Here is a 52,500-nt window from a genome sequence, read left to right on the forward strand (position 1 = left end):
TGTACAATATTTGCTCTAATGTTGTTTTTATGTGGACACGCCCACCAGTTAATTAAGTATGCCTGGTTTGCTTGGTGGGTGCTTAGAGTATATATGAATAGAGACGGCACCGGATTCCTCCTCCCATCCACTTGCATTAAGTTGCTCAAAAGCGCATGAGGCGATTTCACTCGTAGGAACAAGTGCATTCTGGGATGGATTGCCCCAATAACATGAACGCGCTGGTCGTTGACTATCATTGTGCCGTTTGTGCGCGTTCACGTATGAAACATTCGTTCACGTGTCATGGCCCCAATAACATGAACGTGCGCAATGATAGTCAACGGACCAGCGCTGGCTCGAGCTGCAATATCAAATTCGGCCACTATGTCCATTTCGCCTCAGGGTTTCCTCCGGGTGCCGTCTCTATTCATATATACTCTAAGGGTGGGTGGTGATGGTGGTGATGAGTGGTGATCCACCTGAACTCAAGCCACACCCACAGCTGTAGTGGGGAGAGGGAGGGCTTAGAGGATGGGCTGATAGTGTGATGTCACTATATTACTGTTTATTTCATTGGCCCGTTTGACTGTCAAGGGTTCAGCCTCCAGGAAGAAACCCTAAATACAAAGTTAATACACCATTGCACATAAAAACGACTCCAGGGTGTAATGAAGTAGGACTGTCACCTCATAGACACATGAAAAACTGGAAAAATACAAACATTGTGGCACTCCCTCTTTAAAGCTGCTTTTAATATTTAATATCATATTGTCTATGTCCCTCAAAGTTATTTCTAATTGTTTGAAACTCAATCACCACTCTGATATAACCAGTCCTTGTAATTTCTTTCTGGACTTTGAAAGCAGTTTTAGCTGCAATACCACAATGTCCTGAGGTGGTGGGGGTGCTGATATGCAGATTATTTAATATTTGAGTCATTATAATACTGATGCTAGATCAAAACCAGGCATGTTTCCATTCCATGCCAGCTTGGAAAATCAACAATGGTGGACATTGCTGATGACATCACGATGAGGACAAAATCAGTTGAGCTGTTCCTGAGAGCAATTTCCATTAAAACACCTAATATGAAAGCCTGATTGTTCAAGATTGGTTATTTGTGGGGATAGAAAACACATATGGGAGCCCCAAAAACACAAACTAAATTGAACAAGTTGCATTTTATGTTATAGGTACTTTAAATAAAAGCTACACCAGTCTATATTAACACAGGGATAAACCAACCAGTGTTCTTGTCCCTCAGATATCCACCCATCCAAACTGTCACAAGGACAGGTTTCCCTGATGTCTCATGAGCGTTGCATGAAGTTTTATGGATCCCAGCTGGACGACACCATGGTCTGTGGAGAAGACAAGACGGGACTAGTCAGCACCTGTAAAGTAAGTGTGTGTGTGTGTGTGTGTGTGTGTGTGTGTGTGTGTGTGTGTGTGTGTGTGTGTGTGATTGATGCTTGTCAATATTCCCAGTAGAGATGAATAAAACAATTTGGTCTGATCAAAAAGGTTTAATTGAAGATAATACAAAAATGAGAATAAGTCAAAGAGATAAAGTAGATCAAGTCAAAATGATAAGTAGGTGACACATATGGCTGTGTGTCTTACAGGGTGACTCATATGGCTGTGTGTCTTACAGGGTGACTCATATGGCTGTGTGTCTTACAGGGTGACTCATATGGCTGTGTGTCTTACAGGGTGACTCATATGGCTGTGTGTCTTACAGGGTGACTCATATGGCTGTGTGTCTTACAGGGTGACTCATATGGCTGTGTGTCTTACAGGGTGACTCATATGGCTGTGTGTCTTACAGGGTGACTCATATGACTGTGTGTCTTACAGGGGGATTCGGGCGGACCCGTGATCTGCAAGGACCATGGGGTTCACTACGTGGCAGGCTTGGCCAGCTGGGGGAGTGCGGCATGCGATGGTGAAAACCCTAGTGTCTACACCGACGTCCACAGACAAGTGCAGTGGATTTCCCGCTGCATTGCCAGCTATGGAAAACAATGCAAGACACAGAGTGTGTGGGAATATGAAGACTATGAAGTATAAACCTTTTATATACATACATGTATACATAGGAGCATTACCTTTAATCCTCCCAACACTAAAACATATCGTCATTACGTCACCATCGAAAACCAATTACACTCTGGCATTGGGTCCTTTAATCCACATCTTTATTACGTCGTCATAGTTAATAAGGTTTTCAAATAATTGTAGTGGAGTAAAAAGTAGGCTACAATATTGGGACCTCCAGCCTGGGGGACCCCGAAGGGCCCCAGGAGCCCTTGTCAGGGCCTCAAACCCAGTACCGCGCATTCCAGTTTCCACGAAGGGCCCCTGAGAGCCAATGAAGGGCCCCTGGGTCCTGGCCCCACCGGCCCTATGGCTAATATGGCCCTGGCAGTATATTACACGACACATTCTGAAGTTTAAAGACACACAGATAAATATATACAGATACAGTAGGCTACTGTGGAATCGTTTCGTGCACACATCTTTGAAATGTTTTGTAGTTTTAGAAATATTTCATCCATAGAACTATATTCACCCCCCACATGCATTTATTTCTTTATCTGTTTATTATTTCCGCTAGAATGTGTGAGAAAAAAAAACGAATAGTATGTGTAAATAGGCCTACAATACACAATACTGTAAACTTTAAAGTCAACCAGATATGGGGGGAAAAAAAGGTTTCTAGCGCTCTCTAGTGGTAAATAAATGTAATCCAAGAAAGACTGAACGACATATGGACACGGTAGGCCTACACTACATACATTAGGACAACAATCCCAATTCCTGTCATTAGCAGAAAGAGGGTATGTTGAGGCAGTGTTCCTGTCTGTCTTGGATTATGGTTATGGCATCCATCCACTCTTAAATAGAGCTCTGTTTATCACTCATCGATTTGTTTTATTAGGGTGATATATGCGGTACTCACCATTGTATTTGTATCTTATAACAAGGTTGGATGGCCCTCCCTGACAGCTGAGAGACGAGAACTATATACATTGGCACCTGTTCTTGAATTATTATCTTTTATTTACTTTTTAACATTTCATTTACATATACAGTTGTCAAATGCAACCTATAAATATACATTTCCTAACTAAACAAACCCCAACCCTTCCCCGACCCTTCCTAGTACAAGAAACTATCCAATGCATGATTTTCTTTTGACCTTTGGCACCCGTTCCATGCTTGGAGATTGTCCTGAAATTGAATAGGCTACACCTCATCTTTTCTGAAGTGCAGGTTTCCCCAAATTCAAGGTACCAAAAGTTAACTCTGAACTTTGGTAGACTGCCTTTAATAGCTTCTGTGGAGCACACAGACCGCCACAATTATGTAAACTGTTTTTTTTATTTGTAAACCTATGTCATTCACATTGTATATACCTTTTGCTTTTGTTTTCCTGATTCTGATGTATTGTGATGTTTTTCTATGTGATTGGGATTGGGTTACTCGATGACACTGGAAATGAGTTTGATTACTGTAATTTCGAGAATGAATAAAACTTGAATGAATGAATAAATTGTGCCATTTTATCATGATCATTATTAGTGAGGACCAATTATATGAAGATAGGTTGAAGAGTGGTGAAGTGGTCCTTTAAATTATTTAACTAACTGCTAAATAATTTTTAGTCCACAAAGTCATAAGGATTTTATTGTACTTATTAAACTCCCCCCCACCCCCCAGTTTAGGAAGGACACAATACATATAATTAATAATAAATAACCAATAAATAAATATAATTATTAAACGAGTTATTGTTGGGGAAGGACGGGGGGGACGGGGTATTGGGCCTCAGGAAGTGCAAGTTCGTTGGTCGCTGCTGTGCGCAGGCGCAGATTGATTGTTGTGTTTTAGCCTCCATGCTAGCTACACTAGCTTAGCCTCCGGAACCAAAACCAAACCCTGTGACACTCTGGGCTGTCCTGTGCTGTTATTACTGTACCGGAATGGACACATAACAAGGTACATGTTCTGTTAACCATAGCACTGATAACTACACGCCGTGTCGTGCTTTGTTCGTTTGGCTGAATATTACTTTGACTGAGATTAGTTTAAACATGGTTTGGTGATGCTATGCTATTATAGCCCGTCCGTCCATCCATCCATCCATCCATTCCCAGAGCCAGTGTATATATCTGGGCCTGCATGATGATGATGATGATGATGGTGGTGGTGGTGATGCACAGATTAAATAACCCATGGTTCATTCACTGTGTTAGGTTAAGGTTTACTTTGTATTCCCGTGCACGTCTAATCTATCTGTTTACATGGAATGGAACATGGTGTACACAGACTGAGGCAGACAGTACTGTCTGTGCCAAATGAACCGCGTCGGGTCTGTTCTGGGTCATGTTTTATTATTAATACTGTAGTAGTACACTTGTCAGCAATAAGGCTCTGTATGGTCTTCTAGCGTTAACGGTTAAAATGAACACCGATATGCGGTTACATTTATTTAGGTGACAACTAAAGTGTTTAAACTTTTAACTTGAGGATCACTTGTGTGTGTGACTGGTGTGTGGTGGCGCCGTCTATTTGCTGGAGGGTTTTTGATTGATTGATTGAAATCTTTATTAACAGTTTGCAGAATTACAGTACATTTCAAGCACAAACTCAATACAAAGACTGTTAACTGTGAGTGGACGACCCAATTAAGCCTTACACTTGTTTACAACAGGGTCCACATTGTTCAATTCATCAAAACATTTAGAGACAAACAAATAGACACTTCTATGTAGTTAAAGAACAGAACAGGAATTCATCATATAGGAAGCGAAAAGGGAAAAAAAATATATATATACAGTGAGGGGAACAGGGGGATAAAAGAAAAGAAAACGAAAGACAGAGTGTAGGGCGCCTGCACACAACACCATGCGTTGATGCCATGTGTGCATATGTGCAGGCACCCAACACCACGTCCATACAAAAACATAGTACAATCCATAGTACAAAGACAGAGTGTAGGGCGCCTGCACACAACACCATGCGTTGATGCCATGTGTGCATATGTGCAGGCACCCAACACCACGTCCATACAAAAACATAGTACAATCCAGAGGGGAAATATATACTCGTATAGCTGTTATAGTCTAGTCTTTCTTAAATACTAGGTTATTATTATTTATCAGGCGTTGTTGTTGTGAGATTGTAGATCTGTTTTTTTCGGCAAAAAAGAGGCCTGGTGTATATGGAAGGAAAAAGGAGCAAACCAAGTACAGAGCCATGAAAGGTCAAGTTTACTTATTGATTGATTGAAGTATTGAGGGGTGCTGAGTGACATGTCTGAAATAAACCAAAAACAAACAATGCAAATTGTCACACCATTGATGAAGTCTATGGAATCTATGAGCTATCTATAGAAATCTGCGAAAAGGTTTTAATCTGCAAAAAACAATTGTAAACAATGGCCCTGCATGCTTCATCTCCCCCTATCTCTGTTAAAGGGATATTTCACTTAAAATAAAAAACTTTTGGTCATTTTATCGTCTACTCAGTCTCAGACAGGCTTATGTGAACACCCGGGGCAGTTTTTCAGTTGCTTGATTCAATCAGTATTTAGATATTTGATAGTCATATTTTACCCCCCCCCCTGCCCCTAACTATACAAAGTTACAAACCCATTGTAACTTCAAACTCCATGACATTTTAACCATCATGATAGGATCGTGACAAATCATGACAATGGACACAATGTGTTGGGCCGATCAAATAATTTATAAGACGAAAAACAAAACAAATAGTGTTGTCCCCGTGACTTTCTTTTCTTCTTTCTAATGATTTGATCGGCCCAAAACATTGTGTTCATTGTCATGATTTGTCACGATCCGAGTTGGCTTTGTCCGCGGCGTAACCGTCTTTTAATAAATTATATTAGAAGTGCTGATGGGAGAAATTTTGCATTGTGTTTTCATTTCCTGGGCCACTCGTTTTTCTGAAAGGGGGAGGGACTGCGGCGCTCTATAGGGAGCGTTGTGTGTCCCTGGCTGCCTGGCTGTGTCCCTGGGTGTGTCCCTGTGTCCCGAGCACGAAAATAGCGTTTGGTTGGTTTTCAGACAGACACACACACACACACACACACACACACACACACACACACACACACACACACACACACACACACTAACTGTATATGAGGATTTCTGGTGACTGATATTGTACTATGCAAATCTTTGAATATATATCTTTTCAGAGTGAACGTTTTTAACTCAAATCTTTGAATAGATATCCTTTCAGAGCAAACGTTTTTAACTCAAATCTTTGAATAGATATCCTTTCAGAGCAAACGTTTTTAACTCAAATCTTTGAATAGATATCCTTTCAGAGCAAACGTTTTTAACTCAAATCTTTGAATAGATATCCTTTCAGAGCAAACGTTTTTAACTCAAATCTTTGAATATATATCCTTTCAGAGCAAACGTTTTTAACTCAAATCTTTGCTTCTGGGGCGGGGGGTCCCTGGAACAACATATTTTCAGATGGGGGTCGCAGCATATTACATATCATTTTTGGGGTCTTTGCCATGAAATACAGTAGTTTGAAAACCAGTGATATAGAAACAATGCGCAGGTATGTGAAATGAAAACAACCCGATTTATAAATATTATTAAAGGACCACTTCACCACTTTTCAACCTATCTTCATATAATACGTCCTCACTGATAATCTTGGAGAAAAAAAATGGCGCAAATCTTTTTCTACTCGGTCTGCGTCTCATAGGAGGGCTGTGGGCAGTTCAGAAACTGTCTTCCAGTGACATCATCGATGGGGAATACAAGCTAATAAAAACTGCAGTCTTTCTATTCCTGAAAAGTTGCATTGCGAAAATGGAAGCCATCGTTCTCACGATAATGAAAATCTAAACATTTTTGTAAAACAAATCTTGTTTAAAAAAGAATCTGCCTAATGATGATGTCACTGGAAGACGGTTTCTAAACTGCCCACAGCCCTCCTATGAGACACAGACTGAGTAGGAATTTTTTTTAGCGTGATGTCGGGAGTCTTGGGAGTCCCCAGCCCAAAGTCAGGGGTGGTTGATCCTTTCCTATTAACCCATTTAGGGCTAGTCGAAATGAAAAAAGTCCTCTGAAAGAATATATATTCAAAGATTTGTGCCGCATTTTCAGTATATCTTAAATTACTTTTCAGTTTGTCTTTATTGCCGGCCAGCACCAGGCTGTGTGGCTGTCTGAGAGGCCAGCTAGTGGATACATCATCATCAATACAACATGTTTATTATTCAAGTCTTTTCTCAGAGATCAAAAGCTGGCACGATTAAGAAGTCACTGCATGTGTCAATTACAAAATCCTCTTCCTCATTCGCCATCCATTCAGACTGGTTTGTCAAGACTTGTGACTTCCTCCACAAGCCTTCTTAGATTGCTGGAATGATTGTTTACGAGATGCCTTTCTGAAAGGTGCTTTGTTGAAACTATTGTTGGGGGCGGGAAACCCTTTTGGTGTTAGCATTATGTTATGCTTTAGCTATTGAAAAATAGCAGATCTACAAGCTCGTAGCGCGCCACCGAGTGGCGCGCTACGACCTTGTAGGTCTGCTATTTTTGAAAAATCGAAGAACCACTGACATAGAAACAAAGCTTTTTCAGAAAACTGTCAGGATGTAGAAGACATTTTTAGAATCTGATCTCGGGTCAAAAGGGGTTAACTTACGTAGTACATACCCCCCCCCCTGTATGTGCCGAGGACGGTATGCTATACAAGGGAGATGTGGTTGATTGAATGAAAGGTGAGTACATGAATAATAATAACAGTATAGGACAGAGGCATTCATGAATGATCATCATCATGAAGACATACTATAGTATACACACCGTACACTGGAAAACGTGAGCATTTCATTTCTCCATGGACTCAACGGTACAGTGCACTGCAGTACTCTATTACAGGAGGAAACGTGCACAGGTGACCCACTTAACCCCCCGATGTGGTACTTTTACTTTGTCATGTACAGTGGTGTTGTTAGCTTGTAGATCAGTTATTTTTTGATGTGTTTTGGAGAAAACAAACTCACCTACCGGTACCTGTCCTGTATACATGTTGTGGGACACATTGAAACGGGTCAAACTTATCAATATAATACTGTTCTATATAACAGGTGGTGTTCTGCAACACGGTGGGGGGCTTGTAGATGCTAGATATGCCACTTTTGTTATTTTAGATCAAATGTGAGGAAACAAAACAAATATTATCGTCACAACATGGATAAATACTGGATGCATTTGGCACATGATGTCCATATATATATATATATATATATATATATGCCTTAATAATATAGAGGGTATGCGCGTGACATCATCCTCAAACCTGAAACCAGGGAGTAATGCAGGAGGAATGCCTACTAAGTGGCTAAAAACTACTTTCTGGCCTTGACAGCCATTACATCCAAACAGAAAAGTCGTATTTAATTGCCTTAAACGACATTAAAACAGCTTCTGTACAAAACACGTCTAGAAACGTCATAAGGGATTCGAACCGAGCTGTACATCCGGTCCGACGTCGCTAGACGTCTTAAGGCACCCTCAAAGATTTCCTTTTTTTGTTTTTTTGGCCCGCTCGCCTTTCGGCTGCCGTATGCTACGCTCTGGGCAATTATTAGCTTACCGTTGACTTACATGTTAGCGCGGCGGAAAGAATGACTCGTATCTCCTAATCCAGGGCGCTCTCCGTGGTGATGAACGGATCGATATGCTGGCGCTTCATTTCTGCTCCTCATCCGTCTCTCTCCCGCAAAATATGAACGCTTTTTGGCGCATATATCGTATAAATTAAAAGGATCGCTATGTAAGCTAGCAATGTAAAGTAAACTTTTTAAAGTAGGTTGTTTCCGGGTCATGGCTTTCAGAGTAAAAGCGCTGAGACAACCCCGGTCCCCCGGCCACCCAGAGCTCCTATTTTGAAGCACTTCCGGCACTTGATAGGGTTTTAAACAATGTTATACTCACTTTAACTGTCACTTTGCCACTCCATTCGCCCATGTCCAGGGCCACCACCAGCGCACCACGCCAAGGAGACGTCACCGGAATGGACATCACCAGCCGCTGTACCCTGGGGGACCCCAACAAGCTCCCCGAGGGGGTCCCCCAGCCCGCGCGCATGCCCTACGTCTCCGACAAGCACCCCAGGCAGACCCTGGAGGTGATCAACCTGCTGCGGAAGCACCGCGAGCTCTGCGACGTGGTGCTGGTGGTGGGCTCCAAGAAGATCTACGCCCACCGCGTCATCCTGTCGGCCTGCAGCCCCTACTTCAGGTAAGATCTACGCGCCCGCCGCGTCATCCTGTCGGCCCATTTTTTGACCCGAGGGACGATTCTGAAAATATGTTGTACTGCCAGGGACCTTCCAGAAGCAAAGATTTGAGTTAAAAACGTTCGCTGTGAAATATAATGTTCAAATGATTTGCACCACATTTTCACGATTTAAAAAAAATAGCAGACCTACAAGCTCCTAGCGCGGCACTCGGTGCCGCGCTATGAGCTTGTATATCTGCTATTTTTCAATGGCTATAACGTATAACGGGATGAAGGCCACTCACGGCCGAAATGTTGTGTCCAGAATATCAGTGTTTTAAATAACAATAAACCTTTTGTCCAGCACCAGCGAGGAACTGGATGTGCGCAAGCCACCTGTTGTTTTTTTATCTTTATTTCAAAGACCCCCATAACTCTTGAGAGCGTAAAAAAATTAATCAAATGGAGCCTTATATTCCTAGGGGTCTATTAGTGCTCCACGATTCTTGCTCAAATGTCAAATCTCGATTTTCCTCCACAAGGATTGAGATCACGATTCTCACACGATTCTCACTTCTTCCATGAAAATATGTATTGTCTTTCAAAGTCTCTCTCTTGTAGCAAAATCATCAAGAGTATAACTGAAATTAATTGGACAGCCAACCAGTGCTGCACGATTCTTGCGCAAATTTAGAAATGAGATCTCAAATCTAGATGGCAATCGTTTTTCGATTATATTTATGCGGCACTATTCTATACTCTGTCCCCCCCCCCCCCCCCCCGCGCGCCTCACCCGAAATAGCTGATCTACAAGCTCACAATGTGTCGCATTGTGAACTTGTAGACGACGTGCTATTTTCGCTGAATGTTCACCTACTGCGACATGCCGATGATGGGGTCATAGATGATAGGGTTCACCCCTTTTGGTGTTAGCATTATGCTATGCTTTAGCTATTGAAAAACAGCAGATCTACAAGCTCATAGCGCGCCACCGAGTGGCGCGCTACGAGCTTGTAGGTCTGCTATTTGTTTTAAACCGAAGAACGACTGACATAGAAACATAGCTTTTTCAGAAAACCGTCAGGATGTAGAAGACATTTTTAGAATCTGATCTCGGGTAAAAATGGGTTGAATAAAAAAGACTTCCTTGATCCCGTGGTTCTCAGGGCGATGTTTACGGGCGAGCTGGCGGAGAGCAGGCAGACGGAGGTGGTTATCCGGGACATCGACGAGAGGGCCATGGAGCTGCTCATCGACTTCGCCTACACGTCGCAGGTAATCTTCTAGACAATAGTCTTTGTGCTGCCCAATCGGCCCCCGGTTTCCAATCATGTGATCGGATTGGGACGACCCTAATAATAATAATAATAATAACAATAATAACTAGAACTGCACTCTGTCGAGTGCATACTTGCTTGTTGCACACTAGTAGGCCATAAATGGCCAACTAGTGCGCAAGCAGAGCGCGCAAGTACTTTCGACCGCTGTAAACTGTCACATCTCAGTATCTCTGTGAAGGAACGTTTGAAATGTATAATTATTAGGTGTGACTATTTGCTACCTACCTACTTTATGCATATAAACACCTAGTATTATTAAGTATGGTTCAAGTTTCTATCTATATAAGAAATACAGTTTTATCGATGTAGATATATTCTGGATCCCTTTTTAGTTTTTTAAAGAAAAATAAATCATTGATATGTGATGAAAAAAAAGGTATATAAACTGAATTAAAATATGTTATACAGTATAATACTGTATACATATACATATACTATATAGAGTATGTAGTTGTAAGTTGATTAGCGGTATACTGTGGTTACTTCGCGCCAAAAACCGTGCCAGCCTGAGCCAACCCGCCATTTGATGCGTATGCAAATAAAAGAGCAGATATGTGCCTGGTTTGCTGGTCTTACGTCATCATTGAGAGCTAGTCATACATATACACTACACACCACGTACTCTGGTCCCAGCAGATCAGGCACAATTTGCTATTTTATTTTACTGATTATGTATACAGTATACGTATGACTAGCTCTAAATGATGACGTAGGACATATGGTCATTTATGTAATCTGGTCCCAGCAAACCAGGCACAGATTTGCTGTTTCTTTTTGCATACACATCAAATGGCGGGTTGGCTGTCACGGTGAAGAGACCGGGCGAAATTATTACTTGCGCGCTCTGCTTGCGCAAGTAATAATGATAATGATCATGGTTCCATCCTCCCAGGTGACGGTGGAGGAGGGCAACGTGCAGACCCTGCTCCCCGCCGCGTGCCTCCTGCAGCTGGCTGAGATCCAGGAGGCCTGCTGTGAGTTCCTCAAGAGGCAGCTGGACCCGTCCAACTGCCTGGGCATCAGGGCCTTCGCTGACACGCACTCCTGCCGCGAGCTGCTCCGCATCGCAGACAAGTTCACCCAGCACAACTTCCAGGAGGTACAGTACGGTATACTGTAGGAGGGGTCTGTAGTTTCAGGAGGTACGGTATACTGTAGGAGGGGTCTGTAGTTTCAGGAGGTACGGTATACTGTAGGAGGGGTCTGTAGTTTCAGGAGGTACGGTATACTGTAGGAGGGGTCTGTAGTTTCAGGAGGTACGGTATACTGTAGGAGGGGTCTGTAGTTTCAGGAGGTACGGTATACTGTAGGAGGGGTCTGTAGTTTCAGGAGGTACGGTATACTGTAGGAGGGGTCTGTAGTTTCAGGAGTTACGGTATACTGTAGGAGGGGTCTGTAGTTTCAGGAGGTACGGTATACTGTAGGAGGGGTCTGTAGTTTCAGGAGGTACGGTATACTGTAGGAGGGGTCTGTAGTTTCAGGAGGTACGGTATACTGTAGGAGGGGTCTGTAGTTTCAGGAGGTACGGTATACTGTAGGAGGGGTCTGTAGTTTCAGGAGGTACGGTATACTGTAGGAGGGGTCTGTAGTTTCAGGAGGTACGGTATACTGTAGGAGGGGTCTGTAGTTTCAGGAGGTACGGTATACCGTAGGTCTGTAGTTTCGGACCCTGGTCGTGGAATGACCTACAGTCCCGACTTCAAACTGGCTGCTGTGATTCCCCTAGTGAGCTTTAACCCATTCTGACCTGAGATCAGATTCATATGAGGTTTCCACTGGACACACACTGGTCTGATTAACCCATTCTGACCTGAGAGCAGATTCTAAAAAATGTCAGTCGTTCTTTGATTTAAAAAAAATAGCAGACCTACAAGCTCGTAGCGCGCCACTCGGTGGCGCGCTACGAGCTTGTAGGTCTGCTATTTTTCAATAGCTAAAGCATAACATGATGCTTAACACCAAAATGGGTTCCCGTTCAGAATGGGTTAAAAGGATTGCCATGGGGCACACTTCCCATACACTGCTCCTGCATTGACGTATAATTAGCAATTGTCTGCTTGCTTCTTAGTCTTAGTTTTTATTTATTAGTCCTTATTGGTCGCGTTCCTGTTCTCCCTTTAAGCTTCTTCGGTATAGTGGGTACTGTCTTTATGAGCATTGTATGTCTGTCCTGTTTTTTTGTTGTGTATTTTTACTTGTTACTGGCAGAGTTGTGTCACTTATTTTGCCTCTTGTCCTGGCCAGTTCACACTTGTAAAAGAGACTTCAGTCTCAATGTGGTTTTTACTGGTTAAATAAAGGTTAAATAAATAAAAAATAAAATAGTACTGTACAGTACTGTACAGGAGTAGGGGTCTGTAGCATGGAGCAGTCTCGCAGTCAAAGACAACATGAGCCTGTCTCGCAGTCGGAGGCAAAGACGTGTGTCAGGCACATGCTTGTGACTTAGTCCATTTCCCTATGTTCAGCCATATGAGTTTGTAGGCTGTATAGCAGGGCAAATTAAACGGAAATCTAAAAAAGGGGGTTCCCCAATGTGGGAAATTAGCATTTTTCTTTAGATGATATATCATGTAAAAATGTGAAATACCCACCCATGTATGCCTCATATGGAATGTAATCGGCTCCATTGGATTCCTTGCCCCCAAAAAATGTAGATTTAACCACTGCAATGTTGATTTTAGGTCATCTAGGAGGTGACATATTGAGAAATTCGTTTTTTGAAAGTAGCCATTTTTAAAGATCCAAGATGGCTGCTATACCGACCTCGAAAAAAAATGGCAACAAACATTTTCTGATTCGTTAGGCTATAAGGTTTTAAAAAATATATAGTTTTTAAAATCTTCATCGTCTTCAGCCTACAAAATTACATAAGGAACCTGACTAACTGTAAAAACATGACAAAGCAGAAACTCCAGTCCAGCTTGTCTCTTTGAGTATTCAAACCACCATTTGATTTTCTGACCTGTTACTATCACTTCCTAATCCCTGTCTGGAAACGTTTTGGCTAATTAATTGCACTGGTGTAAGACTGACTGGTGTGGAAGGCTGTTAAAAAGTAGCTGTTACTGGTCAGAGATAATGGTATTTAAATTCATCTTTTAGTGGAAACCTCATGTTCCAAACCTGTTACTTTTCAGGATTTAAATTAAAACACGGCTAAAGCAGCACAATTAACAAATTTAACTTGACGAACTCTTCTTTAGCTTCTGGGCCGTCCTTGGAACAACATATTTTCAAATGGGGGGGGTCAACGGCCAATGATATATTTGGGGGTCCTTGACATGAAAATGTTTGAGAACCACTGACAAACATGGGTCTTTCAGGTCTAAATGGGTTTTAACCTCAGAGTATATATATGAATAGAGATGACACCCGAGTTATCCTCCCATCCACTTGCATTAAGTTGCTCAAAAGCGCATGAGGCGATTTCACTCCTCCTTCCGGGTAGGAACACAGTGCATTCTGGGATGGATTGCAATAGTGAGTGGCCCCAAACACATGAACGCGCTGCCGTTGAACGCGCACGAGCGTGCGTCCGTCGTGAACGTGCACAATGATAGTCAACGGACCAGCGCGTTCATGTGTTTGGGGCCAGGCTGCAATATCAAATTCGTCCACTATGTCCATTTCGCCTCAGTGTTTCCTCTGGGTGCCGTCTCTATTCATATATACTCTAAGGTTTTAACCCATTCTGGGCGGGAACCCCTTTTGGTGTTAGCATCATGTTATGCTTTAGCTATTGAAAAAATAGCAGATCTACAAGCTCATAGCGCGCCACCGAGTGGCGCGCTACAAGCTTGTAGGTCTGCTATTTTTGAAAAATCGAGAAAACTGTCAGGATTTCGAAGGCGTTTTGTAGAATGGTCCTCGGGTCTAACTGGGTTTTAAGCCAGAGGTTCACCATGTTACTCATAGAGTGGAACATTATTGACCTACTGTCTCACAGACAAAGGCTTGTGTTTTATTAAGTGCCTAAACAGAAAGACATTGTTGGACCTCATCAGGGAGGCGGGCAAACCCGGTAGTCGGTCTGACTGGACTGGAGTTATATTTTACAAAACGGTGTCGGTTGTTAGTCCGTCAGTGTGTCCATTTTTCTACGTCCGTCCGTCTGTCTCGGCCTTAGGCGGACAGCCAGGAGGACAGCTCCGTCACGGTTCCTGGACCTTTTTAAGCTAGAGAGTCGACATTATTTGTCTAAACCAGAACCCGGAACTAGTAGAAAATAGCAGATCTACAAACTTTGTAGATCGACTTTCCACTATTTTCCACTACTTCCGTAAAGGTGTTCTTAATTTTGTTTTCTGTGAGTTCTTTTGAAATGTTATTTTGAAATGTTATTTTGAAATGTTATTTTGAAATGTTATTTTGAAATGTTATTTTGAAATGTTATTTTGAAATGTTATTTTGAAATTCATGAAAATAATTGAATTATCTGGGATTTTTTTGGAAATGTTTTTAAATAATGATAAAACACTAAATGTAGAAATTGTAGAAAATTATATTTACTTCCAACCCATAGATCCAGTCCAGTGTTTTGGAATCACCGGGCTAGCTAACTGACTGACTAATGTTGATTTTGCCAGAAAGTCGTTTTGAAGAATATTCCATTTAGTTTTAGTCATATTTTAGTCATATGAAATATTTGCAGTTTTAGTCCAGCTTTAGTGATTAAATCTACAGTTGGTTTAGTCGACGATTTGGTCTACAGTTGATTTAGTCGGCTGAAATGTATTTCAGCAGGCCTTGATGGTGTCATAATGGCACATTTTACACTTGGTTCCATGCTGAAAATAGCAGATTTTGTGAGATAGCTCTCACAACGCATTGCAGCACCGGTCCCTCCCTAACATTTTTGTCTAGTTTTTATTTGACGAAATTGTCAGTATATTTAGTCATACTTTTAGTCATCATAGCTTAGTTTTTATTTCGTTTTCGTCAGTGAAAAAGGCTAGTCAACGATGTCTTTCGTCATTTTGTGGCGGCAGTGTGTTGCACACGGAACGGAAGACATGTCGTTTTTTTTTTAATTGTTTTTTTAATTTTTTATCCCACGATTTTGTAACCCAGTTTTTCTTTTCACCCAGTGCCAATTATCTAATGTAATCCTGGGCGCTACACTTCCTCTGCCAACCTGGGGGGGCAGCGGACTGACCTCATGCCTCCTTCTATGCATGAGGAGTCCAAGCTGCTTCTTTTCACCTGACGGAGGGGAATTTCCCCGGCCGGACGTAGCGCGTTGAAGGGACACGTTATTCCGACCAGTTCCTTTCCCCTCCATCAGGCGCCCCGGCTGGCCAGGGGGAGGTAGTTTTAGAGACCAGGATTACGGCATGTTTTTGTGAGGGTATCTACCCTAGGGGACACGGGGGGAACATGCAAACTCCACACAGAAAGGCCCTATCGCCAACCTCCGCCTCGGGTATGGGCACTGATGACGCGGAGGAGGAAACACGCCGCCAGTGCCCACAGCGTCCCCAGCGGGAATCGAACCCAGGACCTTCTAGCTGTGAGGCGACAGCACTACCAACTGTGCCACTGTGCCCCGTAGACATGTAGTTCATGAGTGAGGCTACTGCTGCTTATTATCACAACATAAAGTTATATCATGATTTCAACCTAAATGGCATATTGGCATAATATATCAACAAGGAGAGGATGATATAAAAAAAGATTAGCCTGATGAGTCGACTGTCTTGATCCAAGGCTGTTTCAAACACGGTCATCACTCATCAGGCTAATCCTTTTAACTTTATTTACACTTAGACAGAGTGGCACATTAGGCCAACATTACCTGGGTTATCTTACATCTTGTGTTGAATGTTGGCATTATAAATTATAATCCCTTGGTGTTTAATCAGCGCGAACGAAAATACAGGCTACAGTCTGCAGCCTGGTGATAAAAAAAAAAAACTCCACACGTGAAATGCTACGATAAGGAAGCAAGGATTAGACCGTGATGTCACTGCTATGCAACAAGGAAGTAGCATGAAGCACGGCAGCAGAAACGGAACGCCATTATGAAGTAATCGGCAGTGATGTGACACCACTGTCGATTCCTTGGGCATGTGACGGATTCAACTTGTCTCCGCTGTTGAGGAGAAACCCCCCCCAGCTCAGCTGCTGTTTATATCATCGCGCAGTGCGGGTCCCCGTGCGGGTCCCTGCCCTGCGCTGCGTTGCGTTGCGTTACGTTCCGCCCGCACCCGGACCCGTTCATTTATAAAGGTATATATACCCGCCCGTTCCCACCCGTCAAACACGGGTACCGGCGGGGAATCAGGGGTATCCGACCCGTTGCAGGACTCTGGTCCTAGGTGATGGAGAGTAACTGACAGTAACTGACTGTCTGGTGTGTGTGTCCTAGGTGATGGAGAGTAACTGACACAGTAACTGACCGTCTGGTGTGTGTGTGTCCTATAGGTGATGGAGAGCGAGGAGTTCATGTTGCTGCCGGCCAACCAGCTGATCGACATCATCTCCAGTGACGAGCTGAACGTTCGCAGCGAGGAGCAGGTTTTCAACGCCGTGATGGCCTGGGTCAAATACAGCATCCAGGAGCGCCGGCCCCAGCTACCACAGGTTGGTCTAGTGACTGGGTCAAAGACAGGCCCCAGCTACCACAGGTTGGTCTAGTGACTGGGTCAAAGACAGGCCCCAGCTACCACAGGTTGGTCTAGTGACTGGGTCAAATACAGGCCCCAGCTACCACAGGTTGGTGTAATGACTGGGTCAAATACAGGCCCCAGCTACCACAGGTTGGTCTAGTGACTGGGTCAAATACAGGCCCCAGCTACCACAGGTTGGTCTAGTGACTGGGTCAAATACAGGCCCCAGCTACCACAGGTTGGTCTAGTGACTGGGTCAAATACAGGCCCCAGCTACCACAGGTTGGTCTAGTGACTGGGTCAAATACAGGCCCCAGCTACCACAGGTTGGTCTAGTGACTGGGTCAAATACAGGCCCCAGCTACCACAGGTTGGTCTAGTGACTGGGTCAAAGACAGGCCCCAGCTACCACAGGTTGGTCTAGTGACTGGGTCAAAGACAGGCCCCAGCTACCACAGGTTGGTCTAGTGACTGGGTCAAAGACAGGCCCCAGCTACCACAGGTTGGTCTAGTGACTGGGTCAAAGACAGGCCCCAGCTACCACAGGTTGGTCTAGTGACTGGGTCAAAGACAGGCCCCAGCTACCACAGGTTGGTCTAGTGACTGGGTCAAAGACAGGCCCCAGCTACCACAGGTTGGTCTAGTGACTGGGTCAAAGACAGGCCCCAGCTACCACAGGTTGGTCTAGTGACTGGGTCAAAGACAGGCCCCAGCTACCACAGGTTGGTCTAGTGACTGGGTCAAATACAGGCCCCAGCTACCACAGGTTGGTCTAGTGACTGGGTCAAAGACAGGCCCCAGCTACCACAGGTTGGTCTAGTGACTGGGTCAAAGACAGGCCCCAGCTACCACAGGTTGGTCTAGTGACTGGGTCAAAGACAGGCCCCAGCTACCACAGGTTGGTCTAGTGACTGGGTCAAAGACAGGCCCCAGCTACCACAGGTTGGTCTAGTGACTGGGTCAAAGACAGGCCCCAGCTACCACAGGTTGGTCTAGTGACTGGGTCAAAGACAGGCCCCAGCTACCACAGGTTGGTCTAAAAATAACAGATCTACAAGCTCATAGCGTGCCACCGAGTGGCGCGCTACGAGCTTGTAGGTCTGCTATTTTTGAAAAAATTGTGAAAATGCGGCACAAATCTTTGAATATATATATTCTTTCAGAGTGAAAGTTTTTAACTCAAATCTTTGCTTCTGGGGGGGGGGGTCCCTGGAACAGCATATGTTCCGATGGCGGCCGAATACATAATATTATATTTTTGGGGGTCCTTGACATGAAACTGTTTTGAGAACGATTGACATAGTAGAAACATAAGGGTTTTTCAGAAAACTGTCAGCATTTGGAAGGCATTTTGTAGAATCGTCCTCAGGTCATAATAGTGCTCCACAGTGGCTTTTCTGGGGGCTAGTTTTCATAGACCTGATTGCATATTTCTCTGTGAAACACCGGAGGTCAGAGGTCATGTGCTGTGCTCTCTGTGTGACCTGCAGGTGTTGCAGCATGTCCGGCTGCCTCTGCTCAGCCCCAAGTTCCTGGTGGGCACCGTGGGCTCCGATCCGCTCATTAAAAGTGACGAAGAATGCAGGTGAGTGGGTGTGCTCAGGGGTCTGCAATTGGGTGGATTGCTAAAAACAAATGCAAAAAAGCTGGCTAAATACTGTTCTGTCTCAGCTACTATGGGCAGTCTGTCTGTCTGGAGAAGGCGTTGTTTCATTTATCCCTAGGTGGCTTAAAAAAAACCCAAAACAAACATCCTGTCTAGTAGTGTCAAGTAATAGTATGTCAACAATGTGCTATATATATATATATATATATATATATATTATTTTTTCCTTCTTTTCCCTCTGTGTGTTAAGCATGTGCAGCAGCTATATCTGGTTGGACCATATAATATATAACCTAATTCTGATCAGTGTTTGGGTCTATTGTATTACGCCTCTTGTGCAGATCCATTCCAAATACAATAATTCAAATGTGCGTGTGCGTGTGTGTGACTTATTACAGTGGGGCTGACATTTTGAGAGCTGTGTAACTTGTTTTTAATGAATAAATAAAATGTAAATTCGTCAGGTCTGTATGGTATGGTAGAGTATGTTAACACAATATAACCTAATATACAATTGGGTTGGTTGTATTTAGTCTCCCTGCTCTTCTAGTGAGACATTTAGATGGTGTCAAAGGGCTTCTAGTGAGACATTTAGATGGTGTCAAAGGGCTTCTAGTGAGACATTTAGATGGTGTCAAAGGGCTTCTAGTGAGACATTTAGATGGTGTCAAAGGGAAAGAGGAGATCCGCACAGCGTTTTAAAAGCTCCCAAAACAATGTATTGACAACGGAGCAGGAAACATTCAATCGTTTCGGCCTCAGCGGCCTTTTTCATGTACCTGACGAAGGCCTTCCTTCCTTCCTTGTTATTGTATTAACGTGTGTGTGTGTGTGTGTGTGTGTGTGTGTGTGTGTGTGTGTGTGTGTGTGTTTGCTTCAGAGACCTGGTTGATGAAGCAAAGAACTACCTGCTGCTGCCCCAGGAGAGGCCCCTGATGCAGGGCCCCAGAACTCGGCCCCGGAAGCCCATCCGCTGTGGAGAGGTTCTGTTTGCAGGTCGGTACCTCGTGTCTGCTGTGGAGAGGTTCTGTTTGCAGGTCGGTATCTCCTGTCAGCTGTGGAGAGGTTCTGTTTGCAGGTCGGTACCTCCTGTCAGCTGTGGAGAGGTTCTGTTTGCAGGTCGGTACCTCCCGTCTGCTGTGGAGAGGTTCTGTTTGCAGGTCGGTACCTCCCGTCTGCTGTGGAGAGGTTCTGTTTGCAGGTCGGTACCTCCTGTCAGCTGTGGAGAGGTTCTGTTTGCAGGTCGGTACCTCCCGTCTGCTGTGGAGAGGTTCTGTTTGCAGGTCGGTACCTCCCGTCTGCTGTGGAGAGGTTCTGTTTGCAGGTCGGTACCTCCCGTCTGCTGTGGAGAGGTTCTGTTTGCAGGTCGGTACCTCCCGTCTGCTGTGGAGAGGTTCTGTTTGCAGGTCGGTACCTCCTGTCAGCTGTGGAGAGGTTCTGTTTGCAGGTCGGTACCTCCCATCCGCTGTGACGCTCCTCGCGTGACTGAACTTCTCACCCTATCTCTAAGGGAGATGCCAGCCACCCGTCAGAGAAAACTCATTTCGGCCGCTTGTATAGTTTTAGTCATAGTCGTTAATACAGTTTCATTTAGTTTTAGTCATCTGAAGAGTTTTAGTGTTCGTCTAGTTTTAGTTGAATCAAATCATGAGTCTAAATGGGCTAATCTCTCTCTTTGTCTTTCTCCCTCGACTGCTCCCCCTCCTGGCAGTGGGTGGCTGGTGCAGCGGCGACGCCATCTCCAGCGTGGAGCGCTACGACCCGCAGACCAACGAGTGGCGCATGGTGGCGTCCATGAGCAAGAGGCGCTGCGGCGTGGGCGTCAGCGTTCTGGACGACCTGCTGTACGCCGTGGGAGGCCACGACGGGTCGTCATACCTCAACTCCGTGGAGAGGTCGGGAGGCGTTACAATTTACAATTTAGCAGACGCTCTTAATACATTCTGTTTGTAGGACGCCTCAGGCCGTCTTAAGGATTAAAACCGAGCTGAGCCTTAGACGTCGGTGGACGTCCTAGCGCATCCTCAATGATACGGGGCGAGATAAGAATTTTCAGAATTTTTCCTATTTCTTTTTTTTGGCCCGTTCGCCTTTCGGCTGCCGTATGCTAACGCTCTGGGCTCATATTAGCTTGCTGTTGACTTAGCTGTGAAGAATGAAGCACTTCCGGCACTGATACAGAGCGACTTACATTAAGCAAGAACCAAAAAGAAGCATGGCAATACATCATATACAGTACATATGTGTAAGCTAAGAACATAACAGTGGAATATATCTATATAATAAAACTATATTTATAAACTATACATGTGTATATATATATATATACTGTATAATATACAGTGCTATGACTGACTACATAAAAAGCAATTCTAGTGCTGTCTACGTTAGCCTGGTTAATAAACCAGACCGAATCAGCCGTTGGCAAAAACAAAATTGCCTGCCGGCGGATTACGGTCTGGAGAGGCTCAATTGTACGCCCATGTCCTACACCAGAGAAATGGGGCGGCCAATCGGGACACGGTATGCAATATGGGCACGCTTTGGTACAGTGACTTTCAATGCTTGAGACCTTTGACTGACAGTATAGCTCTGACCAATTGCGTCAAAGAGAAAATGTTTCAACCCGCCCCCCCCTGGAAATGAAATCCAAGCTGAGCCTCCCCAGACTAATATCCCGCGGTCCGTGCGATATTAGTCTGGTTTATTAACCAGGCTACTGTCTACGTACGTACCATGCTATAAGTCCGTATAAAATGCTATCCAAGTCTACATAAAGTGCTATCTAAGGTGGCTATAGGGGCAAGTGCTACGGGCCATGATGGAGTCTGAAGAGGTGGGTTTTCAGACTACGTTCACCTCTCGTCCCCAGATACGACCCCAAGACCAACCAGTGGAGTAGCGACGTGGCGCCCACCAGCACCTGTCGCACCAGTGTGGGCGTGGCCGTCCTGGGGGGCTACCTGTACGCCGTGGGGGGGCAGGACGGCGTCTCCTGTCTCAACATCGTGGAGCGGTGAGTGACCGGCGACCGGGGGGATGGGTTCCCCATTGGCCCGTTAACCCATTCTGACCTGAGATCAGATTCTAAAAATGTTCTGTTTGAAAATGACAGTTTTCTGAAAAAGCTATGTTTCTATGGCAGTCGTCCTTCGATTTTTCAAAAATAGCAGACCTACAAGCTCGTAGCGCGCCACTCGGTGGCGCGCTATGAGCTTGTAGATCTGCTATTTTTAAATAGCTAAAGCATAACGTAATGCTAACACGAAAACGGGTTAATCTCTTACCTTAATCTGTTGTTATTGTATCCATTAACGAGTGGTGGTACATGTGGAAAATTACATTACAACGTCCAGGCACGCACGTTGGGTCTTTAAGGCTTAATCGCTTATTTTGCATGCTAAAAAAAGATATTATTATTATATATTATTATTATTATATTATTCTCTCCACTTCTGTCTTTCATAATCACCAAAGTCGTTGCACAGTGTTACCACCACGCCGCAGTCTTAATAAGTGTTAATAAAGTTAGTCGATCTTGAAGTTTGTCTCGTCATTCTCTCTGTGTTTTTGAGTGGTGCAACCACTCCAAGGAACAGCAACGTCCGGGACTATGTGACTATGTTTAGAGTACCAGTAGGGGCAAGAGTGGCGCTGTTGTGCCAGAATCAGAGAGAGAGAGAGATAGTGTTGCACTGTTACCTGCTAATTACACAGAGAGAGAAGCAGGGGGCGAGGGGAGTTGCACCACTCAGTTCACACAGGTGTGATTTTTAGTAGTACTCTGACTCACATTGTGTGTGTTTGGTGGTACACTGACTCTAGCCTGAGCTAACGCTAGACATTTCTGGCCTAGATAGGAGGGTCGTGGCTCAGAAAAACGCGCACCCTGATTGGTTCACCGATCTGTCCGTCAGCCCCGGTCCCCCCACCCCCCCCCCCCCCCCCCCCCCCCCCCCAGTGCAGCACTGTTATTGTGTCGACCAGACGCAGAAACCACTGGTTGCTGGAGTATATACCATTCTAACGGACTGTCAAAGTTATTTCCACAGAGTCGGCACACGTTGGTTTTTTATCTTAGACGGTGTGGTGGGTTCTTCAGCCATTCTCCTCATTTTCCTCGCTTAACCTCGTTTGAATTCCACTGGTAATAATTTCCTCAACGTCAGAGCCGCTCAGAGCCCTGACGTTACATCATTTGGAGCGATCCCACTTTTAGACCAGTGCAGCCCATGCGTAAATCCAGGCTTTGATTTTTCGCACAGACGAAATGAAAGCCTGGGTATCGAGGCTACACTGACTCACATTGTTAGTGTGTGTTTGGTGGTACACTGACTCACATTGTGTGTGTGTTTGGTGGTACTCTGACTCACATCGTGTGTGTGTTTGGTGGTACTCTGACTCACATCGTGTGTGTGCGTTCGTTCCAGATACGACCCCAAGGAGAACAAGTGGACGCGCGTGGCCTCCATGAGCACCAGGAGACTGGGAGTGGCGGTGGCTGTCCTGGGAGGGTTCCTCTATGCAGTGGGGGGCTCGGATGGGACGTCACCCCTAAACACAGGTAGGCTGTCCTCTCCTGGGAGGGTTCCGGGGGCTCGGATGGGACGTCACCCCTAAACACAGGTAGGCTGTCCTGTCTTAGGAGGGTTCCGGGGGCTCGGATGTGGACGTCGCCCCTAAACACAGGTAGGCTGTCCTGTCTTAGGAGGGTTCCGGGGGCTCGGATGGGACGTCGCCCCTAAACACAGGTAGGCTGTCCTCTCCTGGGAGGGTTCTGGGGGCTCGGATGGGACGTCACCCCTAAACACAGGTAGGCTGTCCTCTCCTGGGAGGGTTCCTGGGGCTCGGATGGGACGTCACCCCTAAACACAGGTAGGCTGTCCTCTCCTGGGAGGGTTCCGGGGGCTCGGATGGGACGTCACCCCTAAACACAGGTAGGCTGTCCTGTCTTAGGAGGGTTCCGGGGGCTCGGATGTGGACGTCGCCCCTAAACACAGGTAGGCTGTCCTGTCTTAGGAGGGTTCCGGGGGCTCGGATGGGACGTCGCCCCTAAACACAGGTAGGCTGTCCTCTCCTGGGAGGGTTCTGGGGGCTCGGATGGGACGTCACCCCTAAACACAGGTAGGCTGTCCTCTCCTGGGAGGGTTCCTGGGGCTCGGATGGGACGTCACCCCTAAACACAGGTAGGCTGTCCTCTCCTGGGAGGGTTCCTGGGGCTCGGATGGGACGTCACCCCTAAACACAGGTAGGCTGTCCTCTCCTGGGAGGGTTCCTGGGGCTCGGATGGGACGTCGCCCCTAAACACAGGTAGGCTGTCCTCTCCTGGGAGGGTTCCTGGGGCTCGGATGGGACGTCACCCCTAAACACAGGTAGGCTGTCCTCTCCTGGGAGGGTTCCTGGGGCTCGGATGGGACGTCACCCCTAAACACAGCTAGCTTACAGCCACTGTGGCAAAGCATGGACATCACACTTTGCTATTCTGGGATGGCTCTCAGGCTAGAAGACAGGATTATTAAGCAATAAAAAATGGGTAAAATAAATTGTCATTCACTGCCCATGTTTTCCTTTTATCGTCGTTGTACATAATATTGTTTTGCATTTGTTGATGACATTGTTATTTCTTTAATGCATACGACCACAATCTACAGTCGCACCGTATCCCACCGTTTGAATTCGGTTTGAACTAATCATTTTATTATTATCCCCATTTTGGGGCGGGAACCCCTTTTTGTGTTTTAAACATTATGCTATAATTTAAGCTATTGAAAAATAGCAGGTCTACAAGCTCATCGTAGCGCGCCACCGAGTGGTGCGCTACGAGCTTGTAGCTCTGCTATTTTTGAAAAATTGAGCACCACTAATACAGAAACATGTCAGAAAACTGTCCGATTTTTTTTTAATTTCGACGTCGGGCCTAAATGGGTTATTCTCCCTCCCTCTCTCTCTGTGCGTGCCAGTGGAGCGCTACAACCCCCAGGAGAACCGCTGGCACACGGTGTCGCCCATGGGCACGCGGCGGAAGCACCTGGGCTGTGCCGTCTACCAGGACATGATCTACTCTGTGGGCGGACGGGACGACACCACGGAGCTGAGCAGCGCCGAGCGGTACAACCCCCGGACCAACCAGTGGTCGCCTGTGGTCGCCATGACCTCCCGACGCAGTGGGGTGAGAGTGTGTGTGTGTGTGTGTGTGTGTGTGTGTGTACGCACGCAGTGGGGTGAGCAGGCTACCGCCGTCACCGTGTGTGTTTGTGTGAAGAATTATGCATTTGATGAGGATATAGTCACCTTTACAGTCAAAGCCAGATTACAGGTCCTTCCAACCAGACTCAATCTCTCTCTGTGGTATACCCTAACACGTTCCCTCCTCATTGTCTGCACCGTGACCACACTCCACTTACAGAAACACTGTCACTTATTCTTAATGGCTGCCATGTATATAAGGGAATGTACATTGCTAGGCACGACAGACCAGTTTCATCATCTGCCAAAATGTTTAAGCACTCGCATGTTTCAACTGCCATGTTCCATGCACAATAATGAAAATGATGCTTTCTCAGATGTCACAGCTAATACACCAGATATTGCTGTTGTTGATGAGGACAGTAGAGAAGTGACCATTTTGGAAGTGGCATCATGTACATTTGACCACAGTCTGGAAGAGGCATTCCTTACCAAGGTGCTTAAGTATACCGGCGTCTTAAGGATGCTATTATACAGCTTGGCTACAAATGTAAACTACTGTTCATATTTGGAAGCCTCGGTAATGTCCATGAATCAGTCGTGAGGGGCCTGCAGATTGCAGGCATGCCCAATAAGCCGAGAGCTGATCAGGCATCGGCGAAATTCTGTTCAGTGTCTGCAATAATTGTCAGTCGCCATTTCTGGAGAAGGCGATGCTTTCTGTACCCGTGATCTGTATCCTGAAGCACTTGTTGTAGAGTTTTCTCAAGTTTGCGCATCCACTATTGTTTGTGTTCAAGAAATTTCTTGTAAAATGTGAATACAAATAAAGGTGTGTGTGTGTGTGTGTGTGTGTGTGTGTGTGTGTGTGTGTGTGTGTGTGTGTGTGCGCGCTGTCCAGGTGGGTCTGGCTGTAGTGAACGGTCAGCTGATGGCGGTGGGAGGCTTCGACGGGACCACGTACCTCAAAACCATAGAAGTGTACGACCCTGACGCCAACACATGGAGGTACGGAACGCTAGAAACCAACTATAACACAATACATACACACACATGGAGGTACGGAACGCTAGAAACCAACTATAACACAATACATACACACACATGGAGGTACGGAACACTAGAAACCAACTATAACACAATACATACACACACATGGAGGTACGGAACGCTAGAAACCAACTATAACCAAATACATACATACATGGATGCACCTGGGACGTATCCTCAGTGATGTTTCCCGAGGTCAACGGGGTTTTACTCAGGCGACCCAGCCAGGGTGATCAAGTCCCGACTTACGTCCCGGTAGCTACCCTCGATCAGTCCCACTAGGGGAAAAACCATGCAGGGCCACACAATCCGTTCCTCCGGAACTACTCTGCCGGGACTGGGAGGTACCAACATCATACCAGGTGGTCCCCAGATAAATGATGATGGAGACTTGGTAACCAGATGGACCCTTGTAGATCTTGGACCTGTATCGTTTTATGCTCTCAAGAAGAGTTAAATTATTGTTACACACATCTGCATTACTTAATTTACACAATTGTAGAATGTAGATTAATTGTTATTTTGATCGTTTATCTTGCTTATCTCTCCTAATGGCACCACCATCAATCAATACAGCATGGAATTGTGGACAAAATCATATCCAATGATCATAATACATTCTTGACAATGTAAGTCTGAGAGGCTAAATCTCATCAAATGGTGGTTCCGTGGCTCAAATGCCCAATAAATAATGGACCTTGATATGAAAAGGTTGGAAGGACGAATAAATAGAACGGAAATGTTAAAGAATTCAATACAATGTCCAATTGGTTGGAGGAAATGACCAAGCGTTGTTATATTGTTGTGATACCCTTCTAGATATCGCCATTATTGCCCTTTACCATTTTTTGTGTGCTCATGCCATCTAGTTTCTGCGTTATTATATTAACCCATTTAGACCTGACTTCGAAATAAAAAAAAATGTCTTCTAAATAAAATGACAGTTTTCTGAAATACCTCATGTTTCTGTATCAGTGGTTCTCAAACTATTTCATGTCAAGGACCCCAAAAATGTAATGTAATATGTAATAGGCCGCCGATCCCCCCATCTGAAAATATGTTATTCCAGGGACCCCTCAGAAGCAAAGATTTGAGTTAAAAACATTCGCTCTGAAAGAATATATATTCAAAGATTTGTGCTGCATTTTCACGATAAAACGAAAATAGCAGACCTACAAGCTCGTAGCACGCCACTCTGTGGCGCGCTATGAGCTTGTAGATCTGCTATTTTTCAATAGCTAAATTATAACAATGTTTAAAACACCAAAAGGTGTTCCTGCCCAGAATGGGTTGAAGTACATAAACTGTAAAAAAAAAAATTCAATGAAGTTGTCAAACATTCATTATTCCTTTACCGTGTCTCGTCCTTTCCGCAGGCTGTACGGAGGAATGAACTACCGCCGGCTAGGAGGAGGCGTGGGCGTCATCAAAATGACTCACTGTGAATCTCACATATGGTGACCCCTGACCTCCCGCGACCTCCCCCCCCCCCTCCTCCCCTCCCCCTCCAGCAGAATGGATGCCTCCGCTCGCTCATTCACCCCTGTGCCTCCAACAGACACATTTAGTCATATCATGAAAGAGGGAGGGAGGGGGGGGGAAGATGGACCGAGGAGGTGGACAGAGACTTTGTATTGTCTGTTTAACATCTCACCCCCCTACGCCCCCCCACACACACACACACAGCCATGAACTTGACCAGCAGAACGAGAGCCCATGTCGTCTTCAGTGACTTCAGAGCCACTGTTGGACTTTATTTATGAAATGTTACTAACGGCAGGATTCTATCGTCTTGTGTGTCATTGTGTCGCCACTCCCTACACACACACACACACGCACACGCACACACACACACACACACACACACACACACACACAATTAACACGTTGATCCGCAATTGACCCAAATGACCTGAAAGGCGAAATGGGCAAAAAGTGTGGAGATTCTACGGTGTTTTGGGACAAGGTTGACGAGTTTGAATCTGTGACTATAGGCCTTCTAAAAAGATGCTGGGAATGCCCCCCTCCTCCTCTGGAACACAGCTCTGTTCTTCCACAAGCAGTCTACAAAATAATTGTAGAATGTTGGAAGAATTGTTATTTTGATCAACGTTTGCCTGTTATCTCTCCTTGGGTCAATTAATTGGAATTAAATGGAATTGTGGGCAAAAAAAGTATCCAACGATAACAGAATATTCTAAGTCTTGGTTTGGTTCTGAGAGGACAAATAATGGACCTTGAAATGAAACTGGTTGAAAACCACTGCTATACTGTAACCCCCCCCCCAGTGTGGGAGTGCACTCGCCTATTAGTTTGCATTGCACAGTGTGCTCAGTGCGCTATTTCCGAACGCGCCCAGTGTGTCAGTGGGTGCTTCAGCCCTCAAGCACCCCCGGACTCCCCACCACTGCACCAGAGAGAGAGAGAGAGAAGGAATCACTGACCAACCAGTCACTCTAGAAGGCCACGCTGTCAGAGAAGGAATCACTGACCAACCAGTCAAGGTAAAAAACCACCACTCTTCCTCCCCCCTGTTTTACGAAGATGAAGACTCCTGTGCGCGGTGGTGGCTGTCGTGCATGGAGAAACAGAGTTTCGCTCTGTGGCGCGCGCCGTCTGATAAGGGGGGGGGGGTCTGGCGTACCTCCAGTATTAATGCAGAGGTTACAATTAAATTTACTTAAAAAGTGAAGTTAAAAACATTAAGGAATGGTGATGGAAATGGATTTAAATGCAGGAATGGCCTCTTTACAGGGGGCTGAAGATGGAAGCAAGGCCTCTTTACAGGGGGCTGAAGATTAATTATTTCTAGGGGGCTGAAGATTGACTTTTTTTTTTAATCGGCAGACATTTTTGGTGAGCTGAACTAACATCGCTTTCTTGTGCTATGATGACTCTGCTTGACATGCCTGTTGGTTCTCTGGATAGATTTCTATTGTATAGGAAAAACAAATCATCTTTAATTCTTTATCTAAAGTGAATTCAATCAATTTGCCATAACTGCCACGTGTTAAGCTGCTCTGCACCAGGTCTGGCTGCTCTGACCAGACATCCACCCACCCTACCAGGAGTCATGGCTCTGCACCGGTCAGACATCCACCCACCCTACCAGGAGTCATGGCTCTGCACCGGTCAGACATCCACCCACCCTACCAGGAGACATGGCTCTGCTCTGACCAGACATCCACCCACCCTACCAGGAGACATGACTCTGCTCTGACCAGACATCCACCCACCCTACCAGGAGTCATGGCTCTGCTCTGACCAGACATCCACCCACCCTACCAGGAGTCATGGCTCTGCTCTGACCAGACATCCACCCACCCTACCAGGAGTCATGGCTCCGCTCTGCACCGGTCAGACTGCCTTGACCAGACATCCACCAAGCAGACATTGTCGTTGTGGCGCCTCCAGCTACGAGTGCAACAAATGCATGGATTTCCCCACTCGGTTGACGGTTCCCTTGTTGACGCTGTCCTCCCCTACCTGTCCTCTGCTGTCCAACCCCTACCTGTCCTCCCCTACCTTCTACTGATGATCTAAGATTCGTGAGCGGTTTCTGCTGTACTTTGGGGGGATGTTTTTAATTTTTTTGACAGCTCCTATTCCATAGCATTTAAAGGGACACTTCACCCTTTTTGCAACAAAAAAAATATGTTAATGACGTTAAGAAGCTTTAGAACACTTCCCTGGGGGTATTTATGTGTGTAATATGTGGTTTTAGATATTTTAGATTGTAGCAGTGAGCCTGGTGTCTCTGATGTCATGGACACTGGGCTCACTACCTTCCTGGACTACAATTCCCATAATTCTTTGGTGCACTGCTACTCCTTGTGGATAGGGGGAGAGCTGTCTTACTGAGACAACATGTAGTCCAGGAAGGAAGTGAGCCCAGTGTCCATGACATCAGAGACTCCGGGCTCACTGCTACAATCTAAAATATCTAAAACCACATATTACACACATAAAGACCCCCAGGAAGGTGTTCTAAAGCTTCTAAACGTCATTAACATATATTTATTTGCAAAAAGGGAGAAGTGTCCCTTTAAGTGCCGAAAACAGCCCATCTGGAAGCTCACAGCGTGTTGGGATGCGACGCTGCCATCGGCTCATAGATTGGATTATATTTCCTTTGTGCGACATCGTTGTAAAACGTAGCATAAATCAGGCATTTAATTAATATACAGCAGCAGGATTGATCACACACACCCCTTTTTACTTTTGTTGGAGAAGTCGGAGTAGCACCATGGCGACACCTGCTGGAGAACAACGGAACAGCCTGCAGCCACTATACTACAGCAGTGGTTATTAGAGAAATGGAGGAGCATAAGTTTGGCTTTTCTTTTTGAATACACGGGCTTCTCGTCTTTTTTTTTATGGAAGCAGCAAGTCTCCGATATTGGAACTGGTTTGTTGTCGAGCTGATGTTGAATGCACTGTGATTGGCATTGTGTTATATATATTTTTTATTAATTACGTGGCCACTGAGCATTACTTTGGATGTTGAGCTTTTCAGACATTGTGGGTTGTTGGAGTGAGTGCAATGGCTGTATTGCGGATGACAAAAGATCCAGTGAAAAGTACTGAACATTTTTTCATTTATTTTTTTATTTTTTGCCCAGCATGTGGAAGAGGGGTTTACAACGGTTCAGTCGTGTTATCATCCTAGGAAAATGTACCCACACGCCACTTCTAACTTCTTCTGTGTTTACGAACAAATGCGTTCTTTTAACAGTAGCTTGTGAAAGACAATACAACCAGCTCAGTGGGTTATGCTTTCTTTTTTTATTATTATACCTGGTATCTGCAATTTGCCAGCATGTCATATTGACCGTAATACTCACTCGGTGGTAAATGAATGGGTTTGGGTTTATTTTACTGATTGACATCTTGCATAAAAATCTTATTTCAAGATGCAGGATTGCCCAGTTTTGCAATTTTGTTGACCTGTTAATTGCGGTTGTCATGAATGATGCACGCATACGGTCATTTTCAACGACTATTTAATGCAAATTCTGAAGAAGAACCTTGGCTCTTGGGAATGCCGTGACAGCTTGAATATGATATGACATATCATCTGTCGGGCAAGAAACCTCATCTGTCTAAAACTGGTCAGGCTTCACGTCCAAAAAAAACGGCAAAATTGGCAGATCTGATGCTTTTTGTCATTCATGGAAAATGTTAAAAATATGAGCTTTCTGCCTGACAGCGATGATAACCTGCTCCTTAAAGGAGAATTCCATACTAAAAGGCTTTCTTACCTTTCTTTGTAGTTGTTACGTCCCCATCAAAGAGGTCCAGGTGTTATTTTGTGCAAAATCTCCTTATTGGCTATTTCCCCTACCATAAGCCCTAAATGAATTGCATTGAATTGAATGGGATGTATGGGGTGTTGTGCTAATTCGTTTATTTCTCTTTGATGGGGACGTAACGACTACAAAGAAAGGTAAGAACGCCTTTTAGTATGGAATTATCCTTTAAAACCTCCCCTTCTTAGAACATGTTAGCGTTTCTCACTGCCACGGAGTAGTAAAGGAGTGCCACTCAATTTAACATTCAATACCTGTCAGATTCTGGTCAAAGACAGTTCAGTCACCATTTGTTGAATTATGTATAGTTTGTTGAATTTACATGTGATGTTGATCAAATGTAAGTAAATAAAACGCCATGAAGGCAGAATGTTTTAATCGACCATCCCAAATTAGTTTTTATTTAAATGTTTTATGCTGTGGTAGTTTCACACTAAACCACCATGTTATGTATTCAATTATCTCTACACCACCCCAACCTGTTATCTAACTCACTTTAACCTTAACGATTTGCGGCACAATTTTGCAAAAATAGATCTACAAGCTCAGCGCAGCACTGAGCTTGTAGATCTGCTATTTTTTTCAATCGTGTCCCCTCGAGAGACCCGGAAAATAAATCCCCGTTCTTTTTCCTCACTTTTCAGAAAGTATTTATTTAAAGACGTTTACGCCGTCTGTACGGGAACCCCCTTTGGTGTTTTAACTAAGCATTATGTTATACTTTAGCTATTGAAAAATAGCAGATCTACAAGCTCACAGCGCGCCACTCGGTGGCACGCTACGAGAGCTTGTAGAGAGCGAGAGAGTATTTTTTTTTAATTGACATCAGGCCAAAATGGGTTAAGACCAGAAGAATGATGCATTGTTGTGATTATGAACCACAGTGGGAACTTTATTAATATTTATGTACATGCTGAATATCATACAAGGTTGTGCTTAATCAAATGTTGGTCCCGCTTAAACACCTTTCTTTCAGTTGTGACCAATACCCCTGGACAGATGATATTCGTTATGAATCAGGATGAAATACTAAAATCCCTGGAAACATTGTTAATCTTTATTTTGAAGGTCTATGAATTCTATTAAGATACCATACAGTATATATATATACACACACACTGAATTGAACATTAGTAGTTACGGATTTACATGGAATGCACTGGTTTGGTAATTTTTCAATTGTCGCCTTTGGTTGACATGGGTTGGTTAGACATGGGTTAGGTTTAGGGGTGCTGCCCTGTGGGAGCCGGTTTAGGGTGAGGGTTTGAGATAGGTTGTAGTTGTAGGACTGGTTTAACCAATGACTAGTCTAAACTAAGTAATGCACCCCAGAGATCCTGTGATGCCACATGAACACATGTGGAACATCTTAAGAACGGAAGACGGAGCATATTCCACAGATTACAGGAGACCGCTCATGTCTTAGAATTTAAAATGTCTTATGTGGCTAAAAGCAAAACTAGTGATCTGGAGACATCACACGGTGCTTTTAGTTTATTATATGCATCCGGTAACAGCCCTACTTGACCGGGGTCTGTACTTGGTTAATCACCTCCTTTCCTCTGCACCCAATCACATTGCTCTGTTTTCTTTCACCTATCATGACATGCAGACTCTAAGGTTGTCTGTGGTGGTCCATGCAGACTCTAAGGTTGCTGTGGTGGTCCTAACCACTTCAACCCTATAGTTGACTAGAGACCCTCGCAGAACATGAATACATAATACACAAATCTGTTTCAAAGAGCCGATGTTCTAGCTCACAATTTCAGTCTTTATAAAAAAGGGATTTCACTTTCAAAACATGTTTGTGGTAAAGTCTACTCGCACATAGAGCACCCCGGACAGATTTTTAAAAAACAAATTGAAAAACATATTGAGATTTCAAAGTATTTTCTTCTCAGATCGGCATTTTCAGCACAGCCATCTCTGTGAGCAGTGTCAGGGTGGTGATCAGGTACTTCTTGTTCTTGATCTGTCAACAGAAAGACAGGAACACATGGATTAAAACTAAACTAAATCTCACGTGAGATGAATTGTTGAAGAAATTACTTTCAGTCATTTTTTTATGAACTATCCAAGAACATCTTTCTGAGGCGTTTTCTGGAAGATTGGACATGTGTTTTATAGCTAGTTTGACCAGTTCGAAACTCTATAATCTTAAAATAACCGGGTCTAGTTAACCTCTGTGGTGGGCAGGGTCTTTACCACTGCGCCACACGTCTAAAAGTTTAATGAAATAAAAACGTAGTGGTTAACGATCTTACACTGCAGTGCAGACATGGTCATTTTCCACTTGTTAACCCATTACCTATTGTCTTATATTATTTATTACCTTGATTCTGCCGCTGCCCTTGGCCGTTCCCAGGGCGGTGGACACCTGGCTCAGTGTCCCCGCCGACAGGTGCGTCTTGAAGTGTCTGAAGAGGTGTCCCTCCAGCATCTCAAAGAACCTCTTCACCTCCTTGACGTCGACAGCATCGTCGTCAGCCCCCCCTCCCCCTCCTCTGTTCTCCTTCTCCGCCTGCTGCTCCCCCCGGGCGAGGCTCCACAGCCGCCAGGCGTCCTTGGCGAACAGCGCGTAGGTGACGTCGAGCGGCGGCGTGGCGGAGCGAAGGACGTACTGGAGGTGGAGCTGCAGGATGTCGGCCTCGGGCTGGCAGTTGGTCCACAGCGCCGCCAGCCACTGCAGCACCGTGGCGTTGAGCGGCAGCCGGCCGAAGCAGCAGTCGAAGGTCCTCTGGAACCAGGCCTTGACCAGCGCGGTGAGCGCCTCGCCGCCGCTGCTCAGCAGCAGCGGCAGGCTCACAAAGTCCTCCGGGAGCGCGTGCAGGAAGTCGGGGTCGGCGTTGACGCACGTCAGCCACCCGCTCCACACCACCTTGTGGGCCTCCTCGTCGGGTCTGGCGAACACCGGCTTGGACTGGATCTGTGTGGCGAGAGAGAGGGAGAGAGAGAGAGGTGAAGAGAAATAAGTTGAAACGCCAAAAGATCAGAGCATTTCTTACTTTAAAATAACACAAATCTCTAATGTGGTTTCTGCTACAATCTATCTGACTCTTAGATCTATAGCACCAGCGATGACATTTACACCGGTATTTGTCACCGTCCTCTGCTGCGTAGCAGCTGGTGGTTGCCAGGTTGGTGGGGTGGCTGGAAGAGGGTGTACTGTATGTTTCTATCAGGGGATGCCCCTTGAAAATGAGATGCTGCATCTCAAGGGGTTGTCCCCTTCAATAACACTGAAATATTCTGCGTCTGGAGGCCCAATGAGACTGAAATGGCTCTTTAAAAAAAAAGGTGTGGCGTGTCTGGTTTCCTTCCTCGTTGTAGTGGTGGCATTGTGTCTCTCTGAGACTAAAGAACTGTTCGTCGTCACCAGGGTTACCGACCTGTATGAAGACGGTCTCTGAGACTAAAGAACTGTTCATCGTCACCAGGGTTACGAACCTGTGTGAAGACGTTCTCTGAGACTAAAGAACTGTTCGTCGTCACCAGGGTTACCAACCTGTATGAAGACGTTCTCTGAGACTAAAGAACTGTTCATCGTCACCAGGGTTACCGACCTGTATAAAGAACTGTTCGTCGTCACCAGGGTTACCGACCTGTATGAAGAACTGTTCGTCGTCACCAGGGTTACCGACCTGTATGAAGAACTGTTCGTCGTCACCAGGGTTACCGACCTGTATAAAGAACTGTTCGCCGTCACCAGGGTTACCGACCTGTATGAAGAACTGTTCGCCGTCACCAGGGTTACCGACCTGTATGAAGAACTGTTCGTCGTCACCAGGGTTACCGACCTGTATAAAGAACTGTTCGTCGTCACCAGGGTTACCGACCTGTATGAAGACTGTCTCGGCGTCGCTGCCGCGCTCCGCCATCCCCGCCACCACGGAGAAGGTGACCTTGAAGCCGTTCCCCGCCGGACCCGCCGCCCCCGCCTCCTCCACGAAGCCCTGCTGCTGCTTCTCGGACACGATGAACGCACAGAGCATCCTGGAGTAGCTCTTCAGCTGGGCGTGTCGGAACCTGTAGAGCGGCGTGACGTAGGACAGCTGCCATTCCCTCTGCACCAGCAGGGCCAGCTGCTCCGCGTCCACCTTCTCCTGGAACGCACAAAACTAAATGTAATCAAAACGTGGTGGCCAAAGAGAACTTCCCCCAACAACGAAAGGACGGGACCGCAACGCTCAGGACAAGATTAGTTATGCCTAATTGTTGTATCGCACGACCCGTTTCGCCGTGCGAAGCGGTCCCTTCCTTTCACTGGGGAAGTTCTCTTTGGCCTGCATATAAGCAAATGTGCTATTATATATAGCACTTTTTTTTAAATAAACTCACGTCGTACTAAAGTGCACTGCTTTACAGGTCAATATAAACGTCAAAACGGAAGAATCGATAATAAAACAACACGCAATCATATTAGTCAGTGAGTAGAAAAAACATTGAAAGCAGATTATATATATCTTTTTTTTAACTACATTTTTTCCCCATGATTTTGTGACCCATTCTTTCCACCCGGTGCCAATTATCTAAGGTGCTACTCTGCCAGCCAACCTGGGGAGAGTCCCGGACTGAGCTCATGCTTCCATTAATGCATAAGGAGTGAGCAGAGGCCGCTTCAAACCATTCTTAACATCATGGGACAAAACGAAAATCTGTCATCGACTTGTGAATATTGAAGAGTTTTCAGATTCTAAAATTGTCTTCCAACAGTGACAGTTTTCTGAAAAAGCTATGTTTCTATGTCAGTCGTCCTTTGATTTTTTTCTAAATAGCAGACCTACAAGTAGGTCTGCTGGAGGGGGGTAAAGAGAAAAAACAATGATGTTCTGTTGTCTTTTTCATCCCCTGCTGGGTTCCGTTTCACTCACTGTGATGTCGCGTCGTGTCGAAGCCCTCCTGCTGGTCGTCAGCCTCCTCGCCGCCCGTCCGGCTCCGAAGTAGGACGTAGCGTTGACACTGCGGCCGTACGACTGGCGGTAGCTCTTACTCGCTCTGCGCGGCGACGTCGTCGGCTCACTGACCACGTCCAGCGGAGGTCGGGGAAAAACCAAAGAGTGGGCAAAGGTTAGGTGGAGAATAACATAGATAGATAGATTCTTTATTTTTTTGTCATGCACCAAAGGCGCCCAGCCCACATGGACTTACAGGACACATCATATCATTGCTTCAATATTGCATTGTGTACAAGAAACAGGTTTGTTTTGTTGTTGATTTTTTTGTTGTTTTGTTTACACAAACAAAACATTCTGCCTTTTTTCCCACGCTTTGCATAAAAAGTCTGCAAAAGCAAAAATACCTTTTCTAAAACAAAATTCCAGTTTTTCGTAGTCCTAACCAGAAAAATTTAGCACAGATGGTTGTCATTTTACAATCTGTAAATGTAATGTCTTAATTCTTCATATAATGGGCAGTAAAACAAAAATATATATTTTGCCACTTTTATAAATTGCAGCATTTAACTCCCATTTCATTTTATATGGTTATAATTATATTATTATAATAATATCGTTATTCATGTAGAAAAAAGAAGAAATGCTTATTATAACTAAAGCTAGCAAATAAACTAGAATAAAAAAACAGTACAGTAGTGGATGCAGAGGTTGTTGTTTTTATTAGTTATTCATTGTTTTATTAACTATAAACCTTAACCATAAACTGCGTTTTGGGATGCACAATGCACCCTATTTTAATCTCTGCATTAAGTAGAAGATATAATGCAGAGAACACAATGTAATGCCTCATACAAACCATTAACAATCAAATGAATCCAGCACACGCCTTAACCAGTGGTTCTCAGAGTGGGGTCCACTTCCAGAACCAAATGGTTAGGAACCAAATGGACCCACACCAGTCAACTCTCAGACTCAAGAGTGTACAAATGGACCCATAACAGTCCATTTGGATCAACAAAAAAACATGAGTGACCAAGATAGCTCTTCATAGTATACACTACTATCTGGATTCAGGGAGAGAGATTTGGTGGAGTCTGAAGATGGTGAGTCTTCAGCTAGATTTTTTTTAAGTGGGTACATTTCAAACGAAAGTCAATATAAAAACTGCTACGAGGATAAAAACCAGCACTTGTTTACATACATCAGGGTCCTCCATTTTCAATTAATCAGAACATAACATGATAACATGATGGCACGAGGATCAGAAAAAGAGAACATGTTAGTACTTTCATGGCGAGACAAATGTTCCTCATTTCATATTGAGCAATAATTGCATCCCTTTTTCCAGCCCTATTTCAAGTATACCATACAGTAGTGTAGACTACACACACAGCCATGGATCACTCCTAATGCTATGCCCTCCCCCTGTGTCGGGGAATGAGGCACACACGTGTGTGATTAATTACCCGTTAATTACCACGCACCAATCGCAGACCCAATAACGCACCTGTCAAAAATCGCAAAAGTCAAACTCGATTAAAAAAAAACTACATCTGTGACAGTCTAAAGGCTAGTGGTAGTAGTGGAATTAGTCTGCTAAAACACACCTTTTCTGCCACAACTTCAAATGGATATATGCATAATAATGCTCCTAACTTTGACTAGAGGATTGTTATCTGACTCCAAGTCGCAGAGAGAAAGTGCATTATTGGGTGAGTTATAGCGCCACAACTGCAGTTTAAAGGACGAATCCATGAGATGGTTGTAAGGTTATATGATAATATCACAGCCATTCTGGGACCAAACGACTAGCTCTGTCTGGTCCATGTAGCGCTAGGAGTTCTCCTGTCGTGGTAATATTGAATAAGTCATTCACGTTATTGTTACAGTAGTGCTTGGTATGCATCGTAAAATAAACGTGTTGTTGATGCGAAAGTTCACCGTTTGCTAAATAACTCTCGTAGTTGTGTTGTTGTAGGTTGTTGTCAACATTCACTTCACATCGCCGTAAACCATCCCTTTAGTTTATCTATAGTAGTCAAGACTCACTTTCGACCCTTCTTGTTTAACAGATACACAATAACACCGCTGGTTTTAACCGCAGGGTTTTTTGATCGATTGAAGTATTTATTAACAGTTTGCAGAGTGGACGGACGACACCATAAAGCATTACACTTTAGGGTCCACCGTTTTCAATTAATCAGATCACGTATTGTATTGTATGTCATATTGTACAGTATATTTATTTTTTACCTCTCCCGTGGTTCCATGTCCGCTGTGTTGTTATAGATTGTTAGATTGTGCAGAAGGCGTCAGTGTTGTTGGTGCTCTGTGTTGTTGTTAGCATAGCCTGTTAGCATCATCAACAAAACATTCAAAAGCAGCCGGCAGCACCGCGCTTTCCCATAATGCATCTCGACCGGTGTTGCCACATTGTGTTAGAGAAACAAGCAACCGGGTACTATGATAAACAAACAAGCCCAAAAGAATACTAGGGATATTTGAAAATAGCAGATCCAAGTGATGTAAATAAATAGGTTTTCAATGTAATGAGTCCCGCGATGCAGGGATGGTCTTTTAGATCAGTCCCAGGGACATATTATGAGTCCCACTTCAACGACATTAGGAGTTCTATTTTGCATTTTTTTTTTACAAATTGCAGCATTTAACTCCCATTTCATTTTATATCATGGTTATAATGTGGTTATATTCATGTATAAAACAGAAGAAGAAATGATTATTATAACTAAAGCTAGCAAAATAAACTAGAATAAAAAACAGTACAATATAGTGCATCCCGTGGATGCAGAGGTCGCGTCCCTTAACTATAAACTGCGTTTTGGGATGCAAAATGCACCCTATTTTAATCTCTGCAGATCTACAAGCTCGGAACGCGTCGCATGAGGATAATAATAATGGCATAAAATATTTTCAGATTTGGGCCCGGGAGGTCCTTGACATCATGAAAATGTTTGAGAATCACTGGTTTAAACAACATTATAAAACAAGTCAAAAATAAGCAACTACACACAAGCCAAGCCACACAAAAACACAAGCCCCCTAAACCCTGGTGACGCGACGTTATAACTAGTTATGATGAATTGAACATGAAGTGTAATGCTTTATGGTGTCGTTAACAGTTTCGTCGAGTTGTGCTTGAAATGTACTGTAATTCTCAAATCTGTTAATAAATATATCAATCAATCAATCAAACAATCAATCAATATACTTATGAATTCCTGTTCTGTTCTTTAACTACATAGAAGTGTCTATTTGTACGTCTCTAAATGTTTTGATGAATTGAACAAGGTGGACCCTGTTGTAAACAAGTGTAATGCTTAATTGGGTCGTCCACTCACAGTCTTTGTATTGAGTTTGTGATTGAAATGTACTGTAATTCTGCAAACTGTTAATAAATATTTCAATCAATCAATTACAAGCCCCCCAAAACGATTAAACCAACTTTACAGAAAACAAGCACAAAGCGGACATGGCAACACTGATCTCGTCTCGAATCTTACGTCACCATCCCAGCAAAGAAACGACGACGTCAACTAAAAGCATATTACTGAAGTAATAATGTGACATTGGCGCTCTATGGTGGCTTGCATTCATATAGCACCCCTATAGCAATAGGCTCAAACGCCGACATTGAGTGATTTGATTTGATTTCCATTGGGGTCCACAGTCCTTCTCCTTCATCAGAACATGGAATGGAATGGAGTGGGTTTTTAGTTTAGAGTTTTTATTAAAGTGTCCTACATCATAAGATGCCCAGCCCGCACGGGCTTACAAGACACTCACAAAATTGTACATATATAATGATACATATACACAAATAGACAGTTACTTCTCCAACGTAACTGCCATGCCTTCACTATGAATTTTCCAAAAACAAAAACTTCATTACTGGACAACCAATTTAACATAAAACACTCAGACATCCAAAACAGATCTGGGTTCTTATCCTGATTATTTTTTTCAAATAAAGAGTTTCTTAAATCATGGTATAGTGGACAGTAGAAAACAAAATGAAACTCATCCTCTACAACTCCCAGGTCACAAAGAGCACACAGTCTCTGCTCCTCAGGAACGCCAGTATATCTGTCAACCTCGACTGCCAGAGGTAAAGCACCAGATCTTAACTGGGCACAGAGGGACCTCTGTCCTCTTTTTAAATTAAATGCAACATAAGGTTCAGTCATGTAGTCCTCTTTGAATTGAATATAACTTCTTAATTTAGCACAATGTCCACCCTCCATTGCTGCTGATGTAACATTGACAGTTTATATTTGACTGTATCAATGTTACAATGAAGGTTATTTAAAAAATATATGTTTAAATTAGAAAATGATAAAATTGATGGATGATCAAACGGATGATTACATATTTTATTCCAATTAAATATAATTTGCGTAAGCCTCTCTTCTGGCAGTTGGATAAGGCGATTCCATAATCTGCACACATTTCACATATCTGCCTTGTCAGGCAGCTTTCCCAACCTGTGTCACCTTCAATGGCCAACTTAGTGGTATACTTAATACTTATTATTAATTAATAATAATTAGTGGTATACTTAATACTTATTATTAATTAATAATACATAGTAGTATACTTAATACTTATTATTAATTAATAATACTTAGTGGTATACTTAATACTTATTATTAATTAATAATACTTAGTGGTATACTTAATACTTATTATTAATTAATAATACTTAGTGGTATACTTAATTATGCACCCTGAGAAAACACCTCCTCAAAGCTCTACTCTGAATGTTTTTACATGTGGTAGCCTCCTCAAAGCATTTAAATAAATTGTCCTTGATATGAAAAAGGTTGAAAACCACTGATTTTAACCACACAAATCTTGATTGGGGGTCCCTGGCACAAAACATGTTCAGATGGGGGTCCGCAGCCTCATACATATAAAGGTGGAGGTCCTTGACAAGACATGAAGAACAAAAATATATATATTTGAGAACCAGTGTAGGAATGTGATCAAGTACAGCTACAGTACCCAGAAGAACAGTACACCTTAGTAACCACAAGGGGGCAGCATTGCTCCACAGCTTCTCTCCAACCACCTACACTACAGTATGTTGTTTGTGTTGTGGCGTCTTATCCTTATCTGGGACAGGCTGACATTAAGGGAAGCAGTTTAAGGTTAAATACTCCTCTCAAGGGTACATACACACACACACACACACACACACACTTTGAACAAGCTGAACCTCTTGGTCTTGTAGTTCAACGTTTTACTAACTCGCGCGGCCAGAAAACTATTCCACAATCTCCGAATGCTATATACAGACTTTCACGTACGTATACAGAGTCAAGAACTTGTTTACAGCCACACCCTGCTCATAGAACATTTCATGGTAAGGGTTAAATGCCTTGCTCAAGGGCACTTCAGCGGTGGTCATTTTAACGTGCCGGTCCGGGGATGCGAACTGGCGACCTTCCGGTATCAAGACCGCTCCGCAAACCGTTCGTCCATCGCTGCCCGGAACCCCTAACCTTTCCCGATGGGCAGCATATGGGCTAGGCTGACCAGATCCAAACTGTTCATTTGAACACATTGAACCTCTAACCTCTCCCGATGGGCAGCAGAGGGCTGACCATAGGGGTGACCAGATCCAAACTGTTCATTTGAACACATTGAACCTCTAACCTCTCCCGATGGGCAGCAGAGGGCTGACCATAGGGGTGACCAGATCCAAACTGTTCATTTGAACACATTGAACCTCTAACCTCTCCCGATGGGCAGCAGAGGGCTGACCATAGGGGTGACCAGATCCAAACTGTTCATTTGAACACATTGAACCTCTAACCTCTCCCGATGGGCAGCAGAGGGCTGACCATAGGGGTGACCAGATCCAAACTGTTCATTTGAACACATTGAACCTCTAACCTCTCCCGATGGGCAGCAGAGGGCTGACCATAGGGGTGACCAGATCCAAACTGTTCATTTGAACACATTGAACCTCTAACCTCTCCCGATGGGCAGCAGAGGGCTGACCATAGGGGTGACCAGATCCAAACTGTTCATTTGAACACATTGAACCTCTAACCTCTCCCGATGGGCAGCAGAGGGCTGACCATAGGGGTGACCAGATCCAAACTGTTCATTTGAACACATTGAACCTCTAACCTCTCCCGATGGGCAGCAGAGGGCTGACCATAGGGGTGACCAGATCCAAACTGTTCATTTGAACACATTGAACCTCTAACCTCTCCCGATGGGCAGCAGAGGGCTGACCATAGCGGTGACCAGATCCAAACTGTTCATTTGAGGGACAGAATTATTGCTTGTGTGGGTCAAGAGGGGACAGGCACGGGAATAGCAGACTAGCTATATATGCTTAGATGATTTCTATTTGTATTCGGATAAATTTGCGCGACTGTATAAAGACAAGAGACTAAACGGAAGTTCCGCTTCCGCTTTATATTTGACTCATGATAGAGCGCAGATCCGGACTGTATGACGTTATGTTACTTATGACTGTATGACGGAATCATTTGGAAATTGCGAGAGGCAACAATCTGGCAACGCGAGACTACCAAGTCCCCCCCCCCACACACACACACCACCAAGTGCCCCCCCCCCCCACACACACACACACACACCACCATGTGCCCCCACCCCCACACACACACACACACCACCAAGTGCCCCCCCCCCACACACACACACACACACACACACACACCACCATGTGCCCCCCCCCCCCACACACACACACACACACACACACACCACCAAGTCCCCCCCCCCCACACACACACACCACCAAGTCCCCCCCCCCCCCCACACACACACCACCAAGTCCCCCCCCCCACACACACACCACCAAGTACCCCCCCCCCACACACACACACACACACACACACACACACCACCAAATGCCCCACACACACACACACCACCAAGTCCCCCATACACCACACAGTACAATTATCGCGCCACTCATGTTTTAGCCAGTGGCGTAGCCTACAACTAAAGCAACTGTAGTATTATTTTCAAATGGGGGTCCGCGGCCTAATTAGTGTCAATGTGAGGGTCCTTCGAACAAACAAAAAGGTAGGAGCGCACACCAGTAGTTGGCAGGAGATAAAACTTTGACTAAGAAAGGAAAGAGGCCGCACAGCTCGTAGTCACGATGCCATAAACAAATATCTTTCCAACGTTTCGGCAACAAAGTTGCCTTCTTCAGGGTATCAAGAAGGCAACTTGTTCCTGAAACGTTGGAAAAATATATTTTTATGGCATCGTTACTGCAAGCTGTGCGGCCTCTTTCCTTTCTTAGTCAAAGTTTGAGGGTCCTTGACATGAAAAAGTTTGGTACCCACTGCGGTATAGATTAAAAAAAAGATGTTCATACATTTGAGTACTTTTCTTTTTACCACCACTGGCTTTCAGAGCCATTCTACTGTATGCTAATGGGACTATAGCTCGCTCAGACTCCTCTCTGCACTGTCTCACAGTACATCTACTGTATGCTAATGGACCTTATAGCTCGCTCAGACTCCTCTGCACTCACAGTACATCTCGGGTGCCTCTGCTCTGCGAAGAGGCTTTGCTTCTTGCATGCAGCAACACACGTACGAGTATACGCATTATGCAAGGAATGTTTTATTCAGGATTGTTTTATGCAGGCAGGGCCTCTGGAGCGTGTCACCGCGCTGCTTGTGTTTGTAAAGCGGAGCTTTCTTGATTCACTCCCCGAGTCGTCGATCTGCCACATGTGTATGGAACGCCCGACTGGTCCTGGATTTATTATGTTGATGATCATTCATTTTTACCGTCAATACTATGGCACTACTACTAGTATTGATGATGTATTGTTGTTTGTTTATTTTCACTTAGAAAATGTGAAGGAGAATGCCTAAGAACCCGCCAGGGGCTTAAGAAGTGCCATTCTCCAAGAACATCTAAGACTTTACTACAATACAGCAACATTGAAAATGCAGATGTATTGATGCATTTAATACACATGTAGGACCACAATGGAAACAAGCCCTCGGGGCATGTTGTGTTATCCTTTTAGCATCATTGTATAACTAACTACACCTGTACGTTTCACAGACCGTTAAGGTGTTCAAACATTCTGTGCAGTCTTATCAATCGATGGCGTGGCTCAGGTGGTAGTAAGTAAGTAGCCTTGCCGAGCCATGGGGCCCATAGGGCAGGAGCCTATCTCCTGTTTCTGTAGCGTGAGGCAGCTTGATGTACAAGTACACCCCCTGGACATGACGCTATAGTATGTTGCAGGGACTGACCCCCAATCCAACCCTTGATGCTGAGTGTCAAGCAGGGAGGCACTGGGTCCCATTTTTAGAGTCTTTGGTATGACCCGGCCGGGGATCAAACCCCAACCTCCCAGTCTCAGGGCGGACACTCTAACCACAAGGCCACTGAGCTGGCTCAGGTGGCAGAGCTTGGGAATTGGAAGGGTCCCAGGTCGGATCCCTGCGTGGCTCCCCCTAGGTGCCCTCGACCAAGACACACTGAACCCCTAACCTCTCCCGATGGGCAGCATAGGGGTGAGTCGGGTGACCAGATCCAAACTTTTCATTTGAGGGACAGAAGTATTGCTTGTGTGGGACAAGTGGGACAGGGCGGGGATATAGCATCTAATTTACTTAAGTTGCTATTTAAATGCCTTGATGTCATATCCGACCATAGGCCTGATTATTGCCTATCGTTTTGTTATTAAACCGCTCTGGTGTGTCCCTTTTTTATGCTAAATTGTATGACCGAATTGGTACTGTAGCCTAGGGGATATTTCTCATGTTATTTTAACAGGCTTATACAAACACATCTTGCAGGAAAAGAGAGAAATGTACTGTATAGAACTGAAAAGTCAAAATGTTGGACAGGGTCTCAATTTGTAGGACGCCTGAAAAGTCTTGGAGATGAGGGACTGTCCCACGCAAAGAGGGACATCTGGTCCCTCTTTCCTCTGGCATCTGTGTGAATGTACAATGCACATTGTAAAGTGCTTCGGCCTTCGGATAACGGCGCTGTATAAATGCACTATTTACCATACTGTAGGCTAGTATACCGCCTTCGTTCTCAACAGTAAACCACCCCCCGATGGATTGGATCGATTGTTGATGTCTTTTAGCCTCTTTCACCCCTCTCTTCCTCAAGAGGCCTTGATCGTCTTTTGCCGGACCGCCAGTTGTAAATAAGAATGTGTCCTTATAATCTTTGCTTTGCCTGCATGGTTAAATGCCACAGTTACCCCTTGAAGGGGCTGTAAACGGGAAATGCATTGTCTGCGCAACAGTGACACTTCGGTCAACAAACGAAAGGAAAGGAAAGGTACTATTTTTACCCAGGGTAACTGGACTAAGCTCAAGAACTTGTTTACAGCCAGGCCCTGCTCATAGAACATTTCATGGTAGGCGTTCAATGCCTTGCTCAAGGTCGCCTCAGCGGGCACTGTCTAGTGAGCTAATCTAGTGAGCTAATTTAAAACTTCCAGTGGACGATCTCTTCAAAATAAGAGTACCCTCTAGAGAATTGAAAAAAAGTTTAATTTGCACATTAAAACTACAAACACTTCAGCGGTGGTAATTTTAATGTGCCGGCCCGGGGATACGAACTATAGCGACCTTCCGATATCAAGACCGCTCCGCAAACCGTTCGGCCACCGCTGCCCTTATGCTATTTCAGCACTATTTCAGCACTCGGACAGACGGACAGACAGACAGACACACAAAATAGCAGATATACAAGTTCAAAATGCAACGCTCCAAAATTCTGCCCGACAGCAACAAAATTATGCTAGATATGGTTTTCTGTTTTCATTCTTGTCGTCGGGTTCTTCTTGCAACGGCATCTTTTTGCCTGAAGAATAATTCTCTCACTGCCTTCAGCTGCGTGTCTCTTTATCCCTTGCGACTTAATTCCACGTCCAACTGTGCACGGAAAATCTGCCAGCAGATGTTGAACGTGTCGGTGTTGATTTAGCAGCCGCGACGTGAGAACACACGACTGCAGTGAGTAGACCTCCATCCCTGCGTAGAGAGAGAGAGAGAGAGAGACTGGTAGCGTGCCCAGAATTCAAATTACCGGTAAATATCTGTTAAAGTTTCACTGTATTTTCCCCCAGGCACAGGCAGAAGTGTGAGTTTCACACACCTCGGGGACGATCGGGGACGTGGAGTGTGTGGAATGTCTTGTGTTATACCCTAGTCTGACTACACGGCTTCACTGATGTATAGCGTCTTCAGGCTGCCAAGAGGAGTGTAGTAGAGGCTATATACCGTGAGCCACGTTTAGCAATAGCAGCTGTTGGGGCATATGAAAGGATTCACTCCTCTCCTCCATCTCTCTCTCTCTCCCTGCACGGGCCTCCGTCGCCAAGAGGGAGTTGGCTTTATTGAAAATGAAAATCCCATCATCTCGCAGGGTGCGTGCGTGCGTGCGTGCGTGCTTGTGCGCGAGCGTGCATGAGATTTCCTAGGCAGATGTTCTTATTAGCGGGCAGAAATCAGAAGCCGCGTCGGAAAGGAATGGAATGTGCAAATCTTCCCTCCGCTCTGAAGCTCTCTTCTGTTACGTCTCTTTAGCCACTTAAGCACAATTTATATTTCATCCTACAGCAGTACGTGTCATGCTGTGAAAATAGACCAATCTCACAACGCATCACGATATGGGGAAAAGCTCACACCGGGAGCTTACAAGTACATCTGCTATTTTCACAATCCTTTGAACGTTTGCCTGCAGTGACGAGCCCAAAGTATGGTGTAGCCGACTGGGTGCAGGGTTCACTTCAGAACACATATTTCGGCATTTTGAAAATGGCAGATCTACAAGCTCACATATGTTTCGCAATGCGACGCATCGTGAGCTGTCTACACATACCATGCTCTCTAAATTAGATATTTTAGCCTTTGCATAAGCCTGCAAAGTCGTCTAGGCTATAGGGCTATATTATTAGTTTGGGATTGGGAGCCAGAAAGGAGAAGAGTCTGCAGGTGGGGTTTGGGTGGAGGTCCATACAGTAGGTGCTGTGTGGGGGTGGGGTTTGGGTGAATGCATATGGCTCTTTATACCTCTCAGGCTTCCTCCACGAATGGAACCTGTTGACAAAACTATAGGTGAGCAGCACGCATGCACGCACACGTGTGCCCCCCAGTCCCGTCCCTATGTTGAAATTAACCAAGTCGTTGCTTTTATTTCTGCAGATTATTGTAGCCTACCATATATTCCTCCCCAAAATAGGGGGCCTCCGTTCAACATGCACGCTCACAAACTTTCGTTTAACTTGCCTTTGATCCCCATCACGTGAAACTCTTGTTTTCTTCAGATGGAGAGAAACAGGCTGAGAGATACGTAGCTCTCAGAGCCTCCTGTACTGCCGTTGCATTGAGGCTATATGCAACCGTTCTATTTCATGGCGTGCATTGAATGACTACTGTAGTTTTCAGACTACTGTAGTTTTCAGACTACTGTAGTTTTCAGACTACGGTGGACAAAGACCAGAAAAAGAAGAGTCCGCACAGTATCGGTGCTAAACTGTGATTATGAATAAAGGTCAGGCCTTAATTACCTCCCGTACGTCTTCAGAAGAGGAGGCAGTGTGTGTGAACGCGTGTAATACTGTAACAGTATGCCTGCTATAGAGTACAAACGGAACCTTAAGATTAACACTGAGGATTTGGTGTGTGTGTGTGTGTGCGTGTGTTGGTGCGTGTGTGTGTGTGCGTGCGTGCGTGAAGTGTGAATCATTGATGTATAACTGCAGGCACCATGTCTTCATTTGCACAGAACACGAGCCACCACTGTGCTGTATATAGCTGTATATTTGGGTCCCTGCCTGGGTCACTTGATCAGAACTTGTGTAAAATGGGAGTGTATTCACAGCCACTGCTGTGCTGCTGCATGGGGGACCCGGTTGGGTTCTGTTGTAAAGCTACTCTGTAGCGTACTGTAGACTACGCTTAACCCATTCTGACCTGAGATCAGATTCATACGAGGTTTCCACTGGACACACACTGGTCTGATTAACCCATTCTGACCTGAGATCAGATTCTAAAAATGTCAGTCGTTCTTCGACTTTTCAAAAATAGCAGACATACAAGCTCATAGATCTGCTATTTTTTAAATAGCTAAAGCATAACGTGTTATGCTAACACTCAAAGGGGTTTCCGCCTAAAATGGGTTAATTTATAGCCTTACTCCGTACTTGTACACAAGAAGCAGTGGTGGGAAAAAGTACTCAAGTTATTCAGCTATTCATGTAGATCAGTGGTTCCCAAATATTTTCATGTCAAGGACCCCCAAATTGATCACTAATTAACCCGCGGACCCCCATCTGAAAAGACATGCCAGGGACCCCCCCATAAGAGAAGGGGTTTTTTATGGCTCTAGCAGTGATTCTCAACCTGTTTCATTTCAAGGACCCCCAGTTTGACATGCATTAGTCTACAGAACTCCATGTAATGGCATTTCTATCTCTATAGGACCCCCCAATTTATATTGTAAAATCAATGTACATTTTTACCCAATTTGGGGCTCAGAGTCTTGCTCAAGGACACTTTTGACACAAACGCTGGGGGAGCCCGTGTTTGAACTTGGAAAATTGCGGTTCCTACAAGGAGGTAGAGCGGCCGGTCGATTGGGAACCGGAAGGTTTTCCCAGTTCCATCCTGGCCGGGCTAGCCCAGAGTCCAAGCCCTTGCTATATCTTGCGCCACCCCTTACCCCTTATCCCTAAACGTATTTGCCATTTGTTACTATTTTAAAACATTTTAAAATGGTACAAATAGCCGCTCTACAAGCTAACAACGTGTCAATGTAGATTGACTATTTTTTAATGTTTTTAAAATAGTAAAAAATGGCAAATAAGAGTGTCCAAGACTCTCTGAACCCCTAATTTCTCCCGATGAGCAGGTTGGTGCTTTGCATGGTTTCCTCCGGCAAAAAGTCCCCTTCATGTAGACATAGCACTGTCTATAACATACATGCATAGATTCATTATATAGATATTCCACTGTTACGTTCTTAGCTTCATGATAACTATATGTTTATGTATGCGATGTATTGCCATGCTTTTTGTTCTTGCTTAATTAATGTAATTCGCTCTGGATTAAGAGCGTCTGCTAAATGCCTAAATTGTAAGTTGTATGTCTACATTCACTATCTAATTTACATAAGTTTAGCCATTGCATAGGCCATCGAGGCTAGGGCAAGTGCTGTGGGTTAAGGTGGAGTCTGAAGAGGTGGGTTTTCAGACTACAGGAGGTGAGTTTTCAGACTACAGGAGGTGAGTTTTCAGACTACAGGAGGTGAGTTTTCAGACTACAGGAGGTGAGTTTTCAGACTACAGGAGGTGGGTTTTCAGACTACAGAGGTGAGTTTTCAGACTACAGGAGGTGAGTTTTCAGACTACAGGAGGTGAGTTTTCAGACTACAGAGGTGGGTTTTCAGACTTACTACAGACTGACACGGATGCAAGTTGCTACAACAGGTCGGTACGGTGCAATGGATGGAATGATATACACAGTTGTTTGAAACTTGGTCAGTTGCTATGGCTACAGTCTCTGCTGCGCAGCTGGCTCTGCATGGCCATTTATGATTGGAGTCGAAGACATACCAAGAAAAAAAAGTTTACTTGGATAACCTACCTTAACGTCACATCTGTTACGACCCCGAGGTCGCAGTTTCATTTTACACCTACTGTATGTATGCATGAATTTTAAAACGTCGTGTTTTTGCGTCGCACGTTAACATGTTGTCCGTATAGTGTGGAACAATAATATCGTTGCTGTCGGGCAGAAACCTCTTATCACCATATTTAATAATGTTTTTGTGTTTTTTCATAAATACTTGAACATACTACACAGCATCACAAATAGCAGATCTACAAGGTCGAAACGCGGTGCAACGCGACGCATTTTGAGCTTGTAGATCTGCTACTTTTGCTGTTTTTTTGGGGGGGGGTTTGCCTCTTTTATTAACCCATTTGCTGTGTGTCTCGTCTCGTGACACCGTCCTGCAGGCTCGCCCTGGACCATTCATGGGTTTGGAAGCATGTGTTGCGACGCGTTGTGAGCTTGTAGATCAGATATTTTGAGTGTAAAAGTGTAAAAACACTCATTACGACGGCATCAAGGCCCACCAAAACACATTTCACTAGTTTGGGTCTTGGGTGAGTCCATTCTCCGATGGTATCTCATCTTCCCAGCTTTTCTTTTGTCTCCCTCTTCTCCTGCCACCTTGCACAGGTCGGTGCCTTGCAGGATGGTCGTTGCAAGGTCCATAAAGTAAGTAGCCTTGCCGAGCCATGAGGCCCATAGGGCAGGAGCCTTTCTCCTGTTTCTGTAGCCATGAGGCCCATAGGGCAGGAGCCTTTCTCCTGTTTCTGTAGCCATGGGGCCCATAGGGGCAGGAGCCTATCTCCTGTTTCTGTAGCCATGGGGCCCACAGGGCAGGAGCCTATCTCCTGTTTCTGTAGCCATGAGGCCCATAGGGGCAGGAGCCTATCTCCTGTTTCTGTAGCGTGAAGCAGCTTGATGTACAAGTACACCCCCTGGACATGACGCTAGTATGTCGCAGGGACTTACACCCCAATCCAACCCTTGATGCTGAGTGTCAAGCAGGGAGGCACTGGGTCCCATTTTTAGAGTCTTTGGTATGACCCTGCCGGGGATCGAACCCCCGACCTCCCAGTCTCAGGGCGGACACTCTAACCACACGGCCACTGAGCTGGTTACTTTACACAGTTTAGGCTGTAAAGGCAGTGCATGGATCTTCACCGTATATCCGTGCGTCAGTCTGACATCCCCCGGCCTGATGGCTGTTGGCGAATCTCCCCACAATTCATTACAGATGACACCACGCTTCCTCGGCTCTATTTGGGCCTAATGGGAGAGTCGTTTATTTCTTCATTATATCGGGTAGCTGTTGCCAATTCTGAACGTTTTATGTTGCTTCTCAATACTCTGTCAGATAAGGGGTGTTCACTCTGTAGCCAGCGTTAAAGGGACACTGCAGTCACTCAATGTTAATTGTATTTGTTGTAGATAACAGTAGCACAATTGGAAGTTAATTGCACCATATGGCCAGAAAGAAATAATGACGTCTGTGGTTTGATTGGATTGGATTGCTGAATTCCTACAATGCCCATAATGCTTCAGTGCACTTCCCCTCCTTGTGGAGAGAGGGGGGGGGGGGGAGGCTGCATGGAGGTGTGATTTGTATAGTCCAAGGAAGCTTTGAGAAGGAAGAGAAGTGGTCACGTGACTGGGCTGCTCCATGACACTTTCATGGGAGCCAAACTATACCCAGAGGTTTGGCAGAATGCACTGGAGTCAATGAGAGCTCTGCAGTGACCAGCTCATGAACAAACATTATTTATGAATGACTGAGACCAACACAAATAAGCTGCAGAAGGGGTGAAGTGGCCCTTTAATGTCTTTAGGTTTGCTTACAACGTCCCGTTCTGGGCAGTGTTGTTTTTGGCATCAAATTTCTATTTTAGTTTTAGTCATAGTCTTTGGAATGAAACTTAATTTAGTTTTAGTCACATTTTAGTCACCTGGAATGTTTTAGTGTTAGTCTATTTTTAGTCGACTAAATGTCATGAGATTTTAGTCGACTAAATCTACGGTTTAGTCGACTAAAATGTATTTTGGCGGGCCTTGATGCCGTCGTAAAATAGCCGATCTACAAGCTCACAACGCGCTGTGTTGCGACGCGTTGTGAGCTTGTAGATCTGTTATATTCAGCATACAACCTAGTGTAAAATGACTTATACTGGATCTCTTGTCCACTATAGTCGCTTCCTAACATTTTAGTCTAGTTTTTATTTGTTGACGAAATTGTCAATATATTTAGTCTTAGTTTTAGTCACCATAGCTTATAGTTTTCATTTAGTTTCTATTTAGTTTTCTTCAGTGAAAAATGGTAGTCAACGAACATTTTTCGTCTTAGTTTTAGTCGACAAAATCAACACTGGTTCTGGGTATATACACTCCAACTACGCGCATGTCTTCCGCGTGCGGTTGGGGTTTAGTATTGGGCGTGTCGGAATGGCAGTATACGTCTGAATGCCTGTGTATAATAACCAGTATACCTGTAGAGTGTAATTGGTTCAGAATTCACGGCATGCACGCTGGCTCACTTAATTCCAAGAATGCCTTTGAGGTCAAAGTCAAAGACTTCTCAAGTCTCAGCCCATGAGTCTCCCACTCACGGCGGGTGCATTTGTTTA

General features: G+C 44.7%; 2 protein-coding genes across 3 annotated transcripts; one reads left to right on the top strand and one right to left on the bottom strand.

The window, feature by feature from the left end:
* The first annotated feature begins 3,866 nt into the window (after positions 1 to 3,866).
* On the top strand, positions 3,867 to 29,833 carry klhl20 (kelch-like family member 20). Of its 2 annotated transcripts, XM_080778459.1 has the most exons (13): positions 3,867 to 3,984; positions 9,024 to 9,290; positions 10,436 to 10,544; positions 11,502 to 11,708; positions 17,036 to 17,194; positions 18,711 to 18,805; positions 19,707 to 19,822; positions 20,538 to 20,721; positions 21,699 to 21,842; positions 23,257 to 23,390; positions 24,787 to 24,995; positions 25,914 to 26,020; positions 27,439 to 29,833. In XM_080778459.1, exons 2-13 carry the CDS (start codon positions 9,064 to 9,066, stop codon positions 27,521 to 27,523), a joined length of 1,776 nt encoding a protein of 591 aa, XP_080634585.1. In that variant the 5' UTR covers positions 3,867 to 3,984; positions 9,024 to 9,063; the 3' UTR covers positions 27,524 to 29,833. The 2 variants fall into 2 exon arrangements, with proteins under 2 accessions (XP_080634585.1, XP_080634586.1); XM_080778460.1 differs by lacking the exons at positions 25,914 to 26,020; positions 27,439 to 29,833 and adding an exon at positions 25,056 to 25,154 and having other exon boundaries at positions 24,787 to 25,003.
* Positions 29,834 to 32,432: 2,599 nt separating this feature from the next.
* Positions 32,433 to 38,623, bottom strand: cenpl (centromere protein L). Its single transcript, XM_080777594.1, has 5 exons — positions 38,520 to 38,623; positions 36,243 to 36,390; positions 35,208 to 35,474; positions 33,704 to 34,297; positions 32,433 to 33,343 (listed from the first exon to the last, which is right to left on the bottom strand). The coding sequence occupies exons 1-5, from the start codon at positions 38,534 to 38,536 to the stop codon at positions 33,269 to 33,271; spliced, it is 1,101 nt and encodes a 366-aa protein (XP_080633720.1). The 5' UTR covers positions 38,537 to 38,623; the 3' UTR covers positions 32,433 to 33,268.
* Between the last annotated feature and the right edge of the window lie 13,877 nt (positions 38,624 to 52,500).

The sequence above is a fragment of the Protomyctophum bolini genome (genome assembly GCF_963924005.1).
Source record: "Protomyctophum bolini genome assembly, chromosome: 12".
Classification (NCBI taxonomy): Eukaryota; Metazoa; Chordata; class Actinopteri; order Myctophiformes; family Myctophidae; genus Protomyctophum; species Protomyctophum bolini.

Bases quoted from the DNA above. Each gene is read 5' to 3' on its own strand.
- klhl20 (XM_080778459.1), top strand. From the start codon at position 9,064: ATGGACATCACCAGCCGCTGTACCCTGGGGGACCCCAACAAGCTCCCC. The intron at 20,722-21,698 runs GTCGGGAGGCGT...TCTCGTCCCCAG, and splicing joins TACCTCAACTCCGTGGAGAG to ATACGACCCCAAGACCAACC. The intron at 26,021-27,438 runs GTACGGAACGCT...TCCTTTCCGCAG, and splicing joins CCTGACGCCAACACATGGAG to GCTGTACGGAGGAATGAACT.
- cenpl (XM_080777594.1), bottom strand. The intron at 35,475-36,242 runs GTGAGTGAAACG...TGTGCGTTCCAG, and splicing joins CGACACGACGCGACATCACA to GAGAAGGTGGACGCGGAGCA. The intron at 34,298-35,207 runs GTCGGTAACCCT...CTCGCCACACAG, and splicing joins CCGAGACAGTCTTCATACAG to ATCCAGTCCAAGCCGGTGTT.